This window comes from Aquarana catesbeiana, linkage group LG05 (genome assembly GCF_042186555.1).
Source record: "Aquarana catesbeiana isolate 2022-GZ linkage group LG05, ASM4218655v1, whole genome shotgun sequence".
NCBI classification, from domain to species: Eukaryota; Metazoa; Chordata; class Amphibia; order Anura; family Ranidae; genus Aquarana; species Aquarana catesbeiana.
The window spans coordinates 477,699,465-477,771,553 of record NC_133328.1 but is presented as its reverse complement, the minus strand read 5'-3'; the positions used below and the strand labels follow the sequence as shown (position 1 = coordinate 477,771,553).

The following is a 72,089-nucleotide window of genomic DNA, read 5'->3' as shown; positions in this document are numbered from 1 at the left end:
TTCAGTCCTCTCTGAGACCTGCAGTGAGAGGAATGAAGGTGTAGAATTAGGTGTGTCACAGCCAAGTACTTGTGGGCAATCTGCTTTTGGTACACCGACGTCAGATTGTACCAGGCAAATTTCCCTGCCCCAGCTGCTGCACCGCCGAAAGAAGTTTGCTCCCAGCCATCCACATGCCCAGCGGTTGAATGCTAGCTTGGCAAAATTGCTAGCACTTCAACTGCTGCCTTTTCAGTTGGTAGACTCTGCCCCCTTCCGTGAGTTTGTGGAATGTGCGGTTCCTCAGTGGCAGGTACCCAAACGCCACTTTTTCTCACGGAAGGCGATTCCGGCTCTCTACCGGCATGTGGAAGGCAATGTCCATGCCTCGCTGGACAGGGCGGTCAGCGGTAAGGTGCATATTACCGCTTACTCATGGTCCAGCAGTCATGGACAGGGACGTTACCTAAGTTTCACGGCGCATTGGGTGACTCTGTTGGCAGCTGGGAAGGATGCAGGACAAGGTGCAGTAGTGTTGGAGGTTGTTCCGCCACCACGCCTCCAAAATGCTGATTGTGACACACCTCTCTCCTCCACCCCCTCCTCTTCTTCTTCCTCCATGGCCTCTTCCTCGGAACCAGCGGTGCTCCGTAGGCGTTCAAGGGGCTACGCAAGTACGCAGGCCAAAAGATGCCATGCGGTGCTTGAGCTGGTGTGCTTGGGGGACAGGAGCCACACTGGGGCAGAGGTTCTGTCAGCTCTGCAGGGGCAGGTTCAGAGGTGGTTGACGCCACGCCAACTTAAGGCAGGAATGGTGGTTTGCGACAATGGCACCAACCTCCTCTCTGCCCTCCGACAGGGACAAATGACCCATGTGCCCTGTTTGGCTCACGTCCTTAACTTGGTGGTGCAGCGGTTCTTGGGCAGGTACCCGGGCTTACAGGATGTCCTGAGGCAGGCCAGGAAAGTCTGTGTGCATTTCCGCCGGTCATATAATGCCAGTGCTCGGCTGACGGACCTCCAAAAGGAGTTTAACCTGCCCAAGAACCGCCTAATCTGTGACATGCCCACCAGGTGGAACTCAACGTTGGCCATGCTGCAGCGGCTGCACACGCAGCAGAGGGCCATCAATGAGTACCTGTGCGACTATGGCACCAGGACAGGGTCAGGGGAGCTTGTTTTTTTTTCCCCACGCCAGTGGGCCATGATCAGGGATGCATGCACTGTCCTGTCACCATTCGAGGAGGCCACGAGGATGGTGAGCAGTGACAGTGCATGCATCAGTGACACTGTCCCCCTTGTCCACCTGTTGGAGCACACGCTGCGTGGAATAATGGACAGGGCACTTGAGGCAGAACAGAGGCAGGAAGAGGAGGACTTCCTTAGCTCTCAAGGCCCCCTTTATCCAGACAGTGTTCCTGCGTGCCCGCCGATCACACAGGAAGAGGACGAGGAGGAAGAGGAGGAGGAGGAGGAGGAAGATTGTGTCAGTATGGAGGTGGAGCCTGGCACTCAGCATCAGCAGCAGTCTTTAAGGGATCAGTCCCAAGAAACACATGGACTTGTACGTGGCTGGGAGGAGGTGGCTGCGGACCATGTCGTTCTTAGTAACCCAGAGGACTCCGGACCGAATGCCTCAGCAAACCTACGCTGCATGGCCTCCCTGATCCTGCAAAGCCTGCGTAAGGATCCTCGTATTCGTGGTATCAAGGATAAGGACCAATACTGGCTGGCAACCCTCCTTGATCCACGTTACAAGGGTAAGGTTGCGGACCTTATCTTGCCATCGCAGAGGGAGCAGAGGATGAAACATCTTCGGGAGGCCTTGCAGAAAGGTCTGTGCAACACGTTCCCAGAGACTGGGAGGTTACAAACTCCTGTTTCTGGACAACGTGTTGCTGAGGCTTCGGTCAGTCAAAGAAGGAGCGGTGGAGAAGGTGGCCGTCTGACCGATGCGTTCAGACAATTTTTTGGTCCGCAGCCCCAAGGTATGATCGGTTCCAGCAACCATCGCCAGCGTCTGTTTTACATGGTGCAGGAATACCTAGGGGCAAGATCAGACTTGGACACCTTTCCCACCGAAAATCCTCTGGGTTACTGGGTCTTGAGGATGGATCACTGGCCAGAGCTTGCACAGTATGCAATTGAGCTACTGGCCTGTCCTGCATCCAGCGTTCTTTCGGAACGCACATTCAGTGCTGCTGGAGGCGTGGTAACCGATCACAGGGTGCGTCTGTCCACCGACTCGGTCGATCGGCTGACCTTCATAAAAATGAATGAGTCTTGGATCACCACCAGCTACCAAGCACCTGATGCTGATGTAACCGAATAATTTTTTTTGAAATCTCAGATCCCTTCAAAGACTGCCTATGCTGATGCTGAGTGACTATCCCTGAGTAATTATCCTCTTCCTCCTCAATCATCACGCTGATAGCTTGTAAGAACATTTTTGGTTCTGGGCGCCACCACCAGTGCCTAAGGCACAATTTTTCAGCCCCTGTTTAACAGGGGCGTGTAATTACAATTTTTGATGTAATACTTTGCAGCAGGGCTCGTTCCTGCATTCCAACTAGAGTGTCTGTGAGGGGTTGCAGTGTTGTGGCACCAGCACCAGTGCCTAAGGCCCAATTTTTCTGCCCCTGTCTAACAGGGGCGTGTAATTACAATTTTTGATGCAATACTTTGCAGCAGGGCTCGTTCCTGCGTTCCAACTAGAGTGTCTGTGAGGGGTTGCAGTGTTGTGGCACCAGCACCAGTGCCTAAGGCCCAATTTTTCTGCCCCTGTCTAACAGGGGCGTGTAATTACAATTTTTGATGCAATACTTTGCAGCAGGGCTCGTTCCTGCGTTCCAACTAGAGTGTCTGTGAGGGGTTGCAGTGTTGTGGCACCAGAACCAGTGCCTAAGGCCCAATTTTTCTGCCCCTGTCTAACAGGGGCGTGTAATTACAATTTTTGAAGCAATACTTTGCAGCAGGGCTCGTTCCTGCGTTCCAACTAGAGTGTCTGTGAGGGGTTGCAGTGTTGTGGCACCAGCACCAGTGCCTAAGGCCTAATTTTTCAGCTCCTGTTCAACAGGGGCATGTAATTACAATTCTTGATCTAATATTTCACAGCAGGGCCCTGTGAGGGCTTACAGTGTTGTGGCCACAGCAACACCTAAGGCCCAAATTTCTGCTGAGTATATAGGGCAGGACCCTACTTTCAAACATCTAACTTACAAACGACTCCTACTTGCAAACGGAAGGAGACAACAGGAAGTGAGATGAAATCTACCCCTAGGAAGGGAAATTCTCTCCTGTAAGAGTTAATATGGGAAAACAATTTCTCCTTTCCACTGATGCTTTCCAATCCTTGTTCCACAAAAAAACCCAAATTTTCAAAAAACATTTTTCATTGGGACAAAAAAGTGAGGTGAAATCTTCTGAAGAGGAGGAAAGACAGCAAAACAAATGTCACAGGGGTGATAACCCTTCCCTATGTTTTCCAAAAAGCTTAGAAAAGATTTTTTGGCTGGAGCTAAACACGTTAAAAATGTTCAAAATTACAAACAGATTCTACTTAACAACAAACCTACAGTCCCTGTCTTGTTTGCACCGCCTGTATACTGCTGTTCAGAGTATATAGGGCCTGGTGGCCCCACACCTTTCCTTATTTTAATTTGGGTGCGGGGTTCCCCTTAATATCCATACAAGACCCAAAGGGCCTGGTAATGGACTGGGGGGTACCCATGCCGTTTGTCTCACTGATTTTCATCCATATTGCCATGATCCGACATGACATTAAACCCGCAAGCAGTTTTAAATTAGATTTTTTCCTTTAAAAATGACATTTGGTGCAGGGACTGTTCTAAACATGGGAAACACGCGTCACTTTACAGGCATACTATAGACACCCCCCAGGTACGATATTTAAAGGAATATTTCACTTTTTTTTTTTTTACTTTAAGCATCATTAAAATCACTGCTCCCGAAAAAACGGCCGTTTTTAAAAGTTTTTTTTGCATTGATACATGTCCCCTGGGGTAGGACCCGGGTCCCCAAACCCTTTTTAGGACAATACCATGCAAATTAGCCTTTAAAATGAGCACTTTTGATTTCGAACGTTCGAGTCCCATAGACGTCAATGGGGTTCTAACGTTCGTGCGAACTTTCGGTCCGTTCGCGGGTTCTGGTGCGAACCGAACCGGGGGGTGTTCGGCTCATCCCTATTACTTAATCACTTGCTGTGCCATTCCTGTTGTTTATGGACCTAGAACTTTTGGGCGTATATACAAAAACCTTCTTTTTGTAGGATCAATTGATTAAAATTACCTCCCCTTGAATTATGATAGACCCTTTCCACCACTCAACATTTTAGCATGTTAGTTACCCCATTGTGTTCAAAAACAAATTTCTGGCTATAGGAGATTTTAAATTAAAGGTGGTGATGTCATAGACATGAACATGCAGGTGCTACCCATGGGTTCTAGTCATTTTGAGAAAGAATAAGGCTCCATAGGCAGAAGTCAGCATGTAGACCACATCCTTGTGCCACAATCCATACGCCCCCTGCACCTGAGAAGCCTCCCCAACTACAAACATCACACCTCTCTTTCATGTAGTAGCAAAAGTCACCACTCTAAAAATACCCCATTATTATCGCTCAAAGAATTGTGCTTCCTCCATGAGGAATCACTGTGTGTCAGTAAATCACCGGGCTTTACGGGAAAACACATTGAGGTTATAAGTTTGGACCAAATTGTCATTTGACAATAAGTACCAATGTTTAGCACAGGTTTGAGTCCCTGCATCTAGAGGAGCTCCTCCCTATCACTTTCTCTACCTCTCTGATTTGTCTCCTTTAGCCTTTTCTGTTTATAGCCCTGCTTCCGAAATCTGGTTCACAGGATTTTCTCATCTCTTCCAAAGTCCTGCACCTGCAAGCAATTTTGACAAACCCACAGGTACTGTCTTCGGTTCACACGAAAAAAATCAAAATCAAAAGTGCTAATTTTAAAGGCTTATATGCAAGTTACTGCCTTAACAAGTGTTTGGGGACCTGGGTCGGGCCTGCCCCAAGGGACATGTATCAATGCAAAAAAAGTTTTAAGAACGGCCGTTTTCTCGGGAGAAGTGATTTTAATAATGGTTAAAGTGAAACAATAAAAATAAAATATTCCTTTAAATATCATGCCTGGGGGGTGTCAGTATGCCTGTAAAGTACCGAGTTTTTCCAGTGTTTATAACACTACCACAGCAAAATGACATTTCTAAAGGAAAAAATGTAATTTTAAACTACTTGCGGCTGTAATGTATTGTCTGGTTCCGGCAATATAGATGAAAATCATTGAAAAAAACGGCATGGCCCTTTGGGTTTGGTATGGATGTTAAGGGGAACCCGCACCCAAAAAAAAAAAATTGGCATGGGGGGCCCCCAGGGACTATATACTCTGAACAGCAGTATATATACTATATGGCCTGCCCTATATACTCTGCAGAAAATTGGGCCTTAGGTGTTGGTGGTACCAGAACACTGTAAACCCTCAAAAAAAGGGGCAGAAAAATTGGGCCTTTGGTGGTGGTGGTGGTACCAGAACACTGTAAGCCCTCACAGTTACTCTTGGTGGGTGCAGGAATGGGCCCTGCTGTGAAATACTATATCAAAAAATTGAATTACATGCCCCTGTTAAACAGGGGCATAAAAAATGGGCCTTGGGTGGTGGTGCCTAAACCAAAAATATTGTTGGAAGCTAGCATCATCAAGATTGAGGAGGTATAGGATAGTCAGCATAGGCAGTCTTCAAGGGATCCAGCATCCATAGCAAATTCAATCAGTTACATAAGCATCAGGTGCTTGATAGCTGCTGATCCAAGACTGATTCATTTTTTTGAATGTGAGCCTATCAACTGAGTCTGGACAGGCGCACTCTTTGATCTGTTTCAAACCCTCCAGCAGCACTGAATGTGTGTTCAGAAAGCATGCTGGATGCAGGACAGGCCAGTGGCTCAATTGCATATTGAGTAAGTTATGACCAGTGGTCCAGCCAAAAGACCCAGTAACCCATGGATGCTCTGCTGGAAAGGTCTCCAAGTCTGCTCTTGCCCCTAGATATTCCTGCACCATGTAATGCAGATGCTGGCGATGTTTGCTTGAACCGATCCGACCTTGGCACTGAGGACTGAAAAACTGTTTAAAGGCATCGGCCAGCCACCTTCTCCACCGCTCTTCCTCTGAACGAAGGCTCAGCAACACGTTGTCCAACACCAGGAAATTGTAACCTCCCAGGGTCTGGAAATGCATTGCACAAACCTTTCTTCAAGGCCTCCTGAAGATGTTTCATCCTCTGCTCCCTGTGCGAAGCCAGGATGAGTTCTGCAAACTTACCCTTGTAACGTGGATCAAGAAGGGTTGCCAGCCAGTAATGATCCCTCTCCTTGATACCATGAATCCTAGGGTCCTTTCACAGGCTTTGCAGAATCAGGGAGGCCATGCAGCGTAAGTTTGCAGAGGCATTCTGTCATAGACCTAGCCGGGACACAGGCTGTTGGAGAGGACTGTATGCAAGCCTGTTGCCTTTTGATTATGGGCCCTGGATTTTCAATGGATTCATTCTGTTGGGACACATCCTGTGAGGAGATGTTGGTGTCATCAACCTGTGTTTATGTTAATTGAATGAGCTCATGACATTGTCCTCTATACAATGTAGGAGACGGGACGACTGCTATTGTGTTAATTAACTGTATGAAGCTCGGTGACCACAAGTCTGGGCGAAAGGTCATGTCTCAGTCACCTAGGCTGTATAAAGGATTAGATAATTAGCTCATGTTAATTAAGTTACAGTTGTATTGTTAGAGGAGGTTCCAACGGCATATAAAGTCTTGTAACTTTGATTCATAATAAACAGTCCATGTTAGCAGTGAAGCAAGTGTCGCCTTGTTTTCTGCTCAGAGAGGTTGGGATATCTGTATACAGACTGGGAGGAAGTGGTATATGACGGAAGCACTCAAGCAGAGTGTGGGACGTTCCGTGACACATTCGATTCTGAGTCCTCTGGGTCACTAAGGATCACATGATCAATAACTACCTCCTCCCAGCCACATACAACTCCTTGGGTTTCTGAGGACTGAAAACCATCCCTTGAAACCTGCTGCTGAGTGTTATCCTCTACATCCATGCTGACACAATCCTCCTCTTCTTTCTGTGTGTTTGGCTGGCCTGCAGGAATGCTATCTGGATAAAGGGGACCTTGAGAGGTAAGGAAGTCCTCCTCTTCCTCCCGCTGTTCTGCCTCAAGTTCCCTGTCCATGATTCCATGAAGCGTGTGCTCCAACAGGAACACTAGAGGGACTGTCACTGATGCATGCATTGTCGCTGATCACCATCCTTGTGTCCACCTGTCAGGGCTGGGTTCAGCCCTTCCTTCTCTAAGCTGGCCACTCAGCTGTCAGTTAATTGCCAACTCCTATCTCTCCACAGATACTCAGCTGTTGATGATATCCTGCTCATCAGTCCTGCCTACTTAAGCTGTCCAGCCCAGAGGATCTCTGCCTTCGCCTTAGTCAACATCACAGAGACTATCTCCTGCATAAAAGACTTGCTTGACTGATATCCCTTCTGGCTCCAGATCCTGCTTGCTGTTTTACTACGCTCATCTCCGGCTCCCTGACGTTTGGCTTGTCTGACTATCCGTTCTGGTTTCTGAATTCTGGCTATGTTTTGACTACATTTGTTCTATTTACTTTTATTATTAAACAAGTGTGAGTCAACTGTACTTCTGTCTCGGTCTGATTTCATGGTTTCTGACAACTCCTCAAATGGTGACAGGACAGTGCATGCATCCTTGATCAGTAGCCACTGGCATGGTGAAAAGAAGCCAAGCTCCCCTGACCCTGTCCTGGTGCTATAATCTCACAGGTACTCATTGATGGCCCTCTGCTGCAGTATTGCCAAAGTTGAGTTCCAGCTGGTGGGCATGTCACAAATGAGGCAGTTGGTGGGCAGGTTGCATTCCCTTTGAATGTCAGCCAGCCGAGCACTGGCATTGTATGACCACCGGAAATGACCACAGACTTTTCAGGCCTGCATCAGGAGATCCTGAAAGCCTGGGTACCTGCTCAAGAACCGCTGCACCACCAAATTCAGGACGTGTGCTAAACATGGAACATGGGTCAAGTTTACCTGTCGGAGGGTGGAGAGAAGGTTGGTGCCATTGTCGCATACAACTATTCCTGGCTGAAGATGGCAGACGGCAGACCAACTCAAGCACCGCATGGCATCTTTTAGCCTGACTGCTTGCAGAAGAGGCCATAGAGGAAGAAGAAAAGGGGGGGTGGAGGAGAGAGCTGTGGCAGAATCACCACTAGCATTTTAGAGGCATGGTAGCGAAATAAGCTCCAACAACACTGAACCCTGTTCTGCATCATTCCCAGCTGCCAGCAGAGTTACCCAGTGTGCCATGAAGGAAAGGTAATGTCCCTGCCTATGCCTGCTGGACCATGAGTCAGTGGTAATATGCACCTTACTGCTGACCACCCTGTCCAACGAGCCCAAAACATTGCCTTTCACATGCCGGTAGAGAGCCGGAATGGCTTTCCGTGAAAAGAAATGGCATTTTGGAACCTGCCACTGAGGTACAGCACATTCCACAAATTCACAAAAGGGGGCAGAGTCTGCCAGCTGAAAAGGCAGCAGTTGCAGTGCTAGCAATTTGGCCAAGCTAGCATTTAGACGCTGAGCATGTGGATGGCTGGGACCAAATTTCTTTTTATGGTTCAGCAACTGGGGTAGGAAAATTTGCCTGCTAAAATCAGATGGTGGTGTACTGCTAGCAGATTGGCTGCAAGTACTTGGGACACCTATTGCTATACCTTCATTCCTCTCAGTGCAGGGTTTTGAGAGGACTGGAGATATAGTAGGGTTGGAGATCCCAGACGAGGAGCAAGGAGAAGTCCGCCTTTTTCTTTGATGTGGCTCTTTCAAGTGCTGTTGCCAACGGACTGCATGGCAGGTCGTCATATGTCTGGTCAAGCATGAGGTGCCCAAGTGGCTGCTGTTCTGGCCATGCTTGATCCGCATCAGAAATAGGTTGCAAACAGCAACGGTGCGATCTGCTGCACACGTGTCAAAAAATGAACACACCAAGGAACTTTTAAATGTTAGCAGGGAGTCAACAGCACCCTGCACCTGTGGAGCTCTGCAGTGTGATGCAATAGGGTGGCTGCCCTTAAGCAGCCCCCTAGGGGACATCCTGCCTCATTGGAGTTGTGCCTCCTCCTCTGCCTTTCTTCTCTCAGGCACCCAAGTACAGTCAGTGACCTCATCATCCCCTCCCTCCTCGTCACTGGAACAAACTTGGCAGTATGCTGCAGATGGGGGAACATGACTGACAGTTTCTTGTCCTTCTTGGGCACCACCTCTCTCTAGGCTCATGTTACTCCCTTCCTCAACCTGGGAACCATCATCGAAGCGTTCAAATCGCTGCGCATCCTCCAGCAGCATGTCCCTGACCGAATAATTCTGGTGACTCCTCCATGCATGATGGTGGGGCTACGGAAGGAGGGACAGTGGACAAGGAACCGGTGGAATAGACCGCTTTGGCAGCTGCTTGGAAGGCAAATTACTCTGAGCCTGGGTGACAGAGGGTTAGGAGGATGAGGATGGCTTTGTTATCCAGTCCACCAACTCTTCTGCATGTTCTGGCTTAATAACACGGCCAACAGCAGAAAAAAAGGACAAGCGTGCCCCACGGCCACCTGCAGAGGATGCACTATGTCTGCAACCAGCACTGTTGACTGTAGACACAGAGGCTGCTTGCCCTATTTTAGTGGCCTGTGAGCGTCTGCATCACCTTGGTGGCCTTCTGGACATGATGTATATTTTGTTTTGCAACGCCACACTACACTGTATTAGATACTGTGTACATCACCAGAAGTGTAGTAGAAACTGTACACACTGTATTAGATAATGTGTACACCGTCTGCACTGTATTAGCAACTGTACTATGGCTGCATTGTAATGTGTACTGTGTACACCACCAGAAGTGTAGTAGAAACTATACATACTGTATTAGATACTGTGTACACCGCCTGCACTGTATTAGCAACTGTGCTATGGCTGCACTGGATTTTATACTGTGTACACCACCAGAAGTGTAATAGAAACTGTACACACTGTATTAGATACTGTATACACCGCCTGCACTTTATTAGCAACTGTACTAAGGCTGTACTGTATTGTGTACTGTGTACACCACCAGAAGTGTAGTAGAAACTGTAGACACTGTATTATATACTGTGTACACCGTCTGCACTGTATTAGCAACTGTACTACGGCTGCACTGTATTGTGTACTATGTACACCACCAGAAGTGTAGTAGAAACTGTACACACTGTATTAGATACTGTGTACACCGCCTACCCTACACTGTATTAGCAACTGTGCTGTGGCTGCACTGTATTTTATACTGTGTACACCACCAGAAGTGTAATAGAAATTGTACACACTGTATTAAATACTATGTACACCGCTTGCACTGTATTAACAACTGTACTATGGCTACACTGTATTTTATACTGTGTAGACTACCAGAAGTGTAGTAGAAACTGTACACACTGTATTAGATACTGTGTACACCGTCTGAACTGTATTAGCAACTGTGCTATGGCTGCACTGTATTTTATACTGTGTGCACCACCAGAAGTGTAATAGAAACTGTACACAATATATTAGATACTGTGTACACCCCCTGCATTGTATTAGCAACTGTACAATGGCTGCAATGTATTGTGTACTGTGTACACCACCAGAAGTGTAGTAGAAATTGTAAACACTGTATTAGATACTGTGTACACCACCTGCACTGTATTAGAAACTGTACAACGGCTGCACTGAATTTAATACTGTGTACACCACCTGAAGTGTAGTAGAAACTGTACACGCTGTATTAGATACTGTGTACACCGTCTGCACTGTATTAGCAACTGTACTACGGCTGCACTGTATTGTGTACTATGTACACCACCAGAAGTGTAATAGAAACTATACACACTGTATTAGATACTGTGTACACCGTCTGCACTGTATTAGCAACTGTACTACGGCTGTACTGTATTGTGTACTATGTACACCACCAGAAGTGTAGTAGAAACTATACACACTGTATTAGATACTGTGTACACCGCCTGCACTGTATTAGCAACTGTGCTATGGCTGCACTGTATTTTATACTGTGTACACCACCAGAAGTGTAATAGAAATTATACACACTGTATTAGATACTATGTACACCACTTGCACTGTATTAACTGTACTATGGCTACACTGTATTTTATACTGTGTACACCACCAGAAGTGTAGTAGAAACTGTACATACTGTATTAGATACTGTGTACACCACCTGCACTGTATTAAAAACTGTACAATGGCTGCACTGAATTTTATACTTTGTACACCACCAGAAGTGTAGTAGAAACTGTACACACTGTTTTAGATACAGTGTACACCGTCTGCACTGTATTAGCAACTGTACTACGGCTGCACTGTATTGTGTACTATGTACACCACCAGAAGTGTAGTAGAAACTATACACACTGTATTAGATACTGTGTACACCGTCTGCACTGTATTAGCAACTGTGCAATGGCTGCACTGTATTTAATATTGTGTAAACCACCAGAAGTGTAGTAGAAACTGTACACACTATATTAGATACTGTGTACACCCCCTGCACTGTATTAGCAACTGTACAACGGCTGCACTGTATTGTGTACTGTGTACACCACCAGAAGTGTAGTAGAAACTGTACACACTGTATTAGATACTGTGTACACTACCTGCACTGTATTAGAAACTGTACTACGGCTGCACTGAATTTTATACTGTGTACACCACCAGAAGTGTAGTAAAAACTGTACACACTGTATTAGATACCATGTACACCGCCTGCACTGTATTAGCAACTGTACTACGGCTGCACTGTATTGTGTACTATGTACACCACCAGAAGTGTAATAGAAACTGTACACACTGTATTAAAAACTATGTACACCGCTTGCACTGTATTAACAACTGTACTATGGGTACACTGTATTTTATACTGTGTACACTACCAGAAGTGTAGTAGAAACTGTACATACTGTATTAGATACTGTGTACACCGTCTGCACTGTATTAGCAACTGTGCTATGTCTACACTGTATTTTATACTGTGTACACCACCAGAAGTGTAGTAGAAACTATACACACTCTATTAGATACTGTGTACACCGCCTGCACTGTATTAGCAACTGTGCTATGGCTGCACTGTATTTTATACTGTGTACACCACCAGAAGTGTAATAGAAATTGTACACACTGTATTATATACTATGTACACCGCTTGCACTGTATTAACAACTGTACTATGGCTACACTGTATTTTATACTATGTACACCACCAGAAGTGTAGTAGAAACTGTACATAATGTATTAGATATTGTGTACACCGTCTGCACTGTATTAGCAACTGTGCTATGTCTACACTTTATTTTATACTGTGTACACCACCAGAAGTGTAGTAGAAACTGTACACACTATATTAGATACTGTGTACACCCCCTGCACTGTATTAGCAACTGTACAATGGCTGCACTGTATTGTGTACTGTGTACACCACCAGAAGTGTAGTAGAAACTGTACATACTGTATTAGATACTGTGTACACCGTCTGCACTGTATTAGCAACTGTGCTATGTCTCCACTTTATTTTATACTGTGTACACCACCAGAAGTGTAGTAGAAACTGTACACACTATATTAGATACTGTGTACACCCCCTGCACTGTATTAGCAACTGTACAACAGCTGCACTGTATTGTGTACTGTGTACACCACCAGAAGTGTAGTAGAAACTGTACACACTGTATTAGATACTGTGTACACCACCTGCACTGTATTAGAAACTGTACAATGGCTGCACTGAATTTTATACTTTGTACACCACCAGAAGTGTAGTAGAAACTGTACACACTGTATTAGATACTGTGTACACTGTCTGCACTGTATTAGCAACTGTACTACAGCTGCACTGTATTGTGTACTGTGTACACAACCAGAAGTGTAGTAGAAACTGTACACAATGTATTAGATACTGTGTATACCACCTGCACTGTATTAGAAACTGTACAATGGCTGCACTGTATTTTATTCTGTGCACACCACCAGAAGTGTAGTAGAAACTGTACACACTGTATTAGATACTGTGTACACCACCTGCACTGTATTAGCAACTGTACTATGGCTGCACTGTATTGTGTACACCGCCAGAAGTGTAGTAGAAACTGTACACACTGTATTAGATACTGTGTACACCGCTTGCACTGTATTAGTAACTGTACTACGGCTGCACTGTATTGTGTACTGTGTACACCACCAGTAGTGTAGTAGAAACTGTACACACTGTATTAGATACTGCACTGTATTAGAAACTGTACAACGGCTGCACTGTATTTTATACTGCATACAACAACAGAACTGTAGTAGAAACCGTACACACTGTATTAGATACTTTGTACACTGCCTGCACTGTATATACATACACTACACACGGCCGCCTTGTAAGCAGCCTTATATAGTGTGGGGCGTGGACTTAGTCCCCCTGAGCCATGATTGTCTAAAGGCACCCTGCCTTTGGCCAATTATGGCTCTCTTAGCAGAGGGCGCTGTGATTGGCCAAAGCATGCAGGTTAGGTGCATGCTTTGGCCAAACATCATACAGCAATGCACTGCGATCTCACAGTGCATTATTGATCCTTCCGTGGAGCTCAAATTTGCCGCAAACGCCCCATAATGTTCCATCTTCGGCGAACGAAGCTCATCCCTACTCTTTATTAGTTGCAGACTAGACTATTACTAATAGACTATTGCAAGCTGTACACTTCCTATAGAGTTTAGTAATTATTTCACTTGTGGGCCAAGGCTGCACATGCTAGTTAGAAGATTTTTTACAGTTATGTTTTTTCTAAAGAGTTAAAAAATCAAAGCAAGAGCTACAATCTACCATGCTTATAGGAGATAAACATTTTCAAATATCTTTTTTTTAATTATTTTTATTGATTTTGCTTATATTGTTATAAACAGTGGCTGCAAAGTGAACAACAGCAGCACAGTCATACTCACGAAAAACAAAACATATAACCAAATATACCTGCGACCATACAAAAATGTTCCACATCCTAAAAAAGAAAGAATATACACCCACCCCACTGCAAAGATGCAAACAATGTATTACAAATGCAAACTCCACACATTAAGGATATTGATACAGTATCACCAGCTCTAGGATCAAAATGCAGGTGAAGCAGCTGTATATCAATCCCTGTGACAGGGGATATCACAATAATCCTCCAAATGTATACAGCACTGACCTGTAACATATGTTATAGGTCAGCACTGTATAAGTTTGGTGAAACTCCACACATTGTGTCATGTTTCCCAAAAAGGCGGCATCACATTTTTGCAGATAGTGAGCCTAAACAGATCCTAACAGCAATTTACTCAATCTGTTGCAACTGCTTAAAAATAATAACCACAGCAAATAAGTAGTTAGTCTGAAACTGTAAGGCAGGGTTCACACTGCTGCACGGAGCGGATCACAGCAGAGGTCTGGTGTGTCCCTGTTCACTGTTTCAGGTCCAATTTCAGTTTTTTTTGGCTGAACTCAGACCTGAAACAGACCAGAAGACGCACAGGACTCCTGTGAAATTCACACTCAAGCTGCTCTGGAGCTGTGTGAACCGGCTCCATTGAGAGCCAATCACAATCTGATCACAATGTGAATTGGAAGCAGGGAAACCCACATCCAATTCGCAATAGTGTGAACCCAGCCTAAGAGGGGACTCAACCCATCCTCCCCACACTTTATCAAATTTCTGTGGTGCCCCTTTTTTTGCATAGGTTGCTTTGTAAAAGGGGAGGGCTTTATTTACCAGAGCTCTCCAGGCTGCTGAGCTCTCCAGGCCAGAAAAGAATATTACATTTCCTGGCATAATACAATAAAAGCGTTAGGAAAGTATAACTCTAGTGGGAGCCAACCCATCCAATGCATTCATAAGCCATGTTTTCACTGATGATCTAAGGGATGAAGATCTAAGATCTAGTGACAGATTGGATACACTGATGGACTTCCATTCAATAGACCTGTATGCGTGAACAATCCCAAAAGATATTTATAAAGTCTGCTCCCAGTTGGGAAAGACACCAGCATGAGAAGGAATTATCCCTAAACATTTTAGCGAGTTTAGCTGGGGTTAAGCATACTTTGTGCAAAATTATAGCTTTTTACCTTCATTAACAAGCCTGGATTTTTAATTACTACACTATAAGTTCCTCCTTTGTCTCTCCCTTTTGCTGAGCCCATTGTTGAACATCCTGGTTGTATGGTAACCCTTCCTGAAATCTTGGCTCCTGATATCCATCCATCCCATGGGGATACTGGGATAAAGTGCAGCCAGACCACCATCTTGGAGTCAGAGTAGCTGGTAAGCAGCTTGAGAGTTGGGTGTGCACTTTTGGGTGCGAAGATTTTGCTATCCACACTGAACTATGGATTTTTGTTGATACACAAGTATAAATTAACTTTTTGCACAAGAGCACTTCTCATCTTTTTTTAAGAATGGACTTTACTGGACTATTTATGAATGTTTTTTAATACATTCTTATTTACAGTTTTTGATATATAGGAATGTTTTACTTGATTTATTAATTGTTATGAATTTTGCACCTTATATTGATAGTGCAACACGTTTTTCAGTAACAAAAATTTATAGTGTATTAAGCGGTCTCTTGCAGATACCAGTCTATTGAAGGGGACTTCCCATACATCCTTCCAATCCTCATCATCCATATCAGGCACTACAGCTGTACATAGCATTCGGCAGGGTTGAATCAGTTTGGTAGTTTCAGGAAACAGATATTTATAAACAGTAGACAGGGGTTTAGAAAGGTCTCCATCCCGCAAAATAGATTCCACATCAGAGGAGTGGAAGGTGACCTGACTCATTATTTTTTTGGTCATTGAAAAAAAATATGTGTAGAGATGAGTTTGGTTGGGTTGCTGTGTACTCAAAAAGCATCAGTTGGTGGACTGGTAGGATAGTTATTGAAGTCTCAACTCAGAAATCAAATTAATTTTCTGTTACTTTCTGCGTTTCTAATTGAGGACATTATTTAGCTGTCCATAAGTGTCCAATTCAACTGGCTGAAGTTGCTAAAGATTGTTGCATCCCAAAGTTGTGAAACCAGCCGTACAATATGTACAGTTTTGCTAAAATGTAATTCAACTGGCTGTGGTTTCTTAAGATCATTGCATCTCAAGGTTGAGAAACCAGCATTTTACTAAAATTTTAAAAATGTATTTTGCAAACACTGAAAATCTTTTTAGCAGTTAAAGTGAAAGCCCTTTTAAAACTCTTGTGGCAAAAGGGATAGAGCACAGGGTTAATGGCTGAATTAATCCATAGCAACCAGGTTGTAACATCACTGACATATGTTTGGTAGCATAAATCACGACAGGCAGCCATAATTGAGTATGGTGCCCAACACAATATAAAAACAAAAACCAACACTGAAAGAGACTTGGCTACATTTTTATCTCGAGAAAGACTAATTAAATTAGCATTAGTCCTTGTTTCATTTTTGGAACAGACAGGATTCCTCTTATTGAACCATTGCCTGACAGAGTCCTTCGGTGCCCTATTTATTTCTTCAATCCCTGAAGAAGTAGTATCTTCTGCTGTAATAACATAAGGTTCATCATGTTTCTCTTCATTCAATGGTTGAAGCTTAAAAGGCTGAGATTTCTTCCTGCTTCTTTTTATTATATTCCAATAAATACTCAAATTAAAGAAGGAAATACTAATAATTGGCAAAAAAAAGTCTAAGCATGACGAAACTAAAAGAAATGTTGATATGCTATTAAATCCCACTGAACAAATATATTCTGGATTATTTTTATCAAAAATAAAAATGGCTGGTGTATATAAAAGGAATGAGAGTATCCACACTATAGCCATCTTTAAAACAGCATGACTTTTTTTGTTCTGTGATGAGCGATATAAGACCTACAAGGTAATAATTTAGAAGCATTAGACAACACACAATTACGCTGCATAATTAGTTAATATAGATTTGTTAGGATCATGGGGCAGCTACATTACAGATTTTTTACATCTTAAGCCACCCATACATTATACAATTTTCTTGTTCAATTTCCTTTAGATTTACCATCAACTACAGTGGATATAAAAAGTTTACACACCCCTGTTAAAATGTCAGGTTTCTGTGATTTCAGAACTTTTCCCACCTTTTAATGTGACCTATAAACTGTACAACTCAGTTGAACAACAAACTGAAATCTTTTAGGGGGTGGAGTAAAAAATAAAAAAATAAAATATTATGGTTGCATAAGTGTGCACACCCTTAAACTAATACTTTGTTGAAGCATCTTTTGATTTTATTATAGCACTCAGTCTTTTTGGGTATGAATCTATCAGCATGGCACATCTTGACTTGGCAACATTTGCCCACTCTTCTTTGCAAAAACACTCCAAATCTGTCAGATTGTGAGGGCATCTCCTGTGCACAGCCCTCTTCACATCACCCCACAGATTTTCAATCTATTCACGTCTGGGCTCTGGCTGGGCCATTCCAAAATTTTAATCTTCTTCTGGTGAAGCCATTCCTTTGTTGATTCGGATGTATGCTTTGGGTGGTTGTCATGCTGAAAAATGAAGTTCCTCTTCATGTTCAGCTTTCTAGCAGAAGCCTTAAGGTTTTGTGCCAATATTGACTGTTCATAAGTCCCTCTACCTTGACTAAGGCCCCTGTTACAGCTGAAGAAAAACAGCCCCAAAGCACCCTCTTACTACACCCATTACAAACTTCCACTGCTCTCAATCGTGACCACCAGCGGAAGCTTGTAATGGAAGTTTGTAATGGGTGTAGTAGGAGTGTCGGAAGGAGTACTGGGAGGGGTTATTTATATAAGAGTCACCAGCCACCAGAAGACTCCAGCCTCCAATGACACTCCTGGGGTGGAGTGAAAGGCATTAGATACTCCCGGTGATGTCTCTTCCAGGACTTGGAACGCAAACTGCAGATTGCACGGCTGTTTTTTATGCTTGTCTTTAAAGACTACCATGTGAGTGTATACTGCTTTATTATAATAAAACCTTTTAAACTATATCACGCCATGTATGCTCTATTTTCCTCCTATGACTAATTCTAACCATTGGGAACCCCAGGAAGAGAAAAGGATATATCTATTAAAGACACCAATACAGGCGATCTTTTTATGGATTATAAATATAAACAGTGCAGCGCTAAAACATAAAAATACAAAATCATTGATGGTAGTAAACTGAAGATTTATAGCACCTTATGCACTTATCAATTGCAATTTTTGGAATATTTTGTCACTTTTTCTGCATATGAATTCATGTTATTGTCGAAGATTTGTTATATTGAGCACAGACAGCGCAGGGACTCTTTCTTCTAATTTTTAAAGGAACACACACCTTTTTTCCTGGTAGCAGTCTAAAATTTCACACTAGTATATTATAGTGCGGGGACATTCACATTATTTATGTTAGGTATCTATTTATTCGGCGTAACATCATCTTTCACATTATACCAAAAAATTGGGCTAACTTTACTGTTTGTTTTTTTAATTAAAGAAAGTGTATTTTTTTTTAAAAAATTGCATTTTAAAAACCGCTGTGTAAATACGGTGTGACATAAAACATTGCAAAGATCGCCATTTTATTCTCTAGGGTCTTTGCTAAAAAATATATATATATATATATATATATATATATATATATATATATATATATATATATTTATTTATATTTATATATATTTAATGTTTGGGGGTTCTAAGTAATTTTCTAGCAAAAAATACAAATTTAAACAAAAAGTTCCAGAAAAGGCTTGGTCTGGATCACTTTTAGCATAAAGAGATTCAGGATGTGAGGAATGTAGGCAATAGAATATACCAGCAATCAACCTCTTGATTTTATTTGAAAGCCTAATGTTTAATTTATATTGTATGCTTTTTTGGTTTAGATATATTCTTTAAAGTATATATTAAATATATGGACTCCGAGGACTGGGAGGACATATGGGATTTCCCATTTAAAATTCTTGTCTCCTTGAGAGACCACCTCATACAGTATAAGATTGTTCGCAGGGCTTACCTCACTCCTCAGTTGCATAAGATGAGGTCCTCCCTTTCCTCGAAGTGCTGGCGTTGTGACCATGCCCCGGGGGACTACATTCACATTTTGTGGTCCTGCCCAGTGATTTGTGTCTACTGGTCACAAATCCTTACAGTGGTAAATGAATTACTTAATGTCTCCATTGCTCCGTCCCCAAAAATATGCCTGCTTGGGTTGGTGGAGGAGCTGGTACCCAGGGTGGCCGAAAGGACTTTGTTGGGCCTCTTACTTTTCTATGCCAGGAAAGCCATCACCCTATGTTGGAAGCAACGGGCTCTCCCCTCTATTTCTCTATGGAAACAGCATGTCAATAATGTGCTGCCTTTATACAAGGACACCTATCTACATAGAGGCTGCCCCTAAAAAAAATATGACAAAGTGTGGGCTAAATGGTTGGCAGACCCTTATACCTCTGCGGCCGACTAGGCGGGTCACCTGATAATTGTTGGCCTCCCTTTAGAATGCTTATAGATGGCCTTTCAATGCACACTGTTTCACCTGGGCTGTTTCATTACAGGTTTAAGTCTGGAGCATGAGCCACACCAGTTAATTGACATTATTTGTCTATAGTACCTGTAGATTATCTGACACCTCTACATCATGCAATGCATCCCTGTGACCCCTGCGTGGGTCTCCTATCTCGTGCTGCGACACAATATTGGCTGTGCTATTGTAGAGTTGTATCATTTGTATGTTTTATAAACGAAAATAAAAAGATTTTTTAAAAAGTATATATTAAATATATGTATTTAAAGCCACCCCATCTCTCATCACTCGATCCAGCACAGTGCCCATCAACAGTGGTTCTCTCCTCTCCATCTACTCACAGAGGCTGTTAAACAAATCCTGTAAGCAGCAAGGGAGAGGCGGGGCTGAGCCACGCTGTATGTGTCAATAGATGCATACAGCCCGACTCATGATCGAGCCTACAGGTGTGCCCCGATAGTAAGTGGCTTGCTATTGAGGCACAAAGAGAAGAGGAGGAGGAGTCAAGAGCACCGGCTTGGGACCCAAGAAGAAGAGGATTGGGGCTGCTCTGTGAAAAAATATTGCACAAAGCAGATAAGTATAACATGTTTTTTATTTTTATTTTTTTTAAATATCTTTTCAAACGCTTTATGGTGCCAATGTTTTTTTCAAAGCTATTTCTGTGAAACTCTCTTGAAACCTAGAAAAAGGCAGTACTAGTGGCTTTGACTTATACTCAATATAAATGGGCAACCAAAAAAATATATTAGCAAAACGTACAGAAAATATAATTCACTTACAATAACAATAAAACTTGTGCTACTGTTGCTACCAAAATTATATTCTGTACCAAATGAGAGCTAATAATTAAAAATTATCAAATTTAGAAAAACTGACAATTCAGCATTGTTTATTTCTTCAAAATGTTTCTATCTCTAATATACAGAAAATGGCACAGTTTTGGAATCCAGGCAATAATGATTCACAAATTCTGGGATTAAGAAGACTGCACGAATATGCATGTGTATTTTCACAAGAACCGCAAAATTGCAATTCACCATTTCACGCATCACTACTAGTAGTTCTAGCTGGAAATTCTTTGTAGTGTGTATTTGTAGACCATGACATGTTTATGTACCATATTTAACCATATTTAGTATAACATCAGTACCTACACGGACAGTTAGGCAAAATCTTCCACAGTCAAGACACTGGCGTATTCCAAACTCATCTTCTTGTTCCAGTGGTCTATACATGCACTGGTCCCCATCTTTCCTTTGCTCTATAGTTTGCTGAATGTAAACAGCCACAAGCAGCTGCCAGATTATTGTAACAGGCAGTTCCTGTGACTCCTTCCACCCAGCAAATAATCCAAACTCCAGAGTCTTCTCTGTTCAAGACTTGTATCTTCTTCCGTAGACTGCCCTCTTATTTCTTATAGGTAGTAGTTATATTGCCTAGCCCTAGAGCATACACTACAAATGTCTTTTAACACCTACCACCCAAGAATGCAGAACTTGGAATGGTGGACATCACACCAACCTCTGAAATATATGGGTACAAAGGTGAGCAAAAAAAGCATAGTTAAAATATGATACAAAGGTGAGCATAGAAAAATGCTAAACTGATTTCTTACTTACAGCTTTGGTCACAGAGAGATATCTGTCACAGCTTATAAGAACAATATTATATACGGAAGCAGTGGACATTGTATAGTCCGAGACGAGCCAAAACTTGCACAGAAATTTACCCAGTTTCCATTGCCTTGTAAACTTGTATGGTGAATACAGAGGGATTGATATGGCACCTATTACATGATACAAAAATGAGATATAATTGTAAAGAACACTGATACACACACACTTATTATAATGAATTAGAGTATACAACACTAGGTCATATTTATTCTACTTGCTTATATTGCACTAACATACTCCACAATACTGTACATTGGAATATTCACCATTTAACCCTGCCCCAAAGGAACTTGCAACCTAAAATACTGTCTCTGCCTCTGGATCAGTTCTAGTTGCTACAAGTGAGGAGTGGTAACTCCATAGACACCATGCTGTTCTTGAAAGAACAGGTGTATTTTTATAGTGAAATCCATCAGATTTTATTCATATGCTTTAAACTTTTTTCCAGAAAAAGAAGAAGAAAAAAGAATAAATGGTACTGTAACCATCTAAAAAGCGTTAACTGGAGTTATAATTTAATTAGTTAATTGCTTACCTAAAGTTTATTTAAAGCCCTACTTAGACCAGTTGAGTGTGGGAGAGAAGATTCTGCGGGGACCAGCCTAGTAGCGTGGGGAAAGCAGAGGATTGGGTGAGTAGATCTTATTTATATCCCCTAGACCTGTGCAGTACAGTACGCGAGGGGGGGGGGGGATCACTGGGTAGATACCAACAGTCACTCTTCAAGTGCAGGTAATAACATGTGATGGTTTCAAACATCTCCTATCCTTCAATTTTTATAACTCTCCACTATAGGTGTGTGCAGCCTATAGGTTGGGTGTTGTCAGGGCTGGGCTCAGCCCTTCCTTCTCTGAGCTAGACATGTGCATTCGTTTTCGTCTGAATGCATTTTCGTCCGAGTTTCAGGAATTTTGTTATTGTTTTAACAAGCGATAATGAAAGTGCAGAATCCGAAAAACGAAAGATTCAACATAAACAAATGCTTTATTTTCGTTTTCGTTGCGACAACAGTTCGATATAGATAGGAGATTCGACATGATGCTGACAATACCAATCTGTGTCCAAACCTGTGGTCGAATGTGCCTAACCTTAGCTCTATTAGTCCAAGATTATTCTACATAGAGAGAAAAGATTTGACACAGAGAGAAAAGATTCGACATAGAGAGAAAAGATTCGACATAGAGAGAAAAGATCGCTGCTGGAATTGGGTGGGGGAAGTAAAATAAAAATAATGATGATGATGAATGTTATTGGCTGATTGTAACCAAAGAGGAGGAGCAGTAAAATAGCTAGAACTAAGTACACACGTACAGCCAACTTACTTTCACTTACGATTGCTAGCAGAGAGAGACGCACACACTGAATCATTTCAGAAGACAGTCAATCTAAGCTGGTCCGTTTGTCAGAGAACCTGATTTATTTAGCAATTAAGCAAAAGCACAGCAGCAGAACAATAGTGAAGCAAGCTACAGTTCAACTTAACTTTTTCATAATAATCTGCTGCTATTGTGTTAGTGTTGTGAACTTGATAGTGATACTAGTGTTGCTAGTGTTGTGATAGCCTCAGAGGCTGCCCGTGTTGTGGGGGGGGATTTATTATTATAGATTCTATATTATAGATTGAGATTCTATATAGATTCTATATACCCTATCTTGTTACCTGTCTGATCAGTGATCACTATCACCAGTCCATTTTCTGTTTGAACTAAATACATTCAATATGAACGACGAAGATTCGACAAAGCAGCGAAAAACATACAAACGTCGAATCTTTGGCTTATGGTGTCTGTCGAAAGTTCTAAGAAGATTTGACGGAGCAGCTAAACTATACAGAGTTGTGCAGTTTAGCTGCTCCGTCGAATCTTCTTTGAACATTCGACAGACACCATAAGCCTTCAATGACAGATTCGACCTTAATTAATTTGGATTTTTGGACAAATGCAATTTTTAACGAACAAATGAAATAAATAAAAAACGAATTTCGGGAGTAACTAAATACATTTATTTTTCGGACGAAAACGAAATTCCGAAACAAAATATTTCAGTGTGCACATGTCTAATCTGAGCTGGCTGCTCAGCTGTCAGCTAATTGGCAGCTCCTATCTGTTCACAGTTACTCTGCTGTTGATGATATCCTGCTCGTCAGTCCTGCATACTTAAGCCGTCCAGTCCAGAGGATCTCTGCCTTTGCCTTAGTCAACATCACAGGGACGCTCTCCTGCATTCTGGCTGACATCCCTTCTGGCTCCAGATCCTGCTTGGTATTTTGCTATGCTCATCTCCGGCTCCCTGACCTTTGGCTTGTCTGACTATCAGTTCCGGTTCCTGAACTCTGGCTATGTTTTGACTACGCTTGTTCTATTTACTTTTATTATTAAACAAGTGTGATTTAACTGTACTTCTGTCTCGGTCTGATTTCATGGTTTCTGACAGGTGTGCACCCTAAAGCTTAAACACACATGTGTGTGTGTGTGTCTATATATATATATATATATATATATATATATATATATATATATATATGGCCCTGGCATATATATATATATGGCCCTACTAGCACAGTAAAGAGAAGTGCGCAAGCACTTCTCTTATGGCAGAGTTGGTAAAAGGGAGAATTTTCCCATCTCCCTGCTGCTATACAAAACGATAATGTTAATACGCACTAGATGATTAGGGTGTGCCTAAGCACATCCGGCACACCCTGTGCACACATCTATGTTCCCCACCCATAATATACTGACATGTATCTCAATTTCCAAAAAACTGTAGATGTACAGACTTACCTATAAAGAAATCACAAATAGCCATGTTAAGAAGAGGGAAGTTGCTGGGTGTCCTGAGCCTTTTGTCCACAATAAAAGCTATCATAACTAGACTATTACCAACGATAATAAGAAAAATAAGTACAGCTATCAGCACAAATATAAATGCTTTTACACCATCTGGAAACTGTATTGGCAATCTCAAAACAACAGTTTTATTAGATGGTAACAGCACAGGTGTCACATTGCTTAATTTTAGACTTTGCATTTTTTTTTATATTGTATATCTATCAGAACCATTCAGGTGGCCAAGAATATATAGAGGTCAATTTACAAGAATTATTTTAATGCATATTTTTATAATAATTCTTCATCATAATAGGTACATTATTTTATTTTTTTGTATCAATTAATTATTTTACTACTGCAAACTTTTACTTCTTAGAGCTATCTAGGGTAGAGATAAAATAACATTTTGTGAGATAAAATACTGTTTTCTGCCCACCTTAATAGATACCTTATGGAATATCACAATTATCATTATCGAGAGGCAGAACTAATAGTGTATTAAAAAGTGAATACATTTGCTAATAAACTTGCAAATTGACTTTTACATACAAAGTACATAAAAAAACAGTAAACTAATATGCATGTAGTAGAAAATGCTATACATGCTTTAGGAAATTGAACATGATGTATGCTCTTAAAAACAAATAAGGCCTATGAATAAAATATTAGATGCAGAAAGTGTTAGTAAACTAATCCTAGATTAAAATATCTGATATGGGTTTTATTCCTATAGAAAATGCATAGCAGTCGGTGATATCAAGACAAAAAGGTGCTATCATCACTGTCAGTAATGATGATGGAGCAGTGTGTATCCTGAGCCTGATATAAAATGCACTGGATAAAAAAATTGTCACAGCAATTCACTTAGTCTGTCCTGCCTCAACACAAGCCTGTCTGCAAAGAATCCCTCAGCATATTTATAATGTCACTTTGACAAGATCTGTAGAATCTAGGGATGTTGGGCATTCTCAATTATTATTTTTTCCATCTCAGGTTATGTTTTGTTTATGATTATCCGCACCTTGGGCCCAATTATATTGCAATTATATTTTTCCTTTGGTACATATACCTTGATATGTATTTTAGAGATTTTACAAATCACATTTACTTGCAAATCTGAATAATAACTTAGAGAAATTGCATATACAGTATTTTGTTATATTTAGTTTCTGCTCTGTTAAAAGTAATACACCTGTCATAAGTAAATCTCACAAAAGGGCCAATAACTTTTATATACAGTCTTATAATTAGTTTTGCTTTTTGCATGAAATGGGAATTCATATAATAAAATTAACTCCCAACTCCTAGGTTTAGCTAGAATGGGGAAGTATTGGAACTTCTGTCAGGTTAAAATGGAACTGAACTCAGAAAGCCAATATTTGCTATGTCATAAAGAACACCTAGGGAAGTTAATTGTGCCTAAACAGTGGTCTGAAAAATATAGCTTTTTCCTAATCATCCTCCTGTAAAATAGCAATGTGTTTCCATGTATGTAATGGGGCCTTCTGCACTCCTGTGCCTTTAGCCTCATAGCCATATTACTACAGAGTGAGATCTAAAGTGCTGCTGCCTCTGGTTTATAGGGGTTGAATTACTAAAGGCAAATGGCCTTGTAGGTGGGGTGCAGCGTAGAGCAGCGGAAATAATTCACACAGTCAGGTGCAATAGAAAACTTGTATTAAAGTAATGCAGCAACAGTTTACAACAAACTCAGAGGGACACCTGCCCAACCAAGTGCACTCACGGTTTCCAAAAATGTGAAGTGAACAGGTATCAGCTGAGTTGACAGCACCTGGTAAGAGAGTGGGATGCGGCCTGGCCATCTCGTGCCTAAGTGGGATATGGTCCAAAGGAGTTGCGACCCTACGCTTTCCCTCTTCATCAGGAATATTACCCTAATGCTAGTGCTGTCAGGTGGTGTAACTTTCCCTACACTGCCGACTTGCATAAAGCATGCCAAACCTGGAAGCCTGGGCCTTAAATATGCTCTTCCTGATCCAAGATGGCTGCCAGAGTCACATGGGGCGGAAGCATCTAATGGGTGCCTCCCTAGAGACCCAGGAAACCATAGAGGAGGAGCTCCACCTGCAGTGGAAAAAGTAGACTGCACCTGCCTACAGGCTGCTCACTTCGCAAGGGAATTTCTTTAGCTTAGTAAATTAGGTGAAACTCTGCTGACTTCTATTTTCCATCATGTGCAAGCAAAAATGTTGTTTTTTTTTCATGCAAATGATTCAGTGCAAAGAACATTTTTTCTATATTCATTAAGCTAGGGGAAAATTCCCCTGCAAAGTGAAAATTCCCTGGCAAAGTGAGCACTCAAATTGCCTTTAGTAAACCAACCTCATAATGTCATCACATTTGGAGTGAAATTTAGGCTGGCTTTAGACTGTTAGTCCTTTTTGTTGCCAGCGGTTAAAGGTGGTGGATGGAGGCAATTCCACACCGCCACCGGGACCTTTATTCTGACTGGGGCACCCACTACTAACTTCAATAAGCTGTATTACTGCATGACACTCAATGGGATCAAATATTTGCAACAAAGAGCACACAAGGCAAGTGGGAGTGTTTTAAAGATGAATTAAACAAGTGCATTATTAATTGTATTCCATTGGATAACAAGTATATAAGAACAAAATGAAACCCTATGCGGTTAAATTCTTGAGTCAAATAAACAAATACATGAGAAAAAACAGGCATTTTTTGTTTTTAATACAAAGTAGAAGGGACAACCTTAGAATACCAGATTTACAAGGAATGCAACAAGAAATGCAAGGGAGCAATCAAAGCGGGTACAAGATAAAATTAGAAAAATGTTGCTATAACAAGTAAAACAAATCCCCAATTTTTTTTTCAAATATATCAATAGTAAAAAGGTTATGAAGGAACAGACAGGACCTTTAACAGATGAACATGGGTGGATGGTCACAGATTACAGGGAAAAGGTGGATGTATTAAATCATTATTTCTCGTTTTTACAGATGATAAAGACAGGTTTGATAGTTGTAACAGTAACATTAATGATGTTTCACCGTAGGTACCTCTGTAGTTGACTGAAAACCGAACCCCCAGATATCACAGTACATGGATAGGAAACAGAGTGTAGTGATAAATGACTCATTCTCTGAATAGTCTAAAGTTGTGGGTGGTGTGCCCCAGGGTTCTCTCTTGCTGTGCAATTTGTTTTTTTGATGATATAGAAGTTGGAATCAAGAGCACAACTTCAGTGTTTACTGATGATACCAAGTTTGCATGGGAATAACTTCGGCACAGAAGCATTATTACAGGAAGACCTTGAAAAAATAAAGGATTGGGCAACTACATGGCAGATGAGGTTCAATATTGAGAAATGTAACTTGAAGGCCAAGAATGCACATGCAAATTACACAATAGTGGGAGCTCTCTTGTGAGAATCAGTGATGGAAAGGGATTTGAGGATGCTTGTAGATCACAGATTTAGCAATAGCATGCGATTCCAAGCCACAGCTAACAAGCAAAATACTGCCTTGCATTAAAAAGGGATTTCATTCTAGAGATAGTATGAATAATTCTACCCCTTTACAAAATACTGGTTCAGCCTCTTCTTCAATATGCATTTCAATTTTGGACACCAGAACTCGGGAAAGAAGTTGTTGAATTAGAAAGAGTTCAGGATTGGGCAACAAAACGAATAAGCTATTCATAATGTGTAGTGCTACCCAAGTATATCAGACATAACACATTGTGAATCGATACTGACATGTTATACAAACATAAAACTGTTAATATACCAAACATAAAAAACAAATTTAAAAAGTCCAAGATATAAGTGGTCTTGAGCTCAAAAAAAATTTCCAATCTCCAGAACAGCTCCCACAAATCCAATAGAAACAGGAATAAGGTTGAATGCTATACTACTATTACCCTCATACTACTCAGTAACCAAAAGCACTTGAAATACTGTATATGAGAATATATTATATATATTTTAATATATTAAAATGAAAGCAGTCCTAAAACCATTGAGAAAAAACATATATTTTGTTGTGTTAAATAAAATGCTGGGTAAATTGCTGTGCTTTGCTTTGTTTATTGGTTTTTAACTTCCTACCAGAAAGGTATATTGCAGGCCAAGCACACCTCTGTGGCTATGGCAAACAGCTTCTGGTATAAGAATGCATACAATAGGTGCTTGGGCATGACCCTTGGGCAGTGGCGGCCCGTGCACTGTGGGGGCACCGCCTCCCCCATCCATGTGGCCGGCCCCTTTCAGGATGCCGGATGCATGGATTCCTATGGTGGGAGTGAGAGGGGGTGGTACTTTTTGAAGCACTGATTAGAGCCAAAGGCTGTAATAGGCTTCAAAATAGGGTGGGTTCAGGGCACAGAGAGTGTGCCCTGATCCCACTCAATTATGTGACGATAGCGAATTAATTTTTGCTATTTTCACACTAACCTTTCTTCCCACCAATCAGGAGGCAGGGTGCCAGACCTGTTTCCTGATTGGCCAAAGTGCCAGGCCACCCTATTGGATGCCTGGCACATAGGAAGAGGAGCGAAGGAGACAGGCTGGAGCGGAGGTCTCCTCCACTCTAGAGCATTGGAGAGGAGCTGCTGTGGTAAGTCCCTTCTGTCAGAGCCGCGCGTGGGGGGAAGGGTGCTGCCAGAGCCCTGAGCCCCGCGAGTGGGGGGTCGGTGGGCACAGTGGCTGCATATGATGGGCGCAAGTAGCTGCATGTACTGGGCACAAGTGGCTGCATTTGATGGGCACAAGTGGCTGCATATGATGGGCACAGTGGCTGCATATGATGGGCACAAGTGGCTGCACATGATGGGCACACATGGCTACATATGATGGGCACAGTTGCTGCATATGATGGGCACAAGTGACTGCATTTGATGGGCACAAGTGGCTGCATTTGATGGGCACAGTGAGGCTGCAATTGATGGGGGGGGTTTCTGTATTTTTCAGTTTGTTTGCTCCCCCAAAAAATTTTGAGCACCAGCCGCCACTGCGCAGTGGTGGCCCGTCCATAGGGGGCGCCTGGGCGCCCGGGCTCCGCCACCCCAGGCAGTCACAAAAATTTTTTTTAAACATGGCCCTTTAAAAAAAAGAAAAAAAAAGTCCTCCTTTAGTGTACTTTGTTCGGGCGCCGGACACAGTGTACTATGGGAAGCGCCATGTCAATGCAATCACGAGATTGCAGACGTGGCACTTCATTGGCAGGGTTTGGAGCTGCTTTGCGTCGCAATCCATCGCGCCGAGCAGCATCAGCCCGGCGCCCAGCCGGGTGCTTTGTTCTTAGTGTGAGAACAAAGTCACTTCCGGCAGGCTACAAAAAGATGGCTACCGTGAGGACTAATCCCCTTGTGTTCAGTGGAGAGGAGAGGCCCCTCCCCTCTCCACTGAACACACAGAGAAAGCCAGGAACTAGCTGGGGAGAGACAGACGTGGCTTGAAGGAAGGCTGTGCTGCCGGGGACATAGATGTGAGGAGGACCCTGCTGGGGACACAGATGTAAGGAGGGGCTCTGCTGGGGACACAGAGGTAAGGAAGGACTCTGCTGGGGACACAGATGTAAGGAGAGGCTCCGCTGGGGACACAGATGTAAGGAAGGACTCCGCTGGAGACACAGATGTAAGGAAGGACTGCGTTGGGGACACAGATGTAAGGAGGGGCTCCACTGGGGACACAGATGTAAGGAGGGACTACACTGGGGACACAGAAGTAAGGAGGGACTCCGCTGGGGACACAGCTGTAAGGAGAGGCTCCGCTGGAGACACAGATGTAAGGAGGAGCTCCATCGTGGACACAGATGTAAGGAGGGGCTCCACTGATGGGCACACAGATGTAAGGAGGGACTCTGCTAATAGGGACACAGATGTAAGGACGGACTCTGCTGGGGCACCTGATTTAAGGACCAAATGTAAGGACGAACTCCACTGGGGGCACCTGATGTAAGGACGGACTCCGCTGGGGGCACCCGATGTAAGGACGGACTCCACTGCGGGCACTTGATGTAAGGACCGACTCCGCTGGGGACACCTGATGGCATCTGGTGGCAGGCGACATGGCAGGTGACACGCCCAGGACTCCCACTGATTCTGCATTATGGTGAGTTGAAATGATTTATTTTTATTTTACAATGTAAAAATAGAAATAATGCGCTTCAATCATCCTGACACCATAACAACCATGGTGCCAGGATGATTGGAGTGCTAACACCAGGTGTTTGGAGTATCTTTATCTGCTGATTGTAAAAACTTTCTAGAACACACATATTTCTATTGTTGTGTAGGATCTGGGCCTGCTGTCCCTCCCTCTCTCCCTCCATCCCTCGTTCATCTCAGACGCTAACCACATCACCTTAGAGCCACGTCTACTATTTTGCTGAAACCACGCCCATTTTCACCAAGTGGAGGGGTCAAAAAGGAAGGCGGATCTGGCACCCCCACATCCTAAAAACTTCACCAGCCACCACTCATGACAGGTGCTTGCAAATCGTGGTGGGCACTCAGCCTGTGTAAAGTATTGACAGGCTGACAGCAGCCATTGCTGTTCACACTAAGCCGATACCTGCGGTTAGTGTCGTGTGTCCGAGCCTGGTCACATCTGATTGCATCCAAACTTGGACACCCACCCCTAACCTCAGGTAACAGCTTGGTTTGTGCAGGCTGAGGTCTGCCTCTGTTCACATATGCCTGTCATCCAAGCAGCATGAATCCACTGATTCTTACAGCTGGAATCCGGGGGATGCAGCTAAATAGCTGTGTGAAGGAGGCCTAAGTGGTTAAAAGAGGTGGTTAGGAGGCAAAACAATGCTTCCTCATTTTCTGTCAAAGGCTCTCCGAAGAGTAATCTGGATATGTATTGCTTTTCAGAGATATATGCTTATGCAAACAAGCCCATAATGATTTCCTAATATTTACTATAGTGAATGGTGCAGCTGATTTTAAAGCTGATTTAAAGGGTTAGTTCACCTTTTTCAGAAAAAAAATGTGAAGGTGGGCTAACATAGAACACGCTCCCCAACCCCCTCATCCCATATTTTCTGACATCCAGGGTTGTCAAGCCTTCAACACCCCCATAGCTGGGGAGGAGATGGAGGGGGCCTGGTCAGGTAGGCTGTATGTAAGGGGGGGATGGGTGGGGGGCCCCAGTCAGGTAGGCTGTTTATGGGGCCCCATGATCTCTAACAGCGGCCCTGTCCATGGTTATTGCTTCTACAATTCATTCCCATTTAATGTCATGAAGTATGGATTCCAACTTACTAAAGTTAGCTCTCTTGACTTTTAATGTTCTTGTTACACCCCCCTGGGGTGTGAGAATAAAAAAAAAAATTCTGCACAAATAAAATAAAAAAGTGTTGAACCCTCTGCCTGTTAATTGCAGAGTATGTCACAAACAAATATGTGCTGAACTCCAGGCAGAGGGTTCAACAGGCAGAAGGTTCAACACTTTTTTATTTTATTTGTGCAGAAAAAATGTGTTTTATTCTCACACCCCAGGGGGTGTAACACACTAATGGTTTTACTGCACCAGAGGCTGTAAAAGTCAGTCGGGTATATTTGTCTTGAAGCTTGGCAACTTCATATATATTTTTTATACACAGTCTGTGATTAACAGGCAGAGGGTGTAACGCCTCTAATAAAGTTAATTTTCTAGCATATAAGGTGCAACACACCCAAACATGATTTCACACCAATGCTCCACACTATGTAGATTCATGTACACTCTTCATACTTTAAGGCCCCTCTGATTTGGCAAAGGCAGAGGGTGAAACATACTAACCCCCCTTTTTTTTGTTTCTGATCAAAAGGTTTAATTTATGGGTTGGTCTCTAAACAGGTTACTATTATTCAGCTCCCATTTTTGAGGTATATCACCAGGTCCTAATCCTCAACACTTTCATATACTCTTCTGTTTCCTGATATTCTTTCATAATTAGATCAAAAGAGTAACAGCGCCACGCCTACACCTTCCTTATTCATCTTATGCTCCACTTCAGTGGGAATAATTTGTAGAGGCAGCAAGTTCTCTCTTAGCAAACACTAGGGCATTTATTCTCTATTATATCATTATATCTCTATTATCTTTACTTTATATCACACTGTGTTTGTGAAATCTGTGGCGCAGTATCACCTAACGCTTTTCAAGCTTATTATTCACCCCACAGACTCTCTTGAATCTACAGCTTGTGGGAGGCTGTGTGTCCCAAAAGTCTTCCTTACACTTGTACTTTTTAGCATATGGTGTGGTCCTGCCCCTGTATACAAGAGTTTTGGCGTATGGTAGTATATTTTCTCCACTGCCGATGCCACTCAACCGTAGCGGCCATGCAACTAGAGGAGAAGTCAAGACTCAAGAGGAACATGGCTCCTTTATGATTTCCTGGGTCACTGGGGAAGTTATGTGATTGGATGCTACCTCCCCATATGACAGACAGACATCTTGGGTCAGGCAGAGCCTATTTAAGGCCCTGGTTCCCAGGCTTGGTGCACATTCTGTGTGTGGGTAGTGTAGAGACAGACCAACTGTCTGACAGGGATAGCATCAGCAATGGGGAGAGGTTCATGATGAGTAGGGAAAGAGCAGGGCCACGCTATCCTTAATGGAAGCCTCCCTGTTTTGGCGCAGACTGGCCAAGCCGCATTCTTTCCCTCGAATCTGACACTGTCATAGTATGTAAGACCTGCTGCTACTTTCGTCAGGAAAGGGCGTGAATAATCCCTTGAGAGTGGTATGGAAGATAGTAAAGAGGAAGATTTCTACTAAAGCAAGAATAATTGACACAAGGCATGCATCTTACTAACTGTAATGTATGAAAAAGATATTTTGTCGTTTCTTTTTATAAATGAATAATTTAGAATTTACACATTCAACAATTTGAGGCACAGTTGCCATAACAAGCTAAAGGCTTTTCTAAAACTTTTGTGACACAGTGGATACAGTATAGGGTTAACTGCTGAATTTAAATATAACATCCAAACCGTAACGTAGTACCAATACGAAGCAACACAGTCATTGGGACATGCAGTGCTTATGATTACCACTAAACTGTATGGCATCCAACATACAGCAAAAACTAAAACCAAAACTGCAAGAGATTTAGCTACATTCTTGTCCCTGGATAATTTAATAACACAGATATTGTAATTACTTGGCATTCTACATATCTGATCAGCTTGTAAAGAAGAAGTCCTTTTACATGCAACACCTAGTCTAAAAGTTTTCTCTTCTCTTTTCCATCTTTGTGTTGAAATATCTTTTACCCCATCTACAGAAGCTAACACTTGATTAGTTGCTATGATGAATGGTTTGACACTTGATTTTTCTCCTGTTGATAGAGGAATAGCGGAGTGTCTTTTTTTCATCTTGCGTTTGATGATGTTCCAGTAAATGCTCAGATTAAAGAATGAAATGCTTATTAATGGAAGAAAGACATCAAAGACTGAAGTGATTAAATTGAAGTACCAAATGTCAAGGAATCCCATCCTACATACATTCTCTATGTTATCCGCGTTACCCACAAGGATAGATGGACTGTAAAGAAGGAAGGACATTATCCAGACTACAGCTATTTTCAGAAAAGCCTCGCTGTGGTTTTTTTGTGAAGATCGGTAGAGAACCTATTGAAAACAAAGGTGTTTCTTCACTGTCATCTTTAGTTCTGGTTAAGATATAGAAAAGCACCTTATCTGTTAATATAAGTAGCACATCTTTAATTTCTTTGTGTTATTTGTTACAAAAAATCTCATTATGTGTTTAACTTATTTGTTCATATTAAAAGTCTATCTGAATTTTCAGTTTAAAATAAACTGAAAACTGAATATATTTTAGGTACATCAAAACAAAAGGTATGCAAAAAGTTACCTGAGTAGAAAAGTCTGTACCCTGCCAGCAATCTTCAGAGAAGGACCCTTGCTACCTATGTGGAATGCTTCTGTGGTCTCTATGCAGGGGTTCGACACATCGATCGCTGAGTCAGACCTATCTGCAATCAACAAAACTCATGCTCCCTGCTGATTGGAAAGCTTTAGGCCTAATGCAAAAGGGGGCGTGTTGGAACTCAACATTGGGACAACTGCTTCCACAAAGAGAGCAATTGTCCACCATGCTGAAAGGTGTCAGACTTTTCTACTCAGGCTTTCAAAAGTAAATTAAAGTGGTTATAAAGTTAGAGTAGGTTTACTTCCAGACCCTCTGTTATACCAAGGTATACTACACAGTGTGTGTGTGTGTCTGTTTAAAATGATGCCAATAAATACCTTATTTCAGATCGCCTTTGTGCGGTCACGTGACCTCCCGCTGCTCTCCTCCCCTGATCTAAGGGCTATAGCGGGAGGGGCTGAGATTCCCCTCTGACGTCAGGTGGGAGGTCACGTGATCGATGTGCTGTACGCTCAGCCCCTTCTGCTGTAGTCCTTAGAGCGGGGAGGAGAGTGGCGAGAGATCACTTGACCGCACAGAGGCGGTCTGAAAGAAGGTATTTAGCGGCATTATTTTTAACAAATATTTACACTGTGTACTATACCTTGGTATAACAGAGGGATTGGCAGTAATACTACTCTGACTTTACTGCCAGTTACTAATAGCGGCAGGAGGGGAGGGGAGAAGCAGGGAGGAGATCGCTCACACACAGGAGCTGACAGGCAGAGGGTTATGGGGAGAGAGGAGAGACTGCGTGATGATGGAGGCATGTAAACTGACCACAGCATCATGGATCAGCAGACATGGTTACCATAGTCATTTTACATAGGGGGACACAGGAACAAGCAGGATCAACCAGGTTTTTTTTTTACAGCATAGAAATGGACAGATTAGACAGCACATGCACTATGCTGTTTAACCTGCTTTAAAGGAACAGGATCTCTTTTTTTTTTGTTAGGTGTACAACCTCTTTAAGCACAAGACTTTGAACACCTTTTGTTTTGATTCATGTTGAATTTATTTATCTCATTCAAACTGAAAGTTTAATTGGGTTTTTATGAGAAAGGCTATGTATATGTTACATTAATAAAGTTGGTGTTTCTCTTTGCCTATCTGTAAACTGTTCTTTTAGAACATTTTGAAGCTTGTTCAATAAGGCAAAGAGCAAAGTTCAGTCGCCCACATTTTCCAATCAGACCAGATTAATTACTATTCACTACTACACTACTGCCTTTTTAACAAAAAAAAAAAAAGATTTTCAAATTAGATTGTTAAATATTTTTACACTACATTAGGAAAAAAAATTACTAATAAATTGAAGAAAGAGGAAAATATTACTTCCTCTTCACATATTTTTCTCAATGGAGAATAATGGGATCCTCCATAGAAGTGGACTTTAAAATATAATTTCGTAAGGTACCACACAATTACTTTCATTTTTATGTCCATATGGATAAAGCTTGACAAACAATGTATACTTACAGCCTTTGTTACAGAAATAAATCTGTCATAACTAATCAAAGTCACATTAAGTGCTGAAGCTGTGCACATAGTATAATCAGCAACAAGCCACAACTTGCAGAGATGTTTTCCAAGCATCCATTTTCCTGTCAACATATATGGTACGTACAAAGGGGATGTGAACGCACCTGAAAAATAACACATTTCTGTATTGTTCATTATTATCATTACTGCACAAACTCTGGGAATCAGGTTACATAATTAGTCAGGTTGAAAAAAAGACAAACATAAGAGAAAAAAGTCCATCTGGTTCAACCAATAGAAAATATAATTCCCCATAAATATACAATCCCATACTCACAGTTTTTCCAGAGGAATGCAAAAAACCCTATGAAGCATGAGTAATTTTTGGACTTTCTACTGTGTTCATTGGCTTGAATGTCATCAAAATTCCTAATTTAATCAAAATTAAAGTGTATTCTAAACTTAAAGCTCTGTTTAAGTCATATAAATAGATACATAGTCATATAGATATAGTAGTAACAACCCCTATTTTCTTTTACCAAAAATGTTGTTGGAAGGAAAACAATATGGCACATACATGAGTAAAACCATACACACATCATACCAATGAAGTCATTGCATGGTCAAAAGTAAGACATAACACAGCCACGTAGGGGTGGATAAGAACATTTCTAGACAAATAAGCATTGTGGCAGGCTGAGCCCGTGCCACTGTTTAAACTGGTGGTTTACGCCAGATATTTTAGGAAGCAAGCACACTAATGGCTTCAAATGAGAGCCAGAGTTAGTGTTTAGAGCCCTACCCACTTGAGGGGGTCAGTGTGTGAAGGGAGCCGTGAGAGGTGCTGGTATGCACCATGGTGTCCAGTTCGAGACAAAGCAAGGCTCAAGCCTAAAAGAGAGTCCATGAGGGACAGAGCAGTTAGGAAGCTGTAGAGAGAGTCCATGAGGAACAGAACAGCTAGGAAGCTGTAAGAAAACTGCAGAGCTGAAGTGCAGCATCTGTGCATTAACACTGGTATGTGTTTTGTGGTCAGGAGGACCAAAAAGGTACCAATGGTCAGGAAGACCCTGAAGAGGTACTAGGAGCAGTAAAGCTTGATTAAAGGGGAATGTTGGGAACTCTTATGTAAGTGGGGGCTCTGGTTACCAGAGACCCCCTTCTATCAGAGTTCCCCTGTACATCAGAGACTGTAGCATTCCCCCTTACATCAGAGTTCCCTCTGTACATCAGTGTTCTCCCTTAAATTAGAGTTCTCAGAGTTCACCTTTACATCAGAGTCTGCAGAGTCCCCCTTACAGTGTAAGGGAACTCTGCAAGTTCAGATGTAGGGGGGAACTCTGCAGGTTAAGATGTGAAGGGGAAATTTGTAGGTGTCACGTACCTTGTGGCAGAGCCTAAGGTGCAGAAGGAGACCTCTCATACAGCCCTGGCTCAGAGACCACTGAAGTTGCGACAGTGGTTGCGAGAGCTCAGTGAGGTAGGAGTGCCCACGAGATCCTCCGTTGATGGCAGAGACGTGTGGCCGATGAGTCACCAGACTGGACTGGATCATTGAGCAGCAGGTGGCAGCGGGAACAGCAGGTGCAGACATGCAGGACAGCGTCACCAGGCACCGAACAGAGCATGATAGCTAGAAGACTGGAACAGGGTCAGACAAACCGTATCGGTCACCAATAATCAGATATGGCATAAACAGCAGGCAGAGAATAGTCAGTATGCAGGCAGAGGTTGGCAACAGGATATCAGGCAGAACAGCAAGTATAACAAGGTAAGCCAAGATCAGGACTTGAGATAAGCAAGTGTGCTCAAGAAAGCCAGGCCAATACAGGAATCATACAGGCACAGGAACAGAACTCAGGTAAAGCGGCAGACCAAACAAATATAAAGAGATTTCCAAGCCCAAACTTACCAACCAGCCAGAGACCAACCAAACTGACCTATCTAACAATATGCGTTAAGAACAGCAGTTTAGTTGTACACATTTGAAAATACATGAGTAAGCTGCAGACCCCGCCAAGGCACACTGTTTCCTGCAGTCCCTAACTACTGAAAGTCTCCATCTTGGAAGCACATGCATTTATAATGAATAGGTAGGGGTGAGCCTGGAAGGAGCCACCTCTCCTTAAAGGTACAGGGTCACACTGAACGCTGCAGATCAGACAGCACTGCACTAGTGCAGCTGCTGTCCTTATATAGGCCATTTTGGCACCACTGTAAAGCTACTAATGCGCACGCATGCGCATAGGCGTTCACATCTGGTGAATATTTGTGCGCATGCACACATTTTTGTACAGCAGGTACCCGCATCACCGCTCATGCACACCTGCCTTCTTCTTAAATGTCTCTGACAGCAGGTTCAGATGTCAAGGGAAACTCTGCAGATTCAGATGTAAAGGGGAACTCTGTGGATTCAGATGTAAAGGGGAACTCTGTGGATTTAGATGTAATGGGAAACTCTGCAGATTCAGATGTAAAGGGGAACTCTGCAGATTCAGATGTAAAGGGGAACTCTGTGGATTCAGATGTAAAGGGGGAACTGTATAGACTCTGATGTAATCTGTATAATTAGAGATGTTAGTTAATCAAAATATATATGTATAGTATGAAAACAAAATTTGCTATGAGCTGCTAAAGTGTTTGGGTTTGGTTTGAAGAAAATATGGCAACCCTACCCAAGGCGGCAGGAAGGGGGCCCACTGCAGAACATGTGAAAGGTTCCCATTGCGGGACCATTATAAAGGGCCCCACAATGGGAGTAAAGGGACCCAAGCTCAGAGAGAAGGGCACTGAAGGTTATAGTTATTCCTCTGCTTTAAGGTAAGTATTAGTCAGCTCTACATGTTGGGTTACTTGATATTGCAAAAGGGAAACAATAAACAGCAAGCTTTGAGAACACATTAAGTTTTCCATACTTTTCCATCATGCAGTAGTATTATATATAGCTAAAACCATATTTTTGTAGATGTTTTATGTAAATGTCTTGTAAAAAAGGTACACTATGTTACCAAAAGTATTGAGATGCCTGCCTTTACACACACATGAACTTTAATGACATCCCAGTCTTAGTTGGCCCACCCTTTACAGCTTCAACTCTTCTGTGAAGGCTGTCCACAAGGTTTAGGAGTGTGTCTATGGGACCCACCCAAAAAACACTCATCCATGTCTTTATGGACCTTGTTTGTGCACTGGTGTCATGTGTGTCAGTCATGTTGGAACAGAAAGGGGCCATCCCCAAACTGTTCCCACAAAGTTGGGAGCAAGAAATTGTCCAAATAATTTTGGTATGCTGACGTCTTAAGAGTTCCGTTCACTGGAACTACAGGCCCAAGCCCACCAAAACCCTAAAAAACAACCCCACACCATAATCCCCCCCCCCCATCAAATTTATTGGACAGTGCACAAAGCAAGGTCCATAAATACATGGATGTGAGAGTTTGGGGTGGAGGATCTTGACTGGCCTGCACAGAGTCCTGACCCCAACCCGATAGAACACCTTTGGGATGAATTAGAGCAGAGACTGCGAGCCAGGTGTTCTTGTCCACATCAGTGCCAGACCTCACAAATGCGCTTCTGGAAGAATGGTCAAACATTCCCATAGACACTCATAATAAACCTTGTGGACAGCCTTCCCAGAAAAGTTAAAGCTGTTATAGCTGCAAAGGGTGGGCCAACTCAATATTGAACGCTACGGACTAAGATTGGAATGCCATTAAAGTCCATGTGTGTGTAAAGGCAGGCGTCCCATTACTTTTGGTAATATAGTGTATGTGTATCTACTAACAACCCAGAAAATAACCCGTAGATGAATCAAATATAGCAATAGCTAGTATATCTCATACAAATTTACAGTCTCACTGGCAGCCCTAATTTTGTTAAATGTTCAAATAGTATCCAAGGTTACTGTAAATCAGTGATCCCCGAGCTGCAGCTGAACAAGCATATACAGATGTCAACAAACTCTGATGGTTCTTATGGTAACCTCTCAGGTGCAGAGCTAAAGATATTTGACATAATATTTGTGTTGCATTAAGACAGAGTTGTACTTAAGCTGCATACACACTATACAATTTTCTTTAGATTTTTTCCTTTAGATTTACCAAAACCATATAATATGAGGTCAAACCTTAACACTTTGTATGCAATCAGGCAGGCCCTTGCACTACATAGTTTTGGTAAATCAAACAACAAAAGTTGTACATTGTGTATCTAGCTTTAGTCATTACTTTGCACAAAAGATTGGACAAACAATTCTGTGTTAAAATAATGCCTGACTTACCAATGAAAAAATCACAAATGGCCAGGTTGAGAAGGAAAAAATTACTCTGCGTTCTGAGCCTTTTGTCTACAATGAATGCTAACATAACCAGAATGTTACCAAAAATTGTAAGTAAAATGAATAAAGATAAGAAAAGTACTATAACTATGGTTTTCATGTCAGGTCGAAATTGTACTTCCAAATCTTCAGTGACATTAAGAATCAGTAAAGTTACATGAGTGCCATTGTTCAGATAATTAGCGTTCTGAATTTGCATTCTCTAACACCCTAACCAATGAAAATCCACATAAAGCAGTTTCATATACTGTTCTAATCTAAAAAGTTCTGTAGAATTCGAGAGAGCATCTTCCTATTCACCTACAGTAACCAGTAACACTAATGTCTGTCCTGTATTCCTATTCACAGCAGTTTTTATTTTTCTAGGAAACTCCCAAGGCACAATTACTATTTAAATTTACTGGTACATTAACAATAAATAGAAAGAACCTTTTAACTGGTTTCCCTATGGAAGAGCAATTAACTTTTGGTAACGATTAACTATTCATTTATAGTAAAGTAAAAATGCAAGAGATGCCTTTCATGTGGTTAACTGGGACTTTGAAGAAATAGGCATACCCCGAAAAGCTTGCCCTAAAAAATTGTATGTGGTGCGAATAAAAAAGTATCAATTGTTTATGTGGTTAACTAAATAATTAGAGCTTCAAGCTTTCAAAAACAATTAGTGTTTTCTTCAAGTATGGTTTCCATACAAACAACTGAAGAATCATACGTATATAAACACACAAGTACAGTAGACATTAAAGAATATGAATCAATAATCCCACAGCAAACAAGGAAATTTTGATGCAGATGAAGTGATATGACCTCCTCCTCCTTTGAGCTCCTTAGGCTCCTTGGATTATTTTGTGTGCCTCCCTGCTGGATGTCACAGACCAGCACACTCTAAAATGGTTGGTGCAAGATTATGCAACAGGCTACAGAGTTTCTTCCCATGGGGTCTGTAACTTGCCTTGTTGATGTTCACTGTTGTGTCAGACGTGAACCCTGTTCTCAGGTTGAAAGTTGGCATGTGGAGGATCTGACTTCTTGTTTTACCCAAGACCAGTCTTTCATAAAGACCTGCACCTCTGACAAATGTCACTTACACATTCAAATCCATGAGGTCAATGTGTCCCCCAGCTCCTCAGTGGGGGTAAGCACCCATAGGATTAGTTGGTCCCCTGAGGGTACGGCCAAACAAAATGTAGTAAGGTGAGTGACCTGCTGCCATGTTTTCTGTATGCTTTTACTTCCAGACCACTTCAGCCAAGTAGTAGGTACATCTCCCTTGCTTCTTCTGGGCTACGCCCCTTAATATCTGGATCAGGGTGCAGTTGAACCTCTTGCTGATCTCATTACCTTGTGGGAGTTACAGGCCAATATGTTTCTTGAGAAAGGCAGGTGTTGTGTGTTAAATTTTTGTATAAAAGGCCGATGTAGTATGTTGAATTTCTGTATAAACTTATTTTCCCATTCTTTCCTCTCCCTCTGAAGTTCCCCATCAGAACAGTGATCCTTAGGTCCTCAATATTATGGTCATGTATGCAGAAATGTTCTGCCATGGCAAGCTCAATCCTGCTGTTGTTAATAGTAAATCTATGGTGCTGTAATTCACCTGACCAGTGTTTGTCCTGTTTCACCCACATAGAAATCTGTGGCGGGCCATTGCACAGCTATAATCATATACAGTAAAACCTTGGATTAAGAGTAACTTGGTTTGAGAGCATTTTGCAAGACAAGCTACATTTTTAAATACATTTTGACTTAATATACAAGCAATGTCTGTCAAAAACCATGAAATCAGACCGAGACAGAAGTACAGTTAAATCACACTTTTTTAATAATAAAAGTAAAAAGAACAAACGTAGTCAAAACATAGCCAAAGTTCAGTAACCGGAAAGGATAGTCAGCCAAGCCAGAAGTCAGGGATCAAAGTAGTGGAACAGCAAGCAGGATCTGGAGCCAGAACGGGATGTCAGCAAAGCCAGTCTTTAAACAGGACCGCAGGAGATGTTTCTTGTGATGTTGACCAAGGCGAAGGCAGAGCTCCTCTGGACTTGACGGCTTAAGTAGGCAGGACTGACGAGCAGGATATCAACAACAGCTGTGTAACTGTGGAGAGAGATGGGAGCTGGCACTTAGCTGACAGCTGAGTGGCCAGCTCAGAGAAGGAAGGGCTAAGCCCAGCCTTGACAATGTCTTGATATACAGGTAGCGTCATGCCACAACTGAGTATAAAAGAGAAGAGAGACGGCTCTAAGTGTAGCAATATGGTTATATTTATTGAAGGTACAACATTTAGCAACATATTGCTACACTTAGAGGCGCTTCTCTTCTCTTTAATACTCTGTAACTCCTGCTGGATTTTGCTTCTAAGACCCTTGTGGAGGCTTCCATTTGTGGATGGACATTTTATGGTTACACAACCTATCACATTGCTATAATCTTTTTATATGGACTATAAACTGAAGGACCTATGAATAAATGGTTGTGAAACGAATCATTTGAGTTTCCATTGTTTCTTATGGGGAAATTTGCTTTGATATACAAGTGCTTTGGATTACAAGCATGTTTCTGGAACGAATTATGCTCGCAATCCAAGGTTTTACTGTATACCTTATTGGAGGACCAGCATGAAAATGTTTCCCTAAACCCTGTGTACCTGATGCAACTGTGGTACCTGAAAAAATGGAGATGTGCCATTCTCAGATGGATTTTTAAGGTGTCATGGACAATCACTTGGGTTGGGTAGCTACCTAAAAGATATGAGGGAAGGGTCCAGGTATATCTCTTGTAGACCTTGTAGATCTTTATGCAATATTGGTTGGAGTTACTTTATGATTTTGCACAGAATCTAATCTGTGGGTGGTAGGTGACCACCAAGGTTACACGGATTTCTCCCTTGGGAGGTTAATATTTCAGAAGCTTTTTCATGGGAGACCTTCTGCAACATAATTTTACATTCCTACTACTCATGGCCAACAGGATACAACACTCTACTGCTATTATTGTATAGTAATAAATCATTTATATATGGTAACACTAAGTGGCATCCAAAAATACATAAAGTAAAGAAGGGGTAAACAGCATGAAGGATGTAAAAATGATAGCATTAGCCTAAATTAAAAGATGGCAAAATGGTTCATAGGCCAACTTATTACATGTAGATGCATACAAATTGACACATGCTTTAAAAAGCATTTATAGAAATATTGGGTCCAATCTCAGATCCTGCCGTGGTCACCAGAATGTGATGATTGCTCACTCAGTCGCACCCTGCACAGAGATTTTCCAGCTTGCAAGATAACAATCTAAGCACCAGCAGGCTGAGTGTGATTGTCACTGGGATTGGTTAATTCTGAATGTAGGCAGGTTTCCTACTGTATGTGTAGTCAGCAGCCGGATGCCTAGGTCAGGGGGAAGGGGTTAATGTTTCTTTCCCTGCTAGGTTCAAGGGCTTTCGCTGGGGTCCAACCTCCCTCCCCTGTTCTCTAAAAGGGAAAAGGTTAAGATCCTAATTGGGCTCCAGGGAACACTTGGAAAAACACATGGGGGACCTGCTCTAAAGACTCACTGGAACCTATGGTCCGCTCTGAAACAGATTTGCCACAAGAATTCTGGAACTTGGACTTCTCTGTTAGAGCACTGCCAAATTTGGACTTTCCTTTAAGGGACTTCACCTGTGCAAGTAACCTGAGGCAGCCACAGTTAGGTTCAGTTAGGAATGAAATGTTATTACATGTTATATATGTTGCCAAGTTCACAGTAAACAATGATTCAACTGCTCTGAGACTGGTCTGAAGTTATTCAAAAGGTTGCATTTGAGGTCTAGGGATACTGCAACTACAATAAGGGGTACAGTATGTGTAACACAGTAGTGTAAAGCACTAAGCAAAATACTTTTTAAAAAAATCTTAAATTAGTAGGTCACATGCCTGCTCCTATTCTGCTCAGTACGACCTATATCAGGGGCTGTGCTAAGCCACAGCACATCACAATTCCTGGTGAAGCTTTCTCATTCCAGGCCATAAAGAGCAGGCTTTGCTTTTGTGATGTTGCAGCTCGGAGGATTACGCCCCCACACCATAAACCGTAAATACACATAACTTACTTGATAGGGGAAGGGGAGCATGTGCATTGTGGTGGGAACACTGTGGAGTCTCCATAATCAGCAGATCGTTGGCACCAGGAAGAGCGGGGGCCTAGAAAAACAAGAGTCACAAATTGGTTATAAAAATTGTTGGGAAGGTATTACTGTTTGTTTTTAGGTGTACAACCATTTTCAGGATCATTACATAAAATCTGTGAAAAATAAAGTGGGGAGTTTAAGGAGTAGCATAATTCCCAGTGATTGTTTTTGATTTGTTTTTTTAGGATATATAAGTCTTTAGTTTGGAAAACATAATGCAAATCCTGTCCTGTTTGTTTTTTTTTACATGTTTGTGCATTTGGCATTTTAAAACAGTCAGTAAAGCCTCCAGTCTGACTATGATCACTATGTTATAACTGACATAGGGATCATGTGTTTTGGAACCACTCTATCATCAGTGGGGACTAAAGTTGTCAGGAACAGCCAGTAATGAGACCCATCAGTGATAAAAAGTAGCTAAACTTCACTCTCTCAATCAACATTGACTTTTTCTAATCCTTATGCTACTAGCATAGTAAATGGATATGAAAATATATCATATTTGCTTGTTTTTTTTTTAATTACTTAAGTTACTTCCTGGTTTCCATGCCTAGGCAAATTATGTTATACATCCCAGTAGAGGATGTAGGGGAGGAGGGGCTTTCTCAGCTAAGCACACCCTCTCCTGCCTGCATGCCTAAGCTAGGGGCAGGTGGATTGCAGGAAGTAAATGCTACATGAATAGTCTGCTCTTACTCAAGATGGCCCTGGCCAGAAATGCTAGGGGGTGTTTTTCAAAGTGATTTCTCAACAAAATAAAACATGGAGACATGGATGGATGGGCTAGATTGCTTTGAATATTAAAAATGGATTAAAAAGCATTTTTGGTTTGTGGTGCTCAGATGAAGTGTAGTTCCACTTTATTAAACAGATTGCAAGTGGAAAGGGCATAAACGGACTCCAGTCACAATGTTTTTACTCTTTAGTTATGAATATATTAAATATAAAGTACTGTGCAAACCGTTTTACGCAGGTGTGAAAAAAATGTTGTAAATTAAGGAAGCTTTCAGAAATAGAAGTGTTAATAGTTTTTTTGTATGAATAAACAAAATTAGTAAAAAAAGTAAATGAACAGAAATTAAATCAATATTTGGTGTGACCACCCTTTGTCTTCAAAACAGCATCAATTCTTCTAGGTACACCTGCACACAGTTTTTAAAGAAACTCGGCAGGTAGGTTGTTCCAAATGTGAACTAACCAAAGATCTTCTGTGGATGTAGGCTGCCTCAAATCCTTCTGTCTCTTAATGTTATCCCTGACAGACTTGATGATGTTGAGTTCATGGCTCTGTGGAGGCCAAACCATCACTTCCAGGACTCTTCTTCTTTACGCTAAAGATAGTTGTTAATTGCATTGGCTGTATGTTTGGGGTTATTGTTCTGCTGCAGAATAAATTTAGGGCCAATCACATGCCTCCCTGATGGTATGGCATGAAGGATAAGTATCTACCTGTAGTGCTCAGTATTATGGATAGCATTGATCTTGACCAAATCTTCAACCCCATATGCAGAAATGCAGCCCCAAACTTGTATGTAACCTCCACCAATGTTGCCTGACAGTCTTCTCGGGACAGTAGATGAGTGTACCTGGGTCCCACTGGTTTCTGCCAGTTCTGTGCTGATGGCATTGCTGGACATCTTTGGATTTTAAAAGAAAGTAAGCATGATGTGTCTTTCCTTGGCCGACCACTGCATCTACAATCCTCAACTGTAACGAGCCCCTGCTCGCTCGGTTCCACTCTCCCGACACTCCTCTGCTCTATAGAATCAGACTGCAGATCGCAACATCTGATGGTTTGGTCATCCGATGCTCTGGGACTAGAACTACAGCTATGTGCCGTTCTAATCCAGTTGTGTAGCTCAGAACAAACACCAGGCAGGCTGTATGTAAGTTCAACCAGGAATATCTTTTATTGAAAAATACAGGTTTTCTTTATACAGTAAAAGAGGAGGTGTATACCTCCTGCTCATATTACTCTGAACATACACCTGTGACCAGAAACCTAATTAACATGGGCTAATTAACTAATCCCTTTAGACAGCCTAGATGACTCAAACAGGACCTTTAGACCAGACTGGCCGTCTTGTAGCTCAGAAAACCCAATCACAATAGCAGAGTTAATTAACACAAACAACGAGGATCTAATGACTTTTAGATCCCATACCAGAGACTTATTTACAATACACATTCTAGCAGGCAACAGACAGACAGGTGGCCGGAATTGACATCAGCATCTCCTAACAGTATTTGTCCCAGCATTATGAATCAGCCACTATTTCTAATATGGCAAATCCAGGGTCCCCAGAGTCTGTGTGTCCTGGGGGACCAGGACCCGAATCCACAGTTATACCACCTCAAGGGTCCCCAAGCCTACAGCTCACAAAGAGCACCGTTCCCCCAAATGCCAGGGCCCGCGATCGATCGGCAAGAGGCTAGCATTCAGTCCCCTCCAAAAGTCTCTCTCCCGGCTAGGTCTGTCACATTTCTCCACTGTAAAAAGAGGGGGTTGGGGGAAGGGGAGCAATCCAATAGAGATGGGTTTAAAAAGGGGTTACTATGAGCAACAATGTAGTCATTGGTCTTAGTGATTAAATAAAATCAGTTTTATTCAGTCATCTTTAACATGTAAAATCGCATCGGAAAACTGTTTACTGTAAATATCACAACAATGGTGCAATTAAGGCCGCGGACAACAAAACAAACAGGACAGACATTACATAGAAAACATATATTGCTGACCCGGTCAGGGCTTATTGCATTATGCCTCGTGGCCATGAGGTACTAGCAATTAATCAAATAGTGGTATGTTAGTGTCCACTAAGAATAATTATTCTATTTGATTTTAAATTTTAAAGTGCGGTCATCCATGGCAAAATGCAATTAGAGGGTGGAGAGTGCAGTGGAGGAAAGGCACCTGTGCTGAACCAGGGTTGGATTGCGATTCCTATTAGCATCTATTGGATTGAGGTTTTTGTATAAGTATTACTCTATTATCAAATGAAGAAGGATAAAGGCAAATAATCCTGTAGTAATATTGGTAGCCAGACAATAGTCAGTAAGTCATTAATCAATCCTTATCAGAAGTATAGGAGTTCCTGATTCAGACTAGCATCGGGCATGAGATAGAATCATGAGTTTTCGAACAACTCTTAATGGTAGATTTTAGGTAGTAATGGTAGCGCTATATAATCTGGTATTGTTGCTTGCGGTGAAGTTGCAAAAATACTTAATGAAGTTAGTATAGCTGTACGTTACCATCTACTTCATAACTGCGCCACTCCGGGGTGCTGTGATCCACAAATCTTGTGTGCCGATGCATCCCATATCTCATATAGGGTGTCCTTTGGATGGCTGCAGGCAGAGCCCGTCAACGCTGGAAAGATGACTCCTAGTTAACTCAGCTGCGGCGATCCCGGTAAGTGGGGAGTTCCTGTAGCTGTGTAATGTCTAACAGGTGTCCATCGCCTTTGGAGCCCGCTGCGATCGTGCGCTCCCTGCTTCAGTTAACCACCATACACTCTCCTCCGTGCCCGTAACGCATAGACTGGGCAGCGTAGTGACGTCAACGCATTTCGCCGTGGTTCACTGACGTAGCTTCATCTTTGGACGTTCATTGGTCGGTTATCCACACACCCTTCTTATAGTATATTTTGCTGGTGGTTGCCGCCAATGAGAAATCTTTGAAGAAATTCGAAGGGATATTGTCCAATTAGAAGTGACTGATTATTCCAAACGGCCTGTCAACTTGTATAGACATTGTTGTTATCTTAAATATATGACGGCTAAGTCATTGCTTATTAGAATATGTCCTAGCACGTAGTAAAGGCCTCTATATGGTGAATATAGGGACTAGGGACTAGGGAAAATATGGCATGTGTAGGTGATAGAGAGAAGGACAGGAATAAGGTAGGCTAACGCACCATAAGTAGAACTTAATACATGGTGGGACAAAAGGACTAACAGTGTTGCATGCAAAATGGTGACATGTACAAATTAGCACACAAATAATTACTATTGATGGTATCGTTTCTAAGGGGGTATATATTTGTTCATAAATCAAGTTGAGTTAGAGTGTTAGGTACCTGGTAGTAGAGCCTGACTTGTAGGAGAAGACCTCTCATACAACGCTGGTTCAGGAGTCACTGGAGTGGGAACAGTGATCTCCTGAGCACAGTGGGGTAGGAGTGCCTGTAGAGCGGAGTCTCTGGAGCTGAAGTGATGAGAGATCCCACAGGGATGGCTGGACTGCAGATCAGGTAGACACTGGAGACAGCACGCTGGAACACTTGTAGATGCAGAGATCACTGGAGCTGGAGCTGAAGGTGCAACAGCAAGGACAGCAGCAGGCACAAGCAGGGTCAGACGGTCCGGGTCAGCACGGATATGAACAGGCAAAACAGCAGGCAAAGGCAGAGTCGGTAAGCAGGCAGGGATTTGGCAACGGTATCAGGCAGGTAGCAGAAGAGTAGTCGGGCAAGCCGGGTCGGATAGGAGCAGGACGGATAGTCAAACAAGCCGGGTCAGATAGGTAACAGCAATCAGGTTCAGGTTTACACGAATCACAAGCTGAGACGAAGCAGCAATGTGCCAGAGGCACAGGGGGATTTTTATGTGCACTTTGGCGCCAAACCGGCGCTATCGCGAATGCGCGCACGCCCGTACGCGCGCACGTGCACACACGCGCGCGCCCGAGCGCCGCGTACCCACGCGCGCCCTAGCGCCGCGCTGACGCCCGGGAACACCACGATCTTGCTGAGAAGTGTGTAATGGAGCGCGCCGAGCATAGGCGCGCGCCGACGCCCAGGTCCGGTGCCGGTGATACCCTGACATTGCCCCCCCCCCAAGGGGCAACCTCCGGGTGCCCAAAAGCCTTTTTTCAGGATGGTTAGCAAAATAGGCCCGAACTAAGCGCCTAGCATGCACATTACTATCAGGTTCCCATGAATTATTTTCTGGGCCGTAGCCCTTCCATTTGATTAGGAACTGGATCTGCCCTTGTCTTTTCCTGCAATCGAGGATAGCCTCGACTTCAAATTCCTCGTTACCATCAATCACAATAGGTTCAGGAGGTCTAGTTCCTCTACCAGGAAAGGGATCAGGTACAGCAGGTTTGAGCAAAGACACATGAAACACGGGATGAATTTTAAGAGAGTCAGGCAGAGTCAGTTCATACGAGACTTCATTAATCTTCCTTCTAACCGGAAAAGGTCCCATAAACCTAGGTGCCAACTTCTTAGAAGGACAAGCTAGTTTGATATTATTTGTAGAAAGCCATACCTGATCGCCCAGTTGAAGCTTCAATTCCCCTCTTCTCCTTTGGTCAAAGATCCTCTTGCTGTCCGCCTGAGCCTTGGATATTGCTTCCTGCAACATCTGGTTGTTATGATTGATGAAGTCTACCGTGCTCTGTACTGCTGGAATTGAGGACTCTGGAAGGAAATCGGGTAAAAAGGTTAGATGGAAACCATAATTAGCGAAAAAGGGAGATTGACTGGTGGCTGAGTGCTTGGCGTTATTGTAGGCAAATTCTGCCAATGGCAGTAAGGATACCCAATCATCCTGTGAAAAGGAAGTAAAACATCTAATATACTGTTCAAGAGTCTGATTGGTCCTCTCTGTCTGACCGTTGGTCTGAGGGTGATAAGCCGATGATAAAGCCAGCTTGATCTTTAAAGACTCACACAGGGCTCTCCAGAAGCGTGAGGTAAATTGTACCCCTCTGTCAGAGGTTATGTTTACGGGGATTCCGTGGAGTCTAATGATCTCCTTGATGAAGATGTGAGCTGTTTCAATAGCTGACGGAGTTCCTCTTAATGGAAGAAAATGGGCCATTTTGGTAAAACGGTCAACTACCACAAAAATAGCAGAACACCCCTCAGAACATGGAAGCTCTACAATAAAGTCCATGGATATCATTTTCCAAGGCCTATCGGGTACCGGTAAGGGTTTTAACAGGCCCCAAGCTCGACTCCTGGAAGTTTTATTCTGGGTACAGATAGGACAGGAGCTAACATACTTCTCGCAAAAGTCCTTTAAATTGGGCCACCAGAAGGTACGCTGTACCAATTCCAGGGTTTTGCGAACCCCAAAGTGACCTGCCAGTGGGTGATCGTGAAGAAGTGCTAAGACCTTGACCCGGACCTCCTCAGGAACAAAGATTTGGCTCCCTTTCCAGAACAGTCCATCCTTGTTACTTAAGGTAATCCCTGTGGGTCTGGCTGATTCAGAGGATGCTTCCTTAATCTGGGAGAGGAGATCAGTTTGTATGAGCAGAAAATTGTTTGCAGGTAAAATGGTATCCGGAGCAGATGAGTCCTTTGGGTTGTCATGCATACGTGATAACGCGTCTGGTTTGACATTTTTTGAACCTGGCCGATAAGTAATGTGGAAGGAAAAGCGTGAGAAAAACAGCGCCCAGCGGGCTTGTCGGGGTCTTAGCCTTTTAGCAGATCATAAATATTCTAGGTTTTTGTGATCAGTATAAATTAGTACTGGATGCATAGCTCCCTCCAGCAGGTACCTCCACTCCTCTAATGCAGTTTTGATGGCAAGAAGCTCCCGGTCTCCAACATCATAGTTCCTCTCCGCGGAGGAAAGTTTTCGGGAGAAAAACCCCACAGGATGCATATCGTTTTTACTGCCCCTTCGTTGTGAGAGTATCGCACCGACCGCTATTTCAGAAGCGTCCACTTCCAAAATAAATGGCAAGGATGGTTCAGGGTGACTGAGGATAGGTGCTGAGGTGAAAAGTCTCTTGAGGTTCTCAAAAGCCTCTTGGGCTAGGTGATTCCAGGAAAAACGGGTATTCTGTTTGGTTAGTTGTGTGATTGGTGCGATTATTGCAGAAAAACCCCTGATAAATTTTCTGTAGAAATTTGCAAACCTGATGAATCGTTGAACCCCCTTCTTGTCTAGGGGTACCGGCCAGTCCAGAACAGCAGAAACCTTCTGTGGATCCATCCTGATGCCAGTTGAGGAGATTATCAAGCCCAAGAACTGAATGCTTTCTTGCTCAAACTCGCATTTCTCCGCTTTTGCATAAAGTCTGTGTAAGCGGAGACGACCCAACACTTGGCAAACATGTTTTCGATGGAGATCCAGGGATTCTGAAAAGATCAAAATATCGTCTAGATATGCAATCACAAACAGGTCTAGGAAGTCTCTAAGCACATCATTAATCAGGTGTTGAAAAGTCGCAGGGGCATTGCAGAGTCCAAAAGGCATGACTAAATATTCATAATGCCCGAATCGGGTCCGAAAAGCTGTTTTCCACTCATGCCCAGCCTGAATGCGGATCAGATTATAGGCCCCTCTTAGATCAAGCTTGGTGAAAATGACGGCAGTCCTTAATTTCTGAAACAGTTCGGGTATCAAAGGTAGGGGATACCGATTCTTAACCGTGATCTTATTCAGTTCTCGGTAGTCAATACACGGGCGGAGAGACTTGTCTTTTTTAGCAACAAAGAATATTCCCGCACCTGCTGGAGAGGTGGAATGGCGAATGAATCCCTTGGCCAAGTTTTCATCTATATAAGACTTCAGCACTTCTTGTTTTTTCTCGGATAGAGGAAAGATGCGTCCGAAGGGAATTTCGGATCCTGGCAGCAATTCGATGGGGCAATCGTAGGGGCGATGAGGTGGAAGAGAATCTGCCCCCTTCTTGCTAAAGACATCAATGTAGTCATGATAATGTTTGGGAATGGCCTGACAATTTTTCTGGTCGGAGTCCAGGCAAAGCAAGGTAGCTTGGGAGTCCAGATCTTCCGCCAAACAGTGTTCCTGGCAGTAAGATGACAGGAATTTCACTTCTCCAGAGGCCCAATGGATGTGTGGGTTGTGAGCCCGTAGCCAGGGAATGCCCAAGATAATGGGGAACATAGGGGAGGAAATGGCGTCCAGGATCAGCAATTCCTTATGTTGAGAGTCAATTGTAGTGGATAATGGCAGAGTCTCTTGTGTCACTTGTCCAGATCTGATACGGGAGCCATCGGCAAGAAAGACAGAAAGTCCATGGGTCTTGGTCCGCAAAGGGGTGTTATGCTGCTTAGCAAAGTTTAAGTCAATAAAGCAGCTGCATGCCCCGGAGTCAATAATTGCGTTGACTTGGAGTGTCCTTTCTTGAAGCTGTAACGAGAGAAGAATGGCAAGATGGGTAGAATTGGTAGCTAAAGCAGAAAAACTGTTAGGTATAGGAGATGGACACTTACTCATTCTAACTGGGCAATTATGGACAAAATGCCCATTTCCACCACAGTAAAGGCACAGATTTAATTGCCGACGTCGGGCACGTTCTTCAGAAGACAGAGCGGGTCGCATCACACCCAGTTGCATAGGTTCGGAGGTATCTGGTGTGGTATTGACTGAATTAGGACTGGGTGCAGGGGAGTAGCGTGTTGCAGGCATCGGAGCTCGGGCTGTCATCCAAGTCGGGCGGTTTGGTTGAACTGATCGTTCAGATCGTCGTTCTCGGAGGCGACGATCGATTTGAATGGTTAGGGTGATCAAGGCCTCCAAGGTATCTGGAATGCCTACACGAGCAAGTTCGTCTTTCAAGCTTTCAGACAGTCCAATGCGGAACTAGTGACGCAAAGCCGCGTCATTCCACTGTGTGTCCGCGCTCCAACGTCTGAATTCAGTAACATAGTCCTCCGCAGGTCTGCGGCCTTGTTGGAGCGTGAACAGGGCAGATTCAGCTGAGGCAGTCAGTTGAGGGTCCTCATATAATTGTGCCATGGCTTGGAAGAAGGCGGATAAGGATTGAGTTAGAGCAGAGTCCCCTTCAAGTAAACGATGGGCCCAGGTCTGAGGTTCCCCTTGCAAAAGGGAAATTACAAATCCAACCTTAGTGGCTTCTAGTGAAAAAGTTCTGGGCTGTAAGGCAAAAAAGAGCTGGCAGGCATTGCGGAAGGCCCGAAACTTAGCCCGGTCTCCAGAGAATCTTTCCGGAATGGGAACCCATGGTTCAGGCGGGAGCATCACAACTGCGGGTCCTGAAGCAGTCTGTGTTGGAGCAGCAGCTGAAGAAGAGGCAGGAGGGTTAGACCCTGCCAGATTCTGAACTTGTCCCTCCAGTCTGTTGTAATTATCTTGGAGGGCTTGCACTGCTTGGGTGAGGGCCGCGAGGTGTGTGCATATCTCCTTCATTGGAGAGGTATCTCCTGCAGGCTCAGACATGGCTGCTTCGTACTGTTAGGTACCTGGTAGTAGAGCCTGACTTGTAGGAGAAGACCTCTCATACAACGCTGGTTCAGGAGTCACTGGAGTGGGAACAGTGATCTCCTGAGCACAGTGGGGTAGGAGTGCCTGTAGAGCGGAGTCTCTGGAGCTGAAGTGATGAGAGATCCCACAGGGATGGCTGGACTGCAGATCAGGTAGACACTGGAGACAGCACGCTGGAACACTTGTAGATGCAGAGATCACTGGAGCTGGAGCTGAAGGTGCAACAGCAAGGACAGCAGCAGGCACAAGCAGGGTCAGACGGTCCGGGTCAGCACGGATATGAACAGGCAAAACAGCAGGCAAAGGCAGAGTCGGTAAGCAGGCAGGGATTTGGCAACGGTATCAGGCAGGTAGCAGAAGAGTAGTCGGGCAAGCCGGGTCGGATAGGAGCAGGACGGATAGTCAAACAAGCCGGGTCAGATAGGTAACAGCAATCAGGTTCAGGTTTACACGAATCACAAGCTGAGACGAAGCAGCAATGTGCCAGAGGCACAGGGGGATTTTTATGTGCACTTTGGCGCCAAACCGGCGCTATCGCGAACGCGCGCACGCCCGTACGCGCGCACGTGCACACACGCGCGCGCCCGAGCGCCGCGTACCCACACGCGCGCGCCCGAGCGCCGCGTACCCGCGCGCGCCCTAGCGCCGCGCTGACGCCCGGGAACACCACGATCTTGCTGAGAAGTGTGTAATGGAGCGTGCCGGCGCATAGGCGCGCGCCGACGCCCAGGTCCGGTGCCGGTGATACCCTGACATAGAGTTTCATATGAGGGACTTAGAAGTTACTTGTGACGTGAATATCATATCTATTGGTCCATCCTTTGGCCAATACTCATTTCAGTTTAGCTTTATTATGTCACTATTAATGTCCCTCCTAAACTTGATTAGGCTGAATTTTGAGAGATAAGTAGTAGAAACAACACTAGTGTTTCTATAGTGAAGGTACTAATGTTAGGGCTTACAGTCTTTGCATTGTGTTTAGGGTTCCAGGAACACTTGTAAATTTAACTCAGTGTTTAACCCTACTGGCACGAGGGACTTTAACCTGTAAACCCACCACTTCTCCTTTTGGAGAAGTATGCGGTCAAAGTCACCTCGCCTTGTGGGTAACTTCAGGGTATAGATCCCCTTGACTGTTAGGCCCTCTGAAGAGCCACCATGGCAAAGGGCAAAGTGTTTGGCCAGAGGTTTTTCTGGTATCCTTCCTTTTGTGTTGATTTCTCGTAGGTGCTCACCTATGCGTATCTTTAGAGGTCTTTTTGTTTTGCCTATATATATCTTGGGACATGGGCACGTTATTAAGTAAATCACTCGTGATGTTGAACAGTTAATAAGGTCACGTATCTCATAGGTCCTCTCATTTAATGCATCTGTGAAATTGGAAGTTCTGTGGACATAGGGGCACACTTGACATTTATTGCAGGGGAACATGCCCTTTGCACGTGGGTATTCTGACAGCCAAGTGGGGTCTGGTTCTTTAACTAATTCAGACTGAATCAGCATATCACCAAGCATGGGGCTCTACGAGCAACCATCTTTGGTGAGGTGCTTACTATTTTGGCGAGTTCCGGGGCATTGGTCAGGATTCCCCAGTGTTTTTCCAGAATGGAATGTACTTTGTTCCACTGGGAGCCAAAAGCTGTTATAACCCGCACGGGTTCATTTGTTTGTGTCGGTGGCTCGTCAGTGGTTTTTGTCCCATATAGCAAGCTTTCCCTATCCCTAATGGCTGCCTTCTTCCTTGCCCTCCTAAGTTGCCTATGAGAGTACCCCCGTTCTCGAAATCTCACATAGAGTTCACTACTCTCCCGTCTGTAGTCAGCTGCATTACTACAGTTCCTTTTAATTCGAAGGAACTGTCCCACTGGTATCCCATTTTTTAGCCAGTGGGGATGGTGACTTGTTGCTTGCAGCAACGTGTTGGCGGACGTTTCCTTACGGAATGTGCAGGTGCCAAGTTGGCCCTCCTCCAGTGTGATCTGTAGATCAAGGAAGGACAGTCTCTTCCGATCACAATACATTTCTCCCCTTTCGGCAGGAGACTAACACAGGAGGAGACCCCAGACGGGTTGACTCCGAAGTTAGTCAGTAGTTCCAGTCCTCTAATGCCTGTACCCGCACAGTACCCCAAACAAATTGTTCCAAACAAAGCATTACTCACCCAGCCAACCTCTGCCTCTCTCAGAGAACATATCTGCCGCTGGGGAGAGGCCTGGACTGGCCCTTCTCCCTGGAGTCCTTTCTGCCGCTGGAGAGAAGATAGGGTGTCTGGGCTCACTCCGTCATGCTGTTGGGGATCTGGGCCGACTGCCCAGCATCCCTGGGGTATACAGGTTGAGACTGAAGTCCCATCCACCTTCACAGGAAATCCATCCTCTGTTAGTTGAGAGCAGAGGCCAGCAGTACTCGGCCCTGTTGCCAGCCCTTCTGCTGGGGACTCCGCATCCTCCGCTCCAGCTAACCGTTGGGGCAGGAGGCTGGCTTCCTCCACTCCCAAACTGTGTAGCTGCCATTGGGGAGGTGAGCCGGCTGCTTCCTTTTCCATTCCCTCATCTGGATGTTGGGACGATATGTCTGTGGTACTGTCTCCCAGGTGCACGGATCTTTGCTGGGGAGGAAAGACCACTTCCTCCACCCTGGCCAACTGTTGGGGAGGGACGACGAACACCTCCTCTCCCTTCTCCCCCTGTATCCTTATCTGCTGCTGGGAAGTGACCACCTCCTTCTCACCCTGAGCCTCCGGAACCGCCGCAGGTGTAGGGCAGAGATCTTGGACCCTGTGTCCAGTTGCCAGCACTTCAGCTGGGGAAGTTCCTTGTAACTTCACAGATACTTCTGTTGGTGCTGGGCAGAGCACAGTGAAGTTTGGCCCTAATAACAGCTCTTCTTCTGCTGGAGGCTCACCAGGTTGTTCTTCCTCAGCAGAAAAGTCTATCAAATCCCCTGTCTCTGCAACTGGTGTCTGGGGATAAAGGTTCACCATCTCCTGTCCCTGGAACCCAGAAGATGCTATCAGTGCTGGGCAGAGGTTAGCAGAGCTCTGCCCCGTTATCAGCACTTCAGCTTTGGGGATAGCGATCTCCAGATTTTCCACTGCCGATTCTCTGGCATTCTGCTAGACAGGCACATTCCTCCATCCAAGATCATCCAATGCAGAAACAGGTTCATCAAGGTCAGTCAGCACTTGCTGCATCCGCCATAAGACCTCCGCCTCTATAGCTGTGGGGGCAGGTTGGCAAAGCACACTGTTACTCTGCCACATTGTCAACTCTTCAGCCAGGATTTCAGAGTTGTCAACTGGTATTTCCTGATAGTCCCAAGCAAAGGGAGCCCCACCCTGCTGCTGAGCAGAGTCTAGCAGCTGTCTGTAGGCAATCTCAAGCTCCCATTCCTGAACAGCCAGAAACTCCAAATCTTCCTGTGCCCAGTGCACTTCTGAGAAATTCAGTCTTCGCTCTCTGTGCTCCATTATTTCCTCCAAACGCCACTCCCGATCACTCCCAAAGTCAGGGTCCCCAGACAGCCTCCAGTATAACAATCCCAGGCCATCGTAGTCAAAGCCTTCCGTGGGGCTGTCATCCACTGTCCACGGGCACACTTGGGCTACATACCACCGGAGGGCTCTGTAGCTCTCGTCCAACCTCATTTCTGCCTGGATCAGCCTGCTTAACTCGGCTGTCCACTCCTGGTTCGGCTGTTCCCCCAAAAACAGCATTCGCACTTCATACTGCAACCAGTACCTTACATGGATGGAGGGGAGAACTTTTCCCTGGTTTTGCTGCTCACGGGCTAGCGCTTCCTTCCAGAGTTCGCAGCGGATAGAATCAAACCATCCTAGCAGGACCTGCTCTGATGCTGGTCCTCTGTGCTGTATCTTCATCTCTCGTAACCTCCTTCTGAATTCCTCTTCCATGGTGGCTGGTATCTGTACCTCTCCTCCCCTGCTATCAGGACCTTGGATCCAGGTGATGGTTTGGATGTGTGTACGGCAAGGAAGCACGATCCCACCATTCCCTCCATGGCTCTCAAGTAAGTCTTTCAGCGTGGCTCTCCTGCAGGCTGGTTTGGAGTGTCCCAGTAACTGGAGAGCAAATCCCACAGCTGCCAACCAATGTAACGAGCCCCTGCTCACTCCGTTCCACTCTCCGGACACTCTTCTGCTCTATAGAATCAGATTGCAGATCGCAACATCTGATGGTTCGGTCATCCGATGCTCCGGGACTAGAACTACAGCTATGTGCCGTTCTAATCCAGTTGTGTAGCTCAGAACAAACACCAGGCAGGCTGTATGTAAGTTCAACCAGGAATCTCTTTTATTGAAAAATACAGGCTCTTTTATACAGTAAAAGAGGAGGTGTATACCTCCTGCTCATATTACTCTGAACATACACCTGTGACCAGAAACCTAATTAACATGGGCTAATTAACTAATCCCTTTAGACAGCCTAGATGACTCAGACATGACCTTTAGGCCAGACTGGCCGTCTTGTAGCTCAGAAAACCCAATCAACATTATCACAATAGCAGAGTTAATTAACACAAACAACAATGAGGATCTAATGACTCTTAGATCCCATACTAGAGACTTATTTACAATACACATTCTAGCAGGCAACAGACAGACAGGTGGCTGGAATTGACATCAGCATCTCCTAACAGTATTTGTCCCAGCATTATGAATCAGCCACTATTTCTAATATGGCAAATCCAGGGTCCCCAGAGTCTGTGTGTCCTGGGGGACCAGGACCCAAATCCACAGTAATACCACCTCAAGGGTCCCCAGGCCTACAGCTCACAAAGAGCACCGTTCCCCCAAATGCCAGGGCGCGCGATCGATCGGCAAGAGACTAGCATTGAGTCCCCTCCAAAAGTCTCTCTCTCGGCTAGGTCTGTCACATCAACATTGCCTGTTTTTTTGTTTTTCTTCTAAGGTTTCATGTACATGGGAAGTTTTAAAACCTCTCCTGAATGATGGACATTGGCAGCTAGTAACCAATGTTTAAAAACATCCTATGTTCCATGTTTATATGCCGCGTTTAGCCGCATTTGCATTTAGAAGCGGTTTTTACATTGTAAATGGTCAGAAATATATCTCCATTAAAAAACACCTATAAACGAAACGCGGCTAAACATGAGTTACCGCGTTTACACGCATTTACAAGCTGTTACAGGCATTTGGCGTTTCAAATGCCTTTGAACATCCATCCTGAGGGCATTTTTTTGCTTTCCAAACTTTTCCTCTCCCTCTATCGGACATTGTGTTTTTAGCATTACTTCACTTGAAATTAGAGTAACAATACTGATTAGTCAATATTCTTATGGAGATAAAATTTTATTCTCCAATATAGTTTTATGCAATTATAATTGTAACTACTTGGGGAATGAATCCTTGCAGCAGCTGGCCTTGTTTTTCTGGCAGCTAATTGCACTTATTAAGATACTTATCAGTGCATATCATCCCTGTAGAATTCAGCAATTTATCCATCTTAAATGCAATTACTATATGGGTGTGGATGTTATATAAAGTAAAATGTATATTATACCTGAATTTTAACAATGTGTAGCACACCACACAATAGAGCTGCAGATTAAAGGGATCCCCCACTCCTGCCAAGCCAGGCACACCAAATCTGCACAGGCACACAAAGTCAGAAAACAGTCCATTGCTTTGTTTTTGTTATTTATTGGGGGGTTAACAACTGGGAAAGGGGTGGGGGGTTATGGGATGCCCACTTGACGTCATCAAACTTCAGGGACAACTTTCTATATACATCTATATACAGTCTCCTCTTCACTTTCCTCCTGCACACACTTGCCAGCTTCGGATGAATCGCTCTTGAGGGATCTGACAGACTCCTTGTCAGATCAGTAACAGCCCATTACAGGCAGAAACTTGGAGTCCCTTAAAGGGTAACTCCACTCTTGTGGAAAAAAAATAGCAAATAAAAAAAACTAATATAGCATATACAATTGCAACACAAGTCATAATGTAATTGAATGTTATTAAAAAGTACCTTTCCTTTTAAATTTTCAGCTCTGTTATTTTCTGTGAAATGCAATGCAATATGGCTACCTGGAAGTGTTCTGTACACACAATGTGTACAGAACCCCCCCCCCCCCGAAATGTCATTTTCTGCTTGTGTGATTTGCTCACTGATTTTCCCAGAAGTTTGCACTAAGATACAAGTCAGATTTCAGGCATTCCCTGTAACAAAAATGCAAAAATGTAATTTTTGGTGAGATACTTCCATAGGAAATCACATCTAAAGGGATGCAGGCCCTGCAATTTTCCTCATTAGAGCTTTGCAGGTACAGCAGCTGGTTGATAATTAGGGAACCACTCCCATTAGACTCACTTGAGAGAGACTCACACATGGGCACAGAAAAACATACAGGGATTTCTTCAGAATAACAAAAGGTAGGAATCTGCAACAAAGTTTGTCAAAATCCTTGTGTTATGCATAGATCACCCAGAGGGTAATGTTTTTTTTTCTCAAAAAAGTGGAGATACTCTTTAAGTGTAGCTCAAATGCAGTAAAACAGCATGTAACTTCTCCTAAGGGGCCACTGAACCCAGCACCACCTCTTCAGGCACTGCAAACCCACCTGGCTGCAGCTGTCCCTTTACTAGCCCTCCTGGCTGCCTCTCTACACCAGTCCACCGACTGACTCTTCACCAGCCCACCCAGCTGACTCTCAGGAGATCTCTCAGGGAAGCATAAATGATTTAAAAGAACTAAGGATTTTACAAATATCGGGGGTCAGATTTTGTTGGAAGTATTTTTTAAATCAAGGTGAAGCCATCAGGCTTTGCCTCTGAGAGACTCCGGTTTATCTCTATTAATTGGTTTACGTTTAGGTAGTATCAATTATTGAGATACAGTAAGTACGAATGGTTTTAATGTGAGTCAACTGCTTTCTGTGATTTAGGAGATGTAGGTTATAGAGAGACTGATAGTAGGTGGAGAATGCATGGGCAGTATCTTGTTGGTTATTGACATGTGCAGAACGGAAAAATGTGTTTAGTTCCGTTTCGGATAGATTTGTTATGTTACTAATTTTGTTTCATTATGGAATTTGTTTAGTTTGGCTTTGGAATTAGTTTCTTTTCATTTTAATTAAAACGAAGAGCCCCCCCCTCCTGAACCATACAAGGCCACATGCCCTCAACAGAGCCCCCCCCCGCCAACCTGTAGCAGCTTGTCCCCATGTTGATGGGGACAAGGGCCTCTTCCCGACAATTCTGGGCTTCGGTTGTTGGGGTCTGCAGGTGGGGGGCTTATCGGAATTTGTACCCACTCACCAAAAAAAGTGTCAAAAAGTAAGAAAGAAGAAAAACTTCTATCGTGTCCCTCGATGTCCATTCATTGTCCATCACAATGTCCGCCAACCCAAAAAATAGAAAAAAGTCAAAAAGCGCTCCGCCTCCTAAGAGGCTACCCACTGTATGCACTCTCTTCGGCTCTGACGGCTCTTATATAGGCAAGGGGTGGGGCCACACGTTTACATCATCTGTTGGCCCTGCCCCCTTCTGACATCACATGACATCCCTTGACGTCAGAATGGGGCCGCTCGCTCGTCCTCCCCCCTTTCCTGACCTGCCAGGCTGCATGCTCGGATAAGGGTCTGGTATGGATTTCAAGGGGACCCCACGCCGTTGTAAAAAAAAATTTGCCCTTTTTTTTTTTTAATTTTTCTATTTTCAGCATTCTTTATCTTTATATTCATCTGTCAGTGGGGAATCCCTCTGACAGATGATGACTCATGGTTGTTAAGGACACAGGTGGCGGGCTTTCCTACCCGCTGCTTAACAACCAGCTATTTCTTCACACAGAATTCGAATCGGTCGATCGTTTTTCGACCGATCCGAATTCTAATTGTTCTGAAAAGTTGGAATTCATTAGAAAATTAATAAACGAAACACATTTTTATAGATTTCAACTAAATTTGTTACTATTCGCTACTATTTCATTCGGAGATCCGGATACATCAGAATCTACGAATAACCAAAAATTTGTCCGAATTTGTATTCAGACCGAAACTAATTGCACCTGTCTATTGGTTAGTATAAACTTCTCCTTTGGTCTCTTTGACTTGTGAGATGTATGTTTTGGAAGTGAGTTCCCTCTATGCTCTCACCAACAGTTTGCCGGGTTTGCTACAGTGTTTGAAGTAAGTTCTAAGGCATTTGGTCAGTTTGGCTTTGACCTTCCCAAGAGGGACTCACCTTCATCCTTGGTCCAGCGATCTCCACTGGGCTGACCCACCTGGAGCCCCACGACCTTACTTCACAAACCGCCCATGTTGGGTCATCTTCAGTTGGCACATGTGTGCCACAGCCCCAAACATTCCTTTAGGGAGAGCTGTACTATGCCTGAATGACTGGAAACCTGCCACAAGTAATGGGCTGCCTTTTTTTTAACAAAGGTAATGGGCTGCCTTAATGCAAAGCACCAGACTGCAATGGCCCCAAAGTGTTTATATTTTCTGAACAAGCTTTAAAAGCACATTAAAAAGTTCTCTCTTACCTCTGTAGCTACAGACGATGTGTATCAATTAATCTTCATAATTTACAACAGAGACCCTGAAATCTCAACTTTTTGACCCTAACTTTAAATAGCAGATATTGACAACCTACCAGCCCTTTAATGTAAACACAGCAGTTGTTCTAAGTTGTTAGAAACTGTCTAAAAACTTCTCTTTGGCCTTGCTCTAATCTGGCACCTTATTTTGGTGGAAGGCAAATAAATTAACTATTCATACTGCTCTTCAAGAGAACTCTTTATTTATTACATATCACCTTCAAACCCTTATGGGTAGCTTGATGATGTCATGCGCCTGTCTCCACCTTACGCGTTAAACCCATTAAGTCCAACCTCTGTTAAAGCCCCTCCTTGTGGATGTAACACATAAAATGGAGAAAGGTACAGAACGTCATCACACTACCCACAAGCCACTGCACAAGCCACTGCTAGAGCTGATGTGGAGGATATACCCGTGTCTGTGTCTGGCCCAGTGTTAATTTTGTCAACGAAAATGTTTTTGTCATAATTAGAGGGTGGGGGGCTGTGCTGTGTACTTTGGGGGGCTTTGTATTGTACAGAGGGTGGGGGCTGTGCTGTGTAATGTGGGGGCTTTGTATTGTGCAGAGGGTGGGGGCTGTGCTCTGTACTGTGGGGGGCTTTTTATTGTGCAGAGGGTGGGGGGCTGTGCTGTGTACTGTGTGAGCTTTGTATTGTGCAGAGGGTGGGCCCTGTGTTTTGTGTACTCTGGGGGGCATTGTATTTTGCATAGGGTGGGGGGCTGTGTACTGTGGGGGTCTGTGTGCTGTGGGGGGCTGTGTATTGTGCAGAGGGTGGGGGCTGTGCTCTGTACTGTGGGGGGCTTTGTATTGTGCAGAGGGTGGAGGCTGTGCTCTGTACTGTGGGGGGCTTTGTATTGTGCGGCGGGTGGGCCCTGTGTTTTGTGTACTCTGGGGGGCATTGTATTTTGCATAGGGTGGGGGGCTGTGTACTGTGGGGGTCTGTGTGCTGTGGGGGGCTGTGTATTGTGCAGAGGGTGGGGGCTGTGTACTGTGCACATTCAATTTTAGTTGACTAAAATGATTATATTAGACTAAAATGTACTGGAGATTTTAGTCGACTAAAATACAATGACTAAAATGGGACTAAAACTAAAATGACATTTAGTCAAAGACTAAGACTAAAACTAAAACACTTTCAGAAGACTAAAATGGGACTAAAACTAAAATGCCATTTTAGTCCTAAGACTAATGCCCTGTAAACATGGTCGGACATTGATTGGACATTCCGACAACAAAATCCATGGATTTTTTCCGACGGATGTTGGCTCAAACTTGTCTTGCATACACACGGTCACACAAAGTTGTCGGAAAATCCGATCGTTCTGAACGTGGTGACGTAAAACACGTACGTCGTGTCTATAAATGGGGCAGTAGCCAATAGCTTTCGTCTCTTTATTTATTCTGAGCATGCGTGGCACTTTGTGCGTCGGATTTGTGTACACACGATCGGAATTTCTGACAACGGATTTTGTTGTCGGAAAATTTTATAGCCTGCTCTCAAACTTTGTGTGTCGGAAATTCCAATGGAAAATGTGTGATGGAGCCTACACACGGTCGGATTTTCCGACAACAAGGTCCTATCACACATTTTCCGTCGGAAAATCTGACCGTGTGTACAGGGCATAAGACTAAAACTAAATCAAAATTTGCTGCCAAAATTAACACTGGTCTGGCCTCTGGTCTGTCTTAAAGCTTTATACTACCATACTACATTTTTATATGAAACAGGAGAAGAGGTACAGAGTGTTATAAGTGTAGCGCTACCCCTGTAGGAGCCACTTGAGGATTAAACAGATAGTCCTTACTTCTTCACTGGCAGCCAGGTGCAAAATATTTTCTGCAACCAGGCACACACACACTTAGGCTTCATGTAGTCAAAGACCAGTCTAGGGGTGTTGTTTTGTAGTTTTATTTTGTAGGAACTTGGATAGGGTAGGGGGTTTTATGTAGGATACTCTAGAATAAAACTACGCATAACTTGAGGACTCTAGCTGATCTAGAATTGCGTAGTAGGTGAAGTCTCTTGCTCAGGGCAGATAACAGACTTTTCTTGTATAGCAGTATAGAAATCAATGGCATGAGCAAAGTCTCTTGTAGTGTAGGACAGGTAGACAGAGCTGTTCATGTACAAGTCAGTTACGGCAGATTGTTTGGCAGTCCAAAAGTAGTTGAACTGAGCAAAGTCCCATGCTATAGCAACAGTTGGATAAGCTCTTCATATCACTAGTTAGTGATCCCTTTTAGTTGGACCCTTGGTTGACTGTACCAGCACAAAGGGGTAGCCAAAAAAGAACAGGCCCTATATCATTGGTCTCACTGGAGTTGCAAACAGATCCTCTCAGGCACGGCTCACCCTCAGTCAGCTGTTCTGAAGCACCAGGGTCACTCCTTTACTTTAGCTTCAGGCCCTCAGGTTGACCACCTGAGGCCACATGGCAGCAAGTGCCAGGGGTGGCAAGCCTGCCTCCCCCCAGCTGGTGCACTCCCCCATCTCGGAAGGACCCCGAGATCACATATCCTCTGAATATATAGGCCAATGCTCAGGGGCACCACTCCTGTAATTGCCTGGGACTGCTACATACTCATGCTGCCCATCTGTCTAACTCCCAATTGTGTTCCAGAAAGCTCTACTAGTTTCTAGAAGGCGGGAGGAGTCCAAGCAAACTCAACAGCACCAGAACACAGGAGCAGCCCTAACTAATGAATTGCAGCATTCTGTTAAGCAGACTTGCTGAAGATAAATTTGCCTTTAGCCTCACTGTTAGGCGGAAGAGCAAATTACACTAGTCTAATTATTTACATCCTAGCAACTAAACTAGGAGGGTGCTACATAAGCCTAAGAAAGGAAACATCTTACCTACCAGCTACCTTGGTGGGGAATCCCTGGAATATTGAAAGGGCATTGTACATTTGGTGCATGTAGACCTCTTATAACGTGGAGGTCTGTAGAGGGGTGTCAGAAACCATGAAATCAAGCTAAGACAGAAGTCAGGGATCACTGGAGTGGAACAGCAAGCAGGATCTGGAGCCAGAAGAGATGTCAGCAAAGCCAGACTTTAAGCAGGAACGCAGGATCATCAACAGCTGAGTAACTGTGAAGAGATGGGAGCTGGCAATTAGCCAACAGCTGAGCGGCCAGCTCAGAGAAGGAAGGGCTGAGCCCAGCCCTGACAGTGCCCCCTCCTCAACGACCCCTTCCCCTCGGAGCCCACCCAAGAGCGTTCCTCCGGACCTCACCCTTTCCAATGCACCAGGTACTGTATGCGCCCACGGAACCTACGGGAGTCAACAATGGACTGTACTTCATACTCCTCATGGTTCTCAACCTGTACAGGGTGAGGACGTGGCACCGAGGTGGTAAAGCGGTTGCAGACCAAAGGTTTTAATAAGGAGACACGAAATACATTTGAAATACGCATATTAGAAGGAAGGTCTAATGCGTAAGCCACTGGGTTAATCCTGCGAAGAATACGGAAAGGCCCAATAAACCGAGGTGCAAACTTTAGTGATGGAGCACAAAGTCGGAGGTTGCGAGATGACAGCCAGACCCTGTCCCCAACCTGGTAGGAAGGCGCAGGCAGGCGTCTGCGGTCAGCATGGAGTCTGTACCTATCATTAGCATGACGCAAAGCCTCCTGGACTTGTGCCCAAGTGGAACGAAGACCACGAAGATGCTCCTCTAACTCAGGAATAGGGATGAGCTGAACACCCCCCGGTTCGGTTTGCACCAGAACCTGCGAACGGACCGAAAATTTGCACGAACGTTAGAACCCCATTGACGTCTATGGGACTCGAACGTTCAAAATCAAAAGTGCTCATTTTAAAGGCTAATTTGCATGGTATTGTCCTAAAAAGGGTTTGGGGACCTGGGTCCTGCCCCAGGGGACATGTATCAGTGCAAAAAAAACTTTTAAAAACGGTTGTTTTTTCGGGAGCAGTAATGTTAATGATGCTTAAAGTAAAAAAAAAAAAAAAGTGAAATATTCCTTTAAATATCGTACCTGGGGGGTGTCTATAGTATGCCTGTAAAGTGGCACGTGTTTCCTGTGCTTAGAACAGTCCCTGCACAAAATGTGATTTTTAAAGGAAAAAAAGTAATTTAAAACTGCTTGCGGCTTTAATGTAATGTCAGGTCCTGGCAATATGGATGAAAATCAGTGAGACAAACGGCATGGGTACCCCCCAGTCCATTACCAGGCCCTTTAGGTCTTGTATGGATATTAAGGGGAACCCCGCACCCAAATTAAAAAAGGAAACAGCAGTATACAGGCTCTGTACTCTGAACAGCAGTATACAGGTGATGCAAACAAAACAGGGACTGTAGGTTTGTTGTTAAGTAGAATCTGTTTGTAATTTTGAACTGGTACATTTTTAACGTGTTTAGCTCCAGCCAGAAAATCTATTTTAAGATTTTTGGAAAACATAGGGAAGGGTTATCACCCCTGTAACATTTGTTTTGCTGTCTGTGCTCTTCTTCACAAGATTTCACAAATGTTTTTTGAAAATTTGGGGTTTTTTGTGAAACAAGGATTGGTGATAAAGCATCAGTGGAAAGGAGAAATGTTTTTCCCATATTAACTCTTACAGGAGAGAATTTTCCTTCCTAGGGGTAGATTTCATCTCACTTCCTGTTGTCTCCTTTCGTTTGCAAGTAGGAGTCGTTTGTAAGTTGGATGTTTGAAAGTAGGGGCCTGCCCTATATACTCAGCAGAAATTTGGGCCTTAGGTGTTGTTGTGGCCACAACACTGTAAGCCCTCACAGGGCCCTGCTGTGAAATATTAGATAAAGAATTGTAATTACATGCCCCTGTTGAACAGGGGCAGAAAAATTGGGCCTTTGGTGGTGGTGCTGGTGCCACAACACTGTAAGTCCTCACTCGCTCTTGGTGGGCACAGAAATGGGCCCTGCTGTGAAATATTAGATCAAGAATTGTAATTACATGCCCCTGTTGAACAGGGGCTGAAAAATTGGGCCTTAGGCACTGGTGCTGGTGCCACAACACTGCAACCCCTCACAGATACTCTAGTTGGAACGCAGGAACAAGCCCTGCTGCAAATTATCGCATAAAAAATTCTAATTACACGCCCCTGTTAGACAGGGGCTGAAAAATTGGGCCTTATGCACTGGTGCTGGTGCCACAACACTGCAACCTCTCACAGATACTCTAGTTGGAACGCAGGAATGAGCCCTGCTGCAAAGTATTGCATCAAAAATTGTAATTACACGCCCCTGTTAAACAGGGGCTGAAAAATTGGGCCTTAGGCACTGGTGCTGGTGCCACAACACTGCAACCCCTCACAGATACTCTAGTAGGAACACAGGAACGAGCCCTGCTGCAAAGTATTGCATCAAAAATTGTAATTACACGCCCCTGTTAAACAGGGGCTGAAAAATTGGGCCTTTAGGCACTTGTGCTGGTGCCACAACACTGCAACCCCTCACAGATACTCTAGTTGGAACGCAGGAACAAGCCCTGCTGCAAAGTATTGAATCAAAAATTTTAATTACACGCCCCTGTTAAACAGGGGCTGAAAAATTGGACCTTAGGCACTAGTGGCGGTGCCCAGAACCAAAAATGTTCTTACAAGCTATCAGCGTGATCATTGAGGAGGAAGAGGATAATTACTCAGGGTAGTCACTCAGCATCAGCATAGGCAGTCTTTGAAGGGATCTGAGATTTCAAAAAAAATTATTCAGTTACATCAGCATCAGGTGCTTGGCAGCTGGTGGTGATCCAAGACTGATTCATTTTTATGAAGGTCAGTCGATCGACCGAGTCGGTGGACAGACGCACCCTGTGACTAATTACAAAGCCTCCAGCAGCACTGAATGTGCGTTCCGAAAGAACGCTGGATGCAGGACAGGCCAGTAGCTCAATTGCATACTGTGCAATTGGTCCTTCTCCTTGATACCACGAATACGAGGATCCTTACGCAGGCTTTGCAGGATCAGGGAGGCCATGCAGCGTAGGTTTGCTGATGCATTCGGTCCGGAGTCCTCTGGGTCACTAAGGACGACATGGTCCGCAGCCACCTTCTCCCAGCCACGTACAAGTCCATGTGTTTCTTGGGACTGATCCCTTAAAGACTGCTGCTGATGCTGAGTGCCAGGCTCCACCTCCATACTGACACAATCCTCCTCCTCGTCCTCTTCCTGTGTGATCCGCGGGCACGCAGGAACACTGTCTGGATAAAGGGGGCCTTGAGAGCTAAGGAAGTCCTCCTCTTCCTGCCTCTGTTCTGCCTCAAGTGCGCTGTCCATTATTGCACACATCGTGTGCTCCAACAGGTGGACAAGCGGGACAGTGTCACTGATGCATGCACTGTCACTGCTCACCATCCTCGTGGCCTCCTCAAATGGTGACAGGACAGTGCATGCATCCCTGATCATGGCCCACTGGCGTGGGGAAAAAAAACAAGCTTCCCTGACCCTGTCCTGGTGCCATAGTCGCACAGGTACTCATTGATGGCCCTCTGCTGTGTGTGCAGCCGGTGCAGCATGGCCAACGTTGAGTTCCACCTGGTGGAAATGTCACAGATTAGGCAGTTCTTGGGCAGGTTAAACTCCTTTTGGAGGTCTGCCAGCCGAACACTGGCATTATTTGACTGGCAGAAATGCACACAGACTTTCCTGGCCTGCCTCAGGACATCCTGTAAGCCCAGGTAACTGCCCAAGAACCGCTGCACCACCAAGTTAAGGACGTGAGCCAAACAAGGCACATGGGTCATTTGTCCCTGTCGGAGTGCAGAGAGGAGGTTGGTGCCATTGTCGCAAACCACCATTCCTGCCTTAAGTTGGCGTGGCATCAACCACCTCTGAACCTGCCCCTGCAGAGCTGACAGAACCTCTGCCCCAGTGTGGCTCCTGTCCCCCAAGCACACCAGCTCAAGCACCACATGGTATCTTTTGGCCTGCATACTTGCGTAGCCCCTTGAACGGCTACGGAGCACCGCTGGTTCCGAGGACAAAGCACAGGAAGAGGCCATGGAGGAAGAAGAAGAGGAGGGGGTGGAGGAGAGAGGTGTGTCACAATCATTAGTAGTGGCATTTTGAAGGCGTGGTGGCGGAACAACCTCCAACACTACTGCACCTTGTCCTGCATCCTTCCCAGCTGCCAGCAGAGTCACCCAATGTGCGGTGAAACTTAGGTAACGTCCCTGTCCATGCCTGCTGGACCATGAGTCAGCGGTAATATGCACCTTATCACTGACCGCCCTGTCCAGCGAGGCATGGACATTGCCTTCCACATGCCGGTAGAGAGCCGGAATCGCCTTCCGTGAGAAAAAGTGGCATTTGGGTACCTGCCACTCAGGAACTGCACATTCCACAAATTCACGGAAGGGGGCAGAGTCTACCAACTGAAAAGGCAGCAGTTGAAGTGCTAGCAATTTTGCCAAGCTACCATTCAACCGCTGGGCATGTGGATGGCTGGGAGCGAACTTCTTTCGGCAGTGCAGCAGCTGGTGCAGGGAAATTTGCCTGGTACAATCTGACGTCGGTGTACCGAAAGCAGATTGCCCACAAGTACTTGGCTGTGACACATCTAATTCTACACCTTCATTCCTCTCAGTGCAGGTCTCAGAGAGGACTGAAGGTATCGTGGGGTTGGAGATCTCAGCTGATGAGGAGCAGGGAGAGGTCCTCTTTGTTCTTTGGTGTGGGTCTTTTAGATACGCTTGCCAACGAACTGCATGGCAGGTCAACATATGTCTGGTGAAGCATGTGGTGCCCAAGCGGGAGATGTTTTGGCCACGCGAGATACGCTTGAGACATATGTTGCAAATAGCAGCGGTGCGATCTGATGCACTCGTCTCAAAAAAGGCCCACACCAAAGAACTTTTTGAATAACGCGCAGAGACTGCAGCGCCCTGCACATGTGGAGCTTTGGGGTGTGATGCAGTCAGTGTGCTGCCCTTAGGCTGGCCCCTGGAGGGCATCCTGCCTCTTTGGTGATGTGCCTCCTCCTCCTCCTCCTCTCTCCTATCATGCACCCATGTTGAGTCAGTGACCTCATCATCCCCTCCCTCCTCATCACTGGAGCAAACCTGGCAGTATGCTGCAGCACGGGGAGCATGACTGCCAGATTGCTGTCCTTCTTGGGCACCCCCTCTGTCCGTGCTCACGTTACTGCCTTCATCGAGCTCAGTAACATCATCAGAGCCTTCCAAATGCTGGGCATCCTCCTGGAGCATGTACCCAACACTGTGGTCAAACAGTTCGAGGGACTCCTCAGGAGGACATGGTGGGGCTAGGGAAGGAGTCACTGATGACATTGAGCCAAGGGAAGAGGCCGCTGCTTTGCCAGACAAAGTACCCTGGGCATGGGTGAGAAAGGATGAGGAGGATGAGGACGGCTTGGTCATCCACTCAACCAAGTCTTCCGCATGTTGTGGCTCAACACGGCCAGCTGCCGAAAAAAAGGCCAAGCGTGTCCCATGGCCACGTGCTGATGAGGATGCACCGTCTCTATGACCAGCACTAGACACAGAGCCTGCTTGCCCTCTCTTATTGGCTTGTGACTGTCTGCCTCTCCTTCTTGGCCTTCCAGACATACTAATGGCCTGTAGCTGCACTAAGCTGGGATATATATATATATCTTTAGCTGAACACTGTGCAGACCTTGCAAAAAACTAACTTGTAGCTTTTTTAGCTGCCTGCGGTAGTGATAGGATCAGGAAAACACCACCAACCTTCTACAGGTAGCTTTAGCTGAACACTGTGCAGAGCTGGCAAAAAAATAACTTGTAGGTTTAGCTGGACACTGTGAGGAGGACGCACCACACTAACTTGTAGTTTTAGCTGAACACTGTGAGCAGGACGCACCGCACTAACTTGTAGGTTTAGCTGAACACTGTGAGGTGGACGCACCGCACTAACTTGTAGTTTTAGCTGAACACTGTGAGGTGGACGCACCACACTAACTTGTAGTTTTAGCTGAACACTGTGAGCAGGACGCACAGCACTAACTTGTAGTTTTAGCTGTACACTGTGAGCAGGACGCACCGCACTAACTTCTAGGTTTAGCTGAACACTGTGAGGTGGACGCACCACACTAACTTGTAGGTTTAGCTGAACACTGTGAGCAGGACGCACTGCACTAACTGTAAATAGTCTAGCTGCCTGACTGTGGTACTAGTAGGATCAAAAGAACACCAGCAATTTTCTTCAGGTAGCTGTAAATACTGTAACAAGACAAGCCTGCCTGTCAGTAAGAAGATAACAGGAACGGATCTAGCTGAACACTGTGAGCAGGACGCACTGCACTAACTTGTAGCTTTAGATGAACACTGTGCAGAGGTCTCACTACACTAACTTGTAGGTTTAGCTGAACACTGTGAGCAGAACGCACAGCACTAACTTGTAGTTTTAGCTGAACACTGTGAGCAGGACGCACCGCACTAACTTCTAGGTTTAGCTGAACACTGTGAGGTGGACGTACCCCACTAACTTGTAGTTTTAGCTGAACACTGTGAGCAGGACGCACTGCACTAACTGTAAATAGTCTAGCTGCCTGACTGTGGTACTAGTAGGATCAAAAGAACACCAGCAATTTTCTTCAGGTAGCTGTAAATACTGTAACAAGACAAGCCTGCCTGTCAGTAAGAAGATAACAGGAACGGATCTAGCTAAACTGAATACAGTGTATATATATATATGCAACACCTGGGATGCATATACACTGTAAGTGCAGCTAACTGACTGACTGTTCTGCCTAATCTATCTAACTCAAATCAAATGACACTGTCTGTCTCTCTCTCTCTCTCTATCTATGAACGCCGGAACACACACTACACAGGGCCGCCGTGCAGGCGGCCTTATATAGTGTGGGGTGTGTGCTAAATCCCCTGAGCCATAATTGGCCAAAGCCTCCTTGGCTTTGGCCAATTACGGCTCTCTGTTCAGACGGCGCTGTGATTGGCCAAGCATGTGGGTCATAGTGCATGCTTGGCCAATCATCAGCCAGCAATGCACTGCGATGCCGCAGTGAATTATGGGCCGTGGCGCGCCACACGAATTTGGCGCGAACGGCCCATATCGTTCGCAATTCGGCGAACGGGCGAACAGACGATGTTCGAGTCGAACATGGGTTCGACTCGAACACGAAGCTCATCCCTACTGAACACTGTGAAGAGGACGCACTACACTAACTTGTAGCTTTAGCTGAACACTGTGCA

General features: G+C 44.0%; 1 protein-coding gene across 1 annotated transcript; it reads right to left on the bottom strand.

Annotated features, from left to right (window-relative positions):
• Positions 1 to 16,338: 16,338 nt before the first annotated feature.
• LOC141146057 (histamine H3 receptor-like) lies at positions 16,339 to 40,138 on the bottom strand. The gene is made up of 6 exons (XM_073632818.1): positions 39,883 to 40,138; positions 35,601 to 35,767; positions 33,461 to 33,817; positions 24,161 to 24,326; positions 21,321 to 21,487; positions 16,339 to 17,055 (listed from the first exon to the last, which is right to left on the bottom strand). Exons 1-6 carry the CDS (start codon positions 40,136 to 40,138, stop codon positions 16,339 to 16,341), a joined length of 1,830 nt encoding a protein of 609 aa, XP_073488919.1.
• Between the last annotated feature and the right edge of the window lie 31,951 nt (positions 40,139 to 72,089).

Bases quoted from the DNA above. Each gene is read 5' to 3' on its own strand.
- LOC141146057 (XM_073632818.1), bottom strand. From the start codon at position 40,138: ATGCAAATTCAGAACGCTAATTATCTGAACAATGGCACTCATGTAACT. The intron at 35,768-39,882 runs GTAAGTCAGGCA...GTTATTTTTCAG, and splicing joins CATTTGTGATTTTTTCATTG to GTGCGTTCACATCCCCTTTG. The intron at 21,488-24,160 runs GTAAGTCTGTAC...ATCATGTAATAG, and splicing joins TATTTGTGATTTCTTTATAG to GTGCCATATCAATCCCTCTG.